Source organism: Melopsittacus undulatus, chromosome 6 (genome assembly GCF_012275295.1).
Source record: "Melopsittacus undulatus isolate bMelUnd1 chromosome 6, bMelUnd1.mat.Z, whole genome shotgun sequence".
Taxonomy (NCBI): domain Eukaryota; kingdom Metazoa; phylum Chordata; class Aves; order Psittaciformes; family Psittaculidae; genus Melopsittacus; species Melopsittacus undulatus.
In genome coordinates, this window is record NC_047532.1 from 49,055,475 (window position 1) to 49,122,231 (window position 66,757).

Here is a 66,757-nt window from a genome sequence, read left to right on the forward strand (position 1 = left end):
GATTAGAGTTTAGGATGGTGCAAGTTAAGTATGCAGAAATTAAAATAATGTTACAGGACAAAAACATACCTCTCCTCTCTTCCGTGTCAGGGGGAATATTCCCCTCTTTTATGTGGTTTCAGGCTTCTCTAACATTGATTTCAGACAACAGTATTCAAAACCAAGCCTTCCCTGGCAGCAGCCTGCCAACACTCCTCTGCATGTCAGAAAGAATATATCTGGTTCAGTAGTTAACTCATTGGCTTCTTTGGAAACGCACTTGAGAGTAGAGCAGATACAGCTAACTCTTTTGATTTAACTCTTTAAAACTATTTCAACTGATATAGATGCTGGCTGATGTGGATTGAGGGTATCTGACAGTTTATAACTAACTAATGAAGAAGTATCAGCTAAGACAGTTCAGTTTTCTTAAAATTTATCATTTATGATAGTTTTCTCCCAGTTTTGTAACAATTGCTTCCTTAACACTGGATGAAGCCTCATGCCTTGCTCATTATCAGTTCCCAAAACTGACTGAGAAGAATTTTCATAGGAGTCTTTTCAAAAGAAAAGAGACAAAAACTATCTTTGAGGAGGGACAAGTTACAGAAAATTTCTACCCTAAACCAGAAGGTTTCAGAAACAAGCATCACAAAGCAGGATTATTACAATGGACATTGCTTATTGCTCATAGCAGGGTTTGCTCACAGTAAACTCTCTCTTATCCATGTTCAATGGCCAAGTGGTGGTGGTGTTCACCAACCAATATGCTGAAATAATACAGCTGAGGATTAATTGGGAAGGTAGAGCCTTTTCCAGATAACTCCTGACTGAACCATTGGCATTTCTGCACTGACAGAGTAAGAGGACTGGAGAAGAGGGAAATTTTATGAAATACGTGGTGTTCTTTTCTTTCCTCCATTGCAGGTGATACATAGATGGGACAAGATCTTAATCCTTTCGTCTTTTGCTTATATGAGTTTTAAAACCTTCTTGCTGCTTTCTTTTCAAAGATAACAGCAATAGTAATCACCTGCTGATAGTCTGAGAAAGTCTTACAATATGTAATTGCTAACAACAGCCTAAGTAATGCTAAGTCTCAGAGTATACATCCTGACACCAAATTCCCTGTTTCTCTGCTCCCTGAAGGGGAGATGGCCAAAACTGCAGTCTTGTTTCCTGGGAGCACTCCTCAGACATCCAAGGGCAGGGAGTAGAATGAGTAGCTGTAACCTTCCTGCAGAGAGGAGGGCACCATGCTCCAGTGGGAAATAGCTCACAGACCATTCCCTTAGATGTTACATGGTGCTGGCACATGACACCTGGATTGACCTCAGAGCAGGCTGTGGAACAGGCAGTGAAGGTGCACACTGGGAACTCCAGCATACAGACTGGAGTTCAGTCAGCATCCTACCAAGCGGTCAGGATTAGAGTTTTGTGTCTTGCACAAAGAGTATTTTCTTTGTTTCAGCATCACCATGAGGGCAAGGTGACAGGTCCTTAATCTGCCTCTCATGGCAGCCATCTTACTGCTCAAAAACTTGCCCTGCCTCCTGACCTGAGCCCAGTTTGGCTGCTGCAAGCTGGCAGCATCCGACACTGCTTTTGTCAGATGGAAGGTGACAGAAGAGAGAACAGAGCACGCAAGTGTCTCTCATGGGTGGCACAGATGGGCATGAGCCATTGTCTCCCATGGCGAGCTGCCAGGCTGCTGTAGCAGACCTCTGAGAATGAGCCCAGCCTTTGTTGCTGCTAACAGTTACAAGCAGCGGAGCTCTCTGTAGAAGTGCCATATGTGAAAAAGAGTAATTTTGCTATTAAAAATACTAAAATCTTCCATATGGAAGAAAGAGTTGGTTTTTATTTTGTTTTTAATTGTTATTTCTTTTTCTTATTGTGCCCTAAATATACAAAGCATCATCCAGCTGGCTGAACCACAGAGCAGAATGAAGTATCTGCCCCATCTATAAAGGCACAAGCCTATAAAGTGCAGATGACAGACTGAAGTCTCAAATCTTTGCTCTGTTCACATATATGGAAGTTTTACCGTTGGCTTCAATGAGACCAGAACCAGGATTTGGCATACATGAAAGAAGCATTAGCCATATGAGCACAAGCACATGAGTCAGAAATTCTGTGTTGGCTTCTGCTGTTCCCACTGTTTGGCTGATTTTTTCACTGCTGTCTGCCTCAGTTTCCCTTATTTACAAGTGCATAATCGACTAAGGATGCATTACCTATTACTAAGCTAATTAAACTCCCACTTTATATCTACTACTATTTTTGTAAGAGGCTTTTGAAACTTCATGAAAGATGTATTTTTTCTGACATAAACACTTTTTTGTATCATAAGGAGTATTGCTCTGTACATCTGTCTCTCTTTGCTCATTCCTGGCAGTTGTGTCTACAAAAAGACCATGACATCATTTAGTTTAAACACAAGTTTATGTATTCAGGTACAAAGATGATGCATTCACTACTTTGAAGAAGTGTCTGGTTTTCTAGAAAAGGGATGACAGCAAGGAGCTTTCCATTTTCCCCAGAGAATTGTAAGTTGGTTTTGAGAGGTGTTCAGCTGCAGAAGCTCTGCAGATACAGCTCCAAATAAGACAAGGTCACCACTGCAGGGATATTACTGTGGTTAGTACAGGCACTGCTGTGACCATCTAAGGACTTAAATGCATATGCATGGCTTACTAGATAAAGCAAAGTGGGAGAAGTCATTCAGTGAATATAACTTGGTGTTATTTTTGGATTATTTCAGCTTCTCTCTCAAATACTATCTTTGTGCTTAGTGAATGGTTTCTCTGGCTGTATTGCTGTGGTTAGAGTGCAATGCATAGGACAGCATAGTTTGTGTTAATAATAAGAGTGCAGTACAATAGCAATTGTTGCTCCTTGATTCAAGTGCATCTTCTCTACTGTTAATATAGAAAAGTTTATTATGGACTCCAGAGGCTTTGTGTCACTTTTCAAAATCTTCATTTTCTTAGTTTTTGTAGCTTTATTATTTCAAGATCCTAAGGTCTTCTGCCAGGCTTAAATTATTGTTTTTATATTTATTTGGCTTCCCACTGAAACCATCCATTCATCCAGTTTCCATAAAACCCCTAATAACTATTTTAAAGTTTTGTTCTTGGTTCTTTCCAAACCTATAAATATTGGTTTGAAAACCCAAGCTGAGTTCTGTGCAAATAATCTTCTCTACCACCCCTTCTTCTCTGGTTATAAGAAAAACCTTCGGCGTTTTGCTTCCCGATACTTGTCCATTATCAGTTGTCTGTATGCCTCTTGTTTTTAGTCAAAAAAGGTTATTGTGGCATATAAAAAACCTCATAGACAATGTCTCAGAGATATGATGGTTGCAGTAGCAAAAGAATAAAATGATAAATCAGTTGAAACACACTTGCACTCAAAACTTGTCTTCCTGCCTTAGTGTAGTCTTACATTTAGCATACGCATGCCCCTGAGTGAGGAGGCTATTATGCTTGTCAACAGCTTTCAACTTCTGTGTGGCATACACAAACCAAGCCCAATCCTGCCCAGTGAGACCTGCTAGTGGATGGGGAAAGCCCTGAGAGACTCATGACTTGCCCTGGGATTTTCAGTCTTGTGGTAAGTTGGGTTCTGGTGAGAGGAGAAACATAGCTGTGTCCTGAGGGGCCTGACCTGTGCAGCTGTGCTGCTTGACAGTGTGGAGGATGAAGCAGTAGAGAAGTCCTAGCAGAATATCTGTGCCTTGAGGAGATACGGCTGATGGGGTTAAGATTTGCCTTTTGGATGAGAAGATAGTCCTGGTTTCTTTTTGTCCTGAGAGTAAGACTTGTCACTGGTATCTAAGGAGATGTCTGCTTATTACAGAAAAGTTTTATTGTTCTTGTAATAAAGTAAACCTTTTTATACAAAGCTCATCCCTAGGAAGTTTCCCACTGTGCTTGTACCTGTGGTGGTATGAAGCTAAATCAGGATGCAGAGAATCCTCATAGACTCATACCAAGTCTGTCAGGAGAGAGCTGGGTTGAGTCTCTTGTCTTTTCTTTGTGTTATGTTGGCCTTTCTTTGCATTATGTTGGCCCTTCTTTGCATTCTTTAGGTGCTAGGATGCTAGGTCCTGATGGCAATGAAATTGTCTTGTCCCAATTTGTGCAGCCATGGGCAACCTAGATTTATTGCAGCTAATCAGAGGCAGCTCTTCACTTCATAAGTGTCCAAAGTGAAGTGAATGCAGGATCAGATGTCTCATGTACTTCACAGATGCTCAGACTAACTGGTGTTACAAGCAGGAGGCAAGAAACAGAGCTATTGAACTTAATTAGGAAAAAAACCAAGCCAAAACTGTGTCATCAGAAGCTTTGGAGCTTCACCAGAGATAAAAGCAAATATTTCAATATACTTCTTTTTATGTAGAGACACTGAGTGAGGCCTCTGGCCAAGATCTGAAAAGCCAAGGCCTAAAATTAGGCCCCTAAAATACCAAGAGCAGTGAGTGGTTCCAACTGATACCAAGTTAGGAAAAAGGGCCTGAAATAAACAGATTCCTCAGTAACCAAGATCCTGTTTTTGAGACAAGTGTTCATTCTCACAAATCAAAACAACAAGAAACCAGAAGGAAAAAGAATGAAAACATCAAATCAAATCTCAGCAAACTGATGATATTATCAGCCAAAGCATGTCTTACTAGAATGTTTTCCAGAATTCCTCAGGGAGTACCAGTGAGCCATGAAGAGGATATTGGTATTTTCTGAAGTATTAGATTGTTTTTTTGTGTTTTGAACACAACACACTTATTCATGTGACAAATCTGTTCTTCTGTTAGGTCTGCTGTGTGGTTCTTTTGTCCCTTGTGAAGCTTCTTCCTTTTCCAGGCTTATACTGTAAGATGTATATAATTTTGAAAGTATTTTTCTTGTCATCTTTTTGGCTTTGTGATGAACAGTATGATTATTTGTCTTACGTGGCAGGTAAAGTGAGGAAGCAATTAGCAGCAATAAATGCTGTCAAGAGGATAAGATTGATGCCCAGGGCCTATCTTTCTTTGATAGGTGTGTGTACACATTGTTCAGTGAAGTTCTGTTCCCTGGCTGAAATTGTTGGGAGTACTAAAATATGAATGTCATAAAATATAAATAGAAATGACAGCAATCCAGAGAACATCTATGGCCTGTTTAGAAACAGTTCTTGGATGTGGTTTTCAGACCTCTTCTAATTCTATGTTTTTCCTTTCTGCATATGATGAAAGTGTCCATGTTATTGCATTTATATTACTTTTATGTCTCAATTAGGAACATCTACTTTATATTTCAGGATTAATGACTAAACAATGAGGAATAGGAAGCTTTATAGATAATCAGATTTTAAATTATATACATAATTGTTACAGTGGCCTGAGCATTTCATATATATTCATTGTTGTACCTTGTTTGCTATATTGCCCAGGCACCCTACTTGTCAGTCAAGATCTCATTGTATAGTTGCACAATCAGTAGACAGTTTCTGATCCAGGAGATCATGTACCTGCTTGAGCTCATGTACCTGTCTGACCTTACACAAACAGGGGGAGGCCTTCTACCAGCCTGAACTGTGTAGCTTAGTTCTCACACCTTTAATATGGGATAAATAAGCAATATCTCTAAGAAATAAGTACTCCGAAATCTGTGTGTGAGTGCATATAGAGAGCACCTTGAAATACGCAGCAAAGTAAAAAGGTGTGTCCCTGTGGCTGTTCAGTACTACAAATAAAGTCTTCTCAGTTCTGCACTATCTCATTTCTAACAATTTTTTTTTTCTGTTCTTTCTACCTATTCTGACCACGTGAGCTCCCATTGGGTACCATGCCACAAGATTGTCCTGGCTGGTATAGACAGGGCAGATGAGACAGAGCAAAGAAAATGAAGTTAAAGTACTCCCAGGGCAGAAAAACTGCTATAAAAGGCCAATAAAGAATCCGATCATCTTTATGAAATGCAGCAAGAGCTTCCTTTTTTGACAAGGTATCTGAACAAGGGCTGGGTTTCTTCCTACACTGCAGTCCCTAATGTTGTGTGTCCTTTCTCTGTAGCTGGTGAACCAGTAGTCCCTGTAGATGGAGACAGGAAAAAAGCTCAAGCTTCCAGAAGCCCTACTGGCAACTTGCTTTGTATTCTGATTTAGAAGGAGATGGTCAGAAACTAGAGACTGGCACTGTTGCAAAACCCTAGATAGGCCCTGATGAAGACAAAAGGCTTTTTTGCAATGCTCTGCATAGTAAAGCCTTTTCCATTTTAAGTTCAAGTGCAGTCACAGTGGCAACAGTGACTTGTTCTGACCAGTATCAGTTTATGATGGAACATTAATGTATTTTAAAAAATACATATTAGGTTTAAATGCAGATCAAAATGTCAGCATATTACTCTGTGGTCTTGCAACAGCGGTGTTATAATAAAATCATAGCCCTTCAGCTTCTGGAAGACAACGCAGAGAATGATACTTTTCTGGTACTGTAAATTATATTTTCCCTTTACAGCTCTTTCAAGAAATCTGCCAGTTCAGTGATATCCAGACAAAAACAATCTTCAGCAAACCTGAACTCTGCCTAGAAAGGAATCTTAAAGTTACCTCTGTTTGAAGCTTCCTACCTCTAATTCTAACCAAATTTTTTGATGATTGAAGGGTTTTTTATATGCGTGCACAACAGGAAGTGTTAACATTCCTCTCCTCCATCTCCATTGAAGAAGCGTCCTGTGATTGTTTTACTAAGGAGGAATTCCTTCTCTGAAGAGCTCCAAAGGCACCCAAAGCACTAATATATAGCTCAGCTACTACATGTGGTAGTGCACTCTGTCTGTTTCTGTGCTTGAAGTCTTTATGGTGCCTTCACTGTATTCACAGTGCATAACTGAATTCCATCTCTCCCACAAACCCTTCCCTGACAGCAATACTGAAGCAGTAAAAGAGCTGTGTCACTCTTCAGTGGCTTGCTGCAGGCACCCCTGTGATTCCAGGGTCCAGCAGCCCCTGTAACCTTTAGAGAAGAGTACTAAAGATGACCAGATGAACAGAACTGTTCCTTTATAAGGGTTGATGGGACAGACTGGGACTCCTCAGCCTGGGAAAGAGACACTGAATATGGTGATATGAGAGAAGCTAACAAAATTATGACATGTGGCACTCAGCTATTAAGCACTGCATCTGCCCAGCCTTGAGACTCTAAAGAACCCTCCTTCTCTGCTTTCTAACACATCTGCAATTTCTCTCGGACTTTAATTTCATATCAACCCCAGTTTTCAGTATTTCTTTGTGTAAGATCACTTCAGCTAAACGCTTTGGAGTGCATCACTGAGGGTGTGACATTGTTGAAGGATTTGTGCTAACAAAGGTATGTGGTAACTCTGAAAAATAATCTTTGTTCAAGACATAAAAAAGTATGTCTTTTTCTGCTGCTGGCATCATTATGGGGTAAGTATTACCTTTCTTCTGTGAAGGTAACAGACCCAGTGTTGATGAGCAGTAGACTTGTGCTGATTCACATTAGCTGAAGAGCTGAGCAAATCTGAAGTTGTGTGGCATTTAGAGCTTGAGCGGGGACACACACACACACATACATATTTCAGGTATATACCACAATACCACTCATAGCTATACTTGTTACTGATCATAGTGCCAATGAAGTTCTAGAACAAGGCAATACAAAAGTTTTACTGTTCACAGCTTTAAATATTGTTCTCTCTCCTTAAAAACCAAGCAAACAAACAAAAAAAAAGGCAGGGACCTTAAAACAGAGGTCTTTTCCATCTGTAATGCGCGTATGGCAAGAAAGTTATCCATTGAAAGACACATGCAGTATTGTAAAAAGATGCAGCTCAGTTCCTTTATCTTGTGGGTGCTGTAGTTAGCAGAACTCCTCACTCAAATGCCATACTATGTCTTCTGGATCCAGGTGAGTCATGCAGTGTAGCTGCTTCTGTCCCTAAAGAAAGGGAAGGCAGTGTGTACTTCCTTTCTTCAGGGGCCTTGTCTCCGGCAGCAGCAGCAGCAAGGAAATACTGTCCCTTTGCCAGGCAGAAAAGGCAAGTCACCACATCAGTTTTCAGCCTGGAACCAGTCCTGGAGCTGGCAAGGCTCAGGCTCTGGTAAACCAGGAAGCTAAGTCATGTCTTCTATGCTCCTGAACAAGGTTGCAGCCAGCATGCCAGCTTCAGACACCTCTCTGGCTTTCTGCTTGCTTTCTGCCACATGGGCAATGTCTCTAATGCAGCACTTACATCCTGTATGTGTTATTGTCTGTCTGTATGTGTACATACCCAGACATGCATTTGCCTTCCAGAATTTGACGTTTCCACATGCTGTTTGCCCAGTGCACTCCAAGCCTGGGGCAGTGGGGATGTAAAATAGTTCAGCTTAGTCTGCAGTGAGGAAAGGTTAACGTGAATCAGGTCCTGTTGTAAACTAAACACAAACAAAAAATACTATAGTCAGCTTAATGTATTGTTAATTTGACTATGCCCAAATCCTTTGATTGCAAGGCTGTGGGACAGAAGAAGGTCTTTCTGTTCTCTTTACACAGCTTCTGACATGATAGCGCTTTGACCTCTCTTTGGGACCACAGATAATCTAATCTTGTGTTTTGTTTAATACTGCAGCTCAGTTACAGTAATTCTGAGGCTCAGAAACTAAGGATAATAAAATATCTCTTGGTCTAGCTTCCTTGGATTCCATGAGTCCTTGCAAACCTGATTACATGGGGTTTCCTACCATGCTGGTACTTTAGTTCAGGTATTAAGACTTTCACAGAATGCACATGACCATGGACAAACACAGATGACCAAATAGGTGTAACAGTCTTCAGTCCCCTGCTGGGGTGTGAAACTGAGCTTAGCTTCTTATGAACATGTAGGTCTTCCTCTGCATCTGTCATGCAGATTTCTTTACGCCTTCAACTTTCCACACACAGAAGTAAAATCTGCTATTAAGGCCCTTGTCCTTTAATGGAGGTAGAGGGACCTATTTGGCCCTGCAAGTAATATTTCTTTGAAGTACAGAGCATTGGTGTGAAGTATAGGACATAAAAAAGCCCAGAATTGAATGCTGACCTCACATGGTGGCCATGAACTAGAGCTTGCCAGCTGTATACATGGTAAAGAGGGGACACAGTCATAGCAATTAATTTCTCACCTCAAGGTTGAATAGCAGACTTTCTCCACTCATATGTATGCAGAACCAATCCCTTTTCCAAAAGCCAGTGTGCTCATGTTACACAGTGTTCAAAATCCTTGCTGCTCCCAGAATATTTCCTTTGCTTGTTTGAGCAGTGAGGGGCACAAGGGAAAATAATTACTGCAGCAAAGGTGGAAAATGGAGGTAACGGTTCCATCTAATCTCCACCCCACCATGGAGAAAGCTGCATCTCTTCTAACCACAGAGGAGGTGTTTAGTGCTCCGGCTCAAGGCAAATATTTCCTCATCACTCAGCAGCAGTTAGGCAGGATGTGCCAAAGCCAGCCAGGTCTTGCAATGTGAGGAAAACAAGAACTGCATGGAACTGTCATCAGCCACAAGAGTCCTAGAGTTTAGACAGCTCTTCTTGCTGCGCTCAAACAAATGACAGGCCACATTACACAGCTACAGAGATTAAAGTGCAGCAGACCTGAGTGCAGGGCTAGTGGCTGATCATTGCATTTAACTCTTTGAAGATTGTAAATAACACACACACCATTCTTGTAAGAGTCTAGAAGACACCAACAAGAAATACCTACCAAGGGAAGTGTGGCTGGTGCAGATGATCCCTTTTGCAGCCGTGATGGATAAGGTTTCTCTATAGCTGTAGCTGCCCTGAGCCACTGGCTAACTCAGTGCAAAGAGGGGCAGCCTTTCATAACTCACTTTCTCTTGGGATGAGTTCCTGTTCCTGTGGAATCAGGGACCAGGATGCATATGACGTCTACCAAGGTCTTTGCATCTAGCTGACAGAAGGGAGATAAACTAGGCCGACCTGATCTCATTCAGATCAGCTTTACATCAATCAGGCTTGCTATATTAATTCTCCTGATGAGCTCAGGACCCTGTGTGCTGGATTTGTTATAAACATGCGTGACAATTCTTTTCCTTCAAGTGCTTGTGTTTGTAAAGCATTACCAGGTGGAAGAGGAGCTTCTTAGGAGACAGCTGCTGTAGCCTGAAAGTGTGTTAATGAGGTAGATGTTTTGATAGCTCCAATATGCTACAGTTGAACTACAATCAAATTCTTACCTCATTTCCAGTGGTGGGGATCTTGTATACTGTTGGAATTACATTTCTTCAACTAATGAAATTGTGCTGGTTTGGCCGTAGTAGGGTTAATTTTCTTCATAGTAGCTAGTATGGGGCTATGTTTTGGATTTGGAAACAGTGTTGATAATTCAAATATGTTTTACTTCTGAGCAGAGTCAAGGCCTCTGTTCCTCATATTGTCCCACCAGTGAGGAGGCTGGCTGCACAAAAAGTTGGGAGAGAACACAGATGGGACAACTGACCTCAATTGACCCAAGGGATATTCCAGACCATATCACATCATGCTCAGAAAGAAAATTAGGGGGAAGGTGGGCTGGGGCAGCCTGCTGCTCAGGGACTGGGGATCATCAGTTGGTGGTGAGCAGCTGTTTTCATTTGCATCACTTGTCTTTTTTGGGTTTTATTTCTCTCTCTTGTTGTTATTTTCCTTGTCATTACAATTTATGATTATTATTTTATATGTGTTATTAATCTGTTCTTGTCTCAATCCATTAGTTTTCTCACCCCTACCCTTTTGATTCTCTTCCCCCTCATCCTTATGGCCAGAAAAAGGGCTAGGTATAGTATAGCTTTTCCCTCATATATGTAGGTCTGATGGTTATAAAATCTTGCTTGCCCTATTGTAGACAATTGCATCAGTTCATACTGTTTATGAACTGATCAGAACACAAAACAGAGCTTTGCTCAGACTGTGTCCTATATGTTGAACAGTTTCTGTTGATCAGCAGTACTTTGGTTCTTTATTTTCATTCTGGATCAAGTCCAAGAGGTGGTATTTTATCCATTAACAAATAACAACTTGCATCCAGTTTATGACTAAAAACTTGATGTAGAATTTGCTGAAAGAAACAATCCAAATGAGCCTTCTAGAAACTTCAGCATAGACCACTTCTTCTCTGCAGATCAGTTTATAAATTTGTGTACACTGGTGCCAGACTGCACTCGCATATGATGACTTGTCAGCATGGATGGTATGTACTGCATGTTGGTACCCCATATACAACTTTCTCAGAGATGTTTAAAGTCCCTAAGAAGTTACTAAAAAGATCTCAGTAATTGCAAAGGAATTGTAGAAGGAGCAGTTAAAAATATTAGTTATCTATTTGCTATATCAAATGTAAAGTCACATACTTTTGTTTAGTGAAATCAGTTTCCGGTAGAGTTCATAACATCATCAATGACCTAAACAGTGCACTCAACAGCTTGTCTGCCATCTCAAGCCATAAATCTGGGCAAGTAATGGTATATCAAACAAGAAAAGGTCAATAAATGCAGAAATGTGTGGAGAATATAATCTTTCCTTGGCATTTGTTATTCCTCTATTTTCACTCTCCTTTCATTTTATAATCTGTCACATTAAACTAGTCATGCTTGGCAGGAGTCTGATCAGGACAAGTTTCCGATAAAGCTGCATCCATTCTTGCCATATCGCATTGGATAGACAAAGGCAATATGTGACTGCAGATCTGGAAACATGCAAGGGGAGAACTCTCTTCTGGAAATGCAGTTTGAGGAGGAGTCATTAATATATGTAAATATGTTACATTTGAGAAAGAGATGGGAGAAACTACAGAAGCCACTCATCTCTTCACACACAATTAAAAAGGTTTCTGATGAGTTTGGTTTGGTTCTGAACAAAACTACTACTGTTGAGAACAGAAATGTCTTAGGCTTCTGAGCAGTAGAGCTGGTAGTCTTTCCATTGCCAGTACACTTTTTTTTTTTTTTCCCCTGTAGTGTGCTTAACACTTTTCCCAGTCCAGAAAGAAATGACTCAGTCAAAAGGACTTCCTCCATCTCCCTTAGGTGATTGTTCCACAGCCCATTAGGTCTCCCCATTAGGAAATGTTTCCAACATCGTTTTCCCTGTGCTTACTTTTGAAGCATCATTCTATGATTAGATGTGATTTTAAACAATGTTTTTCTATCATTACTGTTTCCATCTCTTCTGTGCTTGTCTATGGTTATCATACCTCCTCCAGCATTTCACTGGTGTTTAGTAGAGCTACAGATGTTTAATGTATTCAATCTTGCATGCCAAGATTAGGACTTGCACCAGGATATTTATACACCATTAAACAAGGGCGGTGTCTGCTAAATGTAATTACTTTCTTCTGACGCTTTCATGGTAGTTGTGCTAGAGAACAAGGGTAGCTTCTATTCTCAACTACATGGAAAAGGTGCAACTGCTAAAAAGAATGAATTATAACCAAACTATATATAGTAATATATTAATATAGTATCCAGGCTTGATTTACGTCCACAGGGGAAGCAGTTAAATTTAATTGATTCTGGTCTCTCAAACAAAGATATCGCATGCATGTGTGCACACAAGAAATTTCAACCAAACTGATGAATATTATCAGTTTTACTAGGCTTCTGTATTTTAACTGTAAAAAATATGTCTCAAGCCACGAGGGTCTTTTAGACTGTGGGAAACATTGCAAATGTTACCACACTCTGACTGGATGCATTATATATGTGTGTTTTTGTATCTCAGCATATGTGGGTTCTGATTTTCTTCAGTATACAAAGCTTACTTCAGGGGTAGTTATATAACTGCTGTATTGTATATTACCCAAAATGCTGATATCTACTACTGTCTTAAACTCAACATATTTTTTTGAATTAAAGATAGAGATGATATCTCTGTCTCTTATTTAAGTTGTAAACATTTCGCATTGAATTATCTTTTATTGCTATACTTTTCTATGCAATTTTCTATGCTTTAAGTCTTTGGGTTGGAATTTTCAATGTCAGCTCTCAAATAAAATATAGAATGTGTATGTAAATGTTATGATCTTTTCAATAAATCTTTTTAGGCTTTCCTGAAAACAAGGAAACAGAAAAATGTGATATAAAAATGCAAGAACAGTCATACCAGGTCAGACCAGACGTCTGTCTAGTTCAGGATACTCACTCTGACAGCAGCCAGTACTGCAAGCATATTTGACACTTCCTTCAAATATTCTCCCAACCTCCAACAATTTGTGGCTGAGAGATTTTAGAACCAGACACAATAATTTGTACTTAACAGTTCTTGAGGGATTTTCCTTGGTGATTTTGTTTATGAATCTGTGTAAGCTTTTGGCATCTAGTATATAATTTGGTGAGGAGATCCACTGTTTAAGTACACACTGTTTGTAAAGAGGTCCTTTCTGTTTTCTGAGCCTACTTCCTGTAATTTTCAATTTAAGATCCCAAGCTGTTATATTGGAAGCAATCATTTTGAAGGCCAGCCCCTGCCAAATCCCCTCTTGCTTCTCATTTTGGAATAGAAATAATCAGTTCAGAGCCCTTTGCTATGTAAGCAAAGCAGAAATATTTAAGATTCTTACTTCTTGCGTGCATTTCTTCACATTTATTTACACTCAATGTTCTCTGCCCTTTTTCTGCCCTGACACTCTATCTTGTCACCTTCATCTCAAATTTTCCTTAGCCATTCCTTAATACCTTGAAAACATGATTATCGGTAGCAAACTGTCTTCTATTGTCTGCCCTTTCTAGATTGATCTATAAAGCTTATTTTTCTCAAGTTAAAAATATCAGTTTTATTTGAGCACCTTGAGTCACTTCATAGTATAGAAAAGAGAAAATGGGAGTCATGATTGTCAGGAACATGCATATTGCTATGGCCATGAGCATTCAAAAATTTTGTGGGTCACGTAAAAGAGTGCAGCAGATGCTCAAGAGCAATGATCAAGGAAACAGTTTCAGTGAAAGATGAGTACCTTTTACTTATGTAACTTTAAAGGGCTGACTTCAGCTACCAAGGATCAATAGATTTTGGCCAAAACACTGAATAGCAGACCCAAAGCTGACTGACACTGAGACTGAAACTTGCTTAGAAATCAGTAGGATGCTGCATCAGATGTAAAAACAATGCTCCTGCGCTAAAGAATGAATAGGAACTGTTCCAGAAAAACAATTAAGTAAATGTCTAATTGTACATGTTTGAGTAAATATTTTCAGTGGGGATACATATTCTGAAATTGAAAATCATACTTAAATGCTTTGCTGGATCACTTGAGTTTTATAGTTGTCGGTAAATACTGAATATATGTGAACTGTTTAAAGGGTATGACCAATCTGAAAATAACCTGCTTATCAGAGTGCTTCTGTCAACCTTGACTGATCATCAGTTGTTTGATTCTTTTTCATACATCTCTCCCAGGTTGCTGGTGAGCTGCAGACTTTGCAGTTTTTCTCTGGGGTGTGGTTTGGTCTTCACTGAAGTTAATATGTGGCAAAGATCATCAAAAAAGTATAAGCAGGATTATAGCCTTTTTTTTTCTTTTTTTTTCTTTTTTTTTTCTTTTTTTTTTCTTTTTTTTTTCCTTTCAAAATAGAGTTTCTCAATATTCTCCATTCCTTCCCACTGTTCCTATCTGGGAGATACATTCCACATGGCCCATGGAATTTTGGCTTCTCATTTATATTTGGAAGAAAAGCAAATTTCAAAATGTTGGAATTTCTTACAGATCAGAAATTCCTTTTTCCAGATAGTTCATCATGAAAGGGTCTCAGTAGCTTCTGTGGCACTTAGACTGCTATTATAGAATTGTCAGGCAGATGTGGCAACATCTGGATGGAGGAGGAGGAGGGACTCTAAGGCAACACACCTGCTACCTTGCCACAAGATAAAGCATCTTCTGCCTCAGTGATGGTAACTGCGGCCTTAAGACTCCTCTTCTCTGATCCTGCTAAATCTGTTCTAAAACAATAGCTCCTTTACTGAGTCAGTTTAACATTTCCAGTTGTAAAGGTAACGGATATCTTTGTCAGATATAGGATTCTCAGAAGTTCCTAAGAGGCAGCTCTCAGCTCTTAACAGCTTTCACTGGGACATTTCAATCCTAGCATACCTACCAGTAAGGGAGAACTCTGAAGTGTGCCAGGAGATTTTATTCCTTCAGACAGTGATGATGATTTTTCCCCAGTATAAAAGAAAAAAAATAATAACACAAATAGGAGATTTCACTTAATAGACAAGGAATGAAAATAGTCCTAAAATATTACTTTACACTGTCCCTGCAGATATTGTTTCACCTTTCAGTGTGTAATTTTTGTTATTCACTCTCCAGTCTCTTTCTGTTAAATTTCTTGGCAGAATAGAAGAAAGAATCCAAGGAAGTGCAGTAGACGCAGGGATAAGGGGAGACAAGAAGCTTATTTTACATGGGATAAAAATGTAGGATATAAACTATTCAGGAAAAAATATGTAGGGTGGCAGGACACAGGCAGTGATGTGAGGAAGTTCTTTCCTCTGCTGCTGCATTATTGCAATACCAAATGTGACCCTACGCATGCATTATTTGAGTGTAGGTGTTACATGGGTCTTCATTTGCCATAGCTCATGTCTCCTGCAGTCATTTCCATGAATATGAAGAGTATGTAACAAGCTACAGTTTCACTGTTTCTGACTTCTTGTTGTCCATAGTAGAGGACAATCAAGATTTACACTTGCACAGATGGGAGCATCACCAGAGCAAATTTTAAAGCACTTTCTTCCATAAATGACAATGAATTGTATTTTCTTTGTTGGAAAACAATAATTAAAGGAGGTCTAGTTGATTTGATTTGTTTACAGCTCCCTAAGACAAAGTCAGTCACAAAATGTTCTTACAGAAGTTGAGTAGTCAGGAAAGAATGATAAAATAATGAGTAATGGGGGGGGGGGGGGGGAAGAAAAAAGACATAAAATTATTTTCAGTGTTTCTTAAGGGACAACAGCAGATACCTCAAGGTTCAGTGTTAAAATTTAGCATATTAAAGTTTTAGAAGATTGGACAAATAAGAAGCTTGCAGAGTTTTACAGATTTAACTTTGTGTTAGTCACAGCTGGGAATAACTATAACTGATTTCATAGAATCGTAGACTGTCTTGGGTTGGAAGGGACCTTAAAGATTATCTAGTTTCACCCCCACTGCCACATGCAGGGACACCTTCTACTAGAGCAGGTCACTCAAAGCCCCATACAATACTGACCCCTGAGGCATGCCACTCATTGAATCATAGAATCATAGAACAGTTAAGGTTTGAAAGGACCTTAAGATCACCCAGTTCCAATCCCCCTGCCATGGGCAGGGACACCCCACAATAAACCATGTCACCCAAGACTCTGTCCAACCTGGCCTTGAGCACTGCCAGTGATAGAACATTTGCCATTATTTTGGGCACCTCACCACACCCACAGTAAAGACCTTCCTCCTTATATCCAGTCTAAACTTCCAGTGTTTAAGCTTTAACCCATTACCCCTTGTCCTATCACTGCAGTCCCTGATGAAGAGTCCCTCTCTGGTATCCTTGTAGGCTCCCTTCAGATATTGGAAGGGAGCTGTGAGGTCACCACTCAAACTCATCACTGATCTCCACTTGGACATTGAGCTTTTGATCACAACTTCAGAGTGTTACGAACCAACCAACCAATTCCTTATCCACCGAGTGCTCCATCTGTCAAATCCATGCCTCTCCAATTCAGATACAAGGATGCCATGCAGAACAATGTCAAATGCCTTTCGCAAGCCCAGGTAGACGTTATCAGTCACTCTTCCCTTACCCACCAATGCCATGGAACTGTTAAAGAGAGGTCCAACTCAATGGGGTTTCAGTTCAGGGGCAAAGTTTTGAAGTACCACAGTAATGCAAAAGGTAGACAGCAGAAATAATATATAACAATAATAAACAATATAGTGGTCCTGACAGACAGGTCCATGTTGGCACCACGCGCATCCCTTGTGCAGCCACCCCATGTGTATGAGCTGTGGTGTCATTGCTGACAGGTGTAGGTTCAGGAAAGGCAGCAGTCTAATTTGAAACACCATCATCACAGGTTCAGAGCATACTTACATAGCTGTCCGAAGTGAATTAACCTTCTCCCAGTGAAGGCTGCGGACATGTTAACTTCAGAAACATGTTTTGTTTGGTTGGGTTTTACCTTTGCACTACAGCACACTCTGAACATCCCTTGGTTGTGACCCTTAGGGTATTTTGCCTTCTTCCATGCCTCAGGGCTTGTGACTTCTGCTTGCAAACTCCAGGACCTGGGTGCATTTTCATTACACTTTAGCTTTACCTGCCCCCCTGAAATCACAAAACTTTATGTGACCAAAAGCATACCATTCTCATTTCTGCCCTGGGTTGCTCAGCATTGCTATCTGGTTTGGGCATAAAGTAGTGCAGGCAGCAGCAGTGTGACCTTCTATTTAGCCAGAGATGTGAAGATAAAAGCAGGTTCCTTGGGTTTTCTACCTCACATGTAGAGAACATAAATGTTTTGACCTTCATGAGCATCTTTTTTAAAGACTTAAGAGCAGCTAAGCACAGCTTTGGTAGGAAAAAGGGAATCAATCCCCCACAGTAGCAACTTCCATGAGCATTGAATCGAATTTTGAAAGTGGTCAGGGAAGAGAAATGAAGGCAAAAACCAAAGAGATGAATCAGATTCCCAGAGAAAGGAGCTGAGGGATGATGGAATGAAGGCATGTGCCTTTCAGAGTCCTGAGGTAAGAAACGAGAGAGATTCTTTGGAAATGCCTTTCGGATCACTGCCTGACTGTATAAACACAGTTCGTGGCACCCACCAACCAGGCTGCATTTGTAATGTGTCTGCTTCAAAACTGTCCTTGAGTATATGATGTTTGAAAGGGAGATGAAGGAGCTTTCGTAGATAGGGATGGTATACATGGCCATTTCCTTTCATTCTGGTGCAGATTATCAGTGGAAAATACCACTGTTCTAAGGCAGAAGCTGCTTTATATGGCTCAGTTCAGGTTTCACTCTGCCTTTGTCCTGGACTAACTCCTTGTATTTTTAACTTTTTTTTTTTCCCTAATTGATACAAGTGCAAAGAGAAGAAAATCAAGTGATAAAAATCTCTTCCAGTAAGTGATCCTGGATCTGCCTTTGTCATTAAAGTCTCTTTTCACAGCAGGGTCTTAAGAAAACTCAAGGAATGCATGCCTGTCGATGAACAGGCACAACAAGTCTAAGCGCCTTCCTGAACCACTGCCTTAAAATAACTCCACCAATGGCCACTTGTGCAGTGACATTTTGGAAATGTGTACCACCTTATTAGAAAACTCTACTGTGAATACCAGGCAATCTATTGTGGTTCTTGGAATGTCAGCCCAGAATCCCAGCAGCCTTCCCATCTGCATAGCTCAGAAAGGCAGTTTTTATATTAAAATCTTCATGTAAAATAACAGACATTGCGAGATGAGAAGCCTCATAAATTGAAAAATGTCAGTTGGTTTTGTGGAGGTTGCTTACTTATTTTCACCTCATAAACATTTCAGAAGGGATTCTAGCACTTTGTTAGACTACTGCAGTATTGGAGCCTTCCATGTTTATTTATACACAACCAGTAAACTCCCTAAAGTAGCCAAAGGGCCTGGTTTCAGCAGCCCCATGGCTGATGACTTGGGGTTTTAATTTCTTTTGTCATGGTGGATTAATGTTCTGATAGACAAATCTGATCAAGGTGGGCACATTGCATCCAGATGTTTGTTCTCTGAAGAAATGCAAGGGCCCACCAGCTAATCTCTTTAGTCCAGGTGCACTTGTCCAAACCGGGCTGATGGTTAAATGCCTAACTCAGGGCATCCTTCCTTTGCAGCTGCAGCCAAATCTCTGGTTTCTGTTTGGATCTATTTGCTTGACTTCATACTCTATCCCATCAGCAGCTTACCTATCACGCTCAGTGCAGGCAGGTCCAGCACTCTGTTGAAGACTTGTAGAGGACTTGTTGTAAGGTAGGGTTCCAGCTTGACATAGGTCAGCTCAGCTCCAGCCAAGGTTATTGGCCAGATTGTTAATGGCTGGAAAGTTTAGTTGATTTAAAGTCGTTGTGAACATCTGTGCAGTTCTGTATGGTGGTTTCTCTCCACTTTCAGGGTATTTGTGCTGACTTGCCCCATTGGGAGCTGGTGGAGTACAGCAGTGTTCCCTCTGATTCCAGCTGGTCTCATTCTCCTGGATAACCTCTTAATTTCAGCTGCACCAAAGTAAATGCTACAGAGAAAAAAGAAGCTGTAACACCAAAATAATACTGTGAGATGAAAGGAACCTTTTACTTATTTTGCTGGTTTATCATTCAACCTTTCCCAGTGCAGGGGGTGGGGGTCAGCCACAGCCCTAAACATCCCCTCTGATCCTGCTGGTGGGGTTCATTCTGCAGCTCACTAGCTGTGGCACTTGGCGTACCATTGCTGAACATCTCCCCATACGTGTTTTCTAGGTAATATCAATGGTTAAGCTTTCACCTAGTGAAAGTCAGCATGAGCCAACAAAGTCAGCAGTTTTGTGCCAGTGACAGGGAGATAAGTGTCATGGGCTAAAGCTGCAGTGCAAAAGGTTTTTGTATGGGTGTCAAGGGATGTGTTCATGACAGACACCAGGCTAGCTTAACCATCTGGACAACATCTTCCGCATCTGTGAGTGTTTTCTATTCCATGAATTTTGTTGAGCCATATACCTCCCTCATCTGGAACATCTCAGTTGATTTCAGTGAATTTCTTAGGATTTTCATCAGCACTAAAGAATATCTAGTTCATTGCTTGGAGTACTGACACTACTTCAGCCCTGCAATGACTGTGGCAAACAGGCCAAATGCAAAGCTGGAGTAGGCAAGAATATCCTCCACTGGAAATTTTGGGGACAGATTTTGCGATCTTGTTTACCTGTGCAGATCAGACCTAATCAGTGTGTAGCTGGCCAGAAAATGTGTCTAAATAAAACTGGTGTAAAAAGGGTGTGCAAAACAAACATGACTTTCATTTCACTGGGGCAAAGGGTAGGTATTGAACAACACAAAAGGAGAAGTATAATGCAGAGTGCATGTATGAGAACATCGCTGTATAAGGAACAAGAGAAAATAAACCCTGCACACATTTATGTTATCTGTTGATTTAGCTGTCAGTATTTCGGTGAATCTGTTGTTGCTATTACAGCCATTTGGAGCATGCAAAAAGGGTGAAGTCTGTGATTTTTTAAAAAGCATTGAAGATGATTTCCTTAATTCCTAGCTCTTTGGAGGGCAGTACCTAAAGCAGTGCATTGATTGTGGGAGGGAAGAAGTAAGTGACCTACACTTTGGAACCTCCTTGGGTATAATGCTTGCTCTGTTTGCATGCTCTCCAGAAAGCTGCTGTGCCTACCTGGGTGCCCACGTTTGGTGTGCTACAGGGGCTTTTCCAGTAATGCACATCTCTCCTGACACACTCACACTCAGATTTAATGTCCATCATTCTGTGCTGAGGACTGACTGCATTGCAGGCAAGAAGCATTCACACTCTCCCCATTCTTTTGCTGCCCAGGCGGAAGGTGAAGGGAACATGTTAAAGGCTCTGTAACGAGAAGGGTGATTTTTCCTGGCAGCTCTTTCAGCTTTGCTTCCAGAACGTGTACAGTTATCATTGACGCTCCTTTAAATACTTTCCTTTTCTCAGAAGAGGTCGGCGCATAGAAAGAATATGGATTATTAGTCTGCTGGCAGTGGCCTGCCTTTTCCAATGTGTGTGCTTGGAGTACAGTTTGGTCTTGTGCCTCTCCTGATTTGTTTTCCTTTTCCTTTCCCCTCTTCCTGACACCTCCCCCCTGCCCATCCCCTGTAAGCTGTTGGATACCTCTTTCAAAAATTTTAAATGAGCCATTAAATCACTTTTGCAATTTCTCTGAAAACCCCAAAATTACACATTTGATCTTCTGAAGTGTGAAGAACCCAGTGAAATGACCAAGACAAATTAATGCTTGGGTCCTCAGAACACTCAGAAGACACTGTATTTGGGTCCTCACTACGGAAACAAAAGCTTTAAATACGTTGTATCTAATCCTATACCCAGAGGTGCCATAGTCATCAGTCTAAGCTGGTCTGTTTGCAGATGGGGAAGTGCTCAGCGCTTAGTGCAATGTCACACATAGTATTGGTATAGGACATGTAGGATCTCCCTGCTTCCTCTGTTGCTGCCATCTCTAGTGTGCTGCAAAATCAAGCCTTCATTGTAGGAGGCACTGAGCAGCCAAAACGTAAAAGGAGGAGCAAAGGGACTATAATAACAGCAGAGAGGACCTTTCTTTAGCTGTTCCTTGTCAGTGTTTCTGTACCCTTCAAAACAGAATGTGGTTGAACAGAACTGGACAGGGACAAGACAATTCTGAATCTATCTGTATTGTAGAGCTTTACACAAAGATGCTTTTCAACCCCTCTGAGGTTGAACACCTGTGGTTTTGAGTATCAGTGCTCCTGACTTAAGTATCTAAGCCAAGTATTGCAGTTTGAAATTCTGCACAGTGGAGTCAAATCTAGCACCGAGCTACAGTGAACAGCAGTGTTCACCATTTCATAGCCAGCTGACAGGTCCCCTGGGAAATGAGAACTCTCAGCTTTATCTTTTTCAGCCATTGTTAATATCATGAAAAAGGCCACCTTGGTCTGTGTGACCTCTCACTACTTGGAATCAATGTTTTTAGGAAGGTAATTTTATTTTAGGAAGGAAAATATTTTTTACTACCAAAGATAATTTTAACTGGATAGCTTCTGTCATTCAGTTCTTTAGCACATTCAGCTGGTAGCAAAAAGACTGGAGGGTCAAGCCCACCCAGGAACAGATTGTCCCCTTTCTTCTGCCCATGGCAGGGGGATTGGAACCAGATGATTTTTAAGGTCCTTTCCAACTAAAACCATTCCATGATACAGGGATGTAGGTTTTTGCCATGCAAGGCTCTCTGTTATAAGGTGTGATATATTTCTGCTGGTAGTACCTAGCACGGAGGAGAAAAGGGATTGCTCCCTGCACCCATACAGTGATACTAGGGCTTGGGACTGGGGAGTCAGTGAACATATTTCTATATGAGATGTCAAGGGATGCTTGTGTTCAGATGATAAAAAGTTGTGGTTCATAGGAGCCAGTCTTGCTCCAGAACAAGCAACAGAAATAATACCACTTCTGCTGTTTTTCACTAAAAGAAATATTAATGTAAAAATAGAGTAATTTAGAAATAGCTATCTTCCCCCCGCTAGCTGTCATGGCAGCAAAAAACCCATAACAGCACCAGTCCCTGAGCCAAGGTTATTTCTAAACCACTTCTAATTCATGGAAACTAATTTGCAATATTTGGGGTGGTTTGGGAACAAGAAAAGTCATTTTACGTATCATTGTCTGCTGCAGGAAAAGCAATTGTCATGGACCCAGAGCATAAAAGCAATATGGGGTTTTTTTAGTGTATCAAGTCATGTGACAAATTAGAGGGATACCAAATAGCATAATTTCAACACAGTTAAACAGCTCATTCTCTGCTTGCATGGTGATTATCCTCTCAGTTTACACAGATCTTTTCACTCCTGTGGTGCTTTAATAACATCACTTTAAAATCCTGACATTTGGGTAATGTGAGGAGCAGCAAACATTCACAGCACCTACAGTCATCTGTCACTGTCAGCTCCAGGCTGAGTTTTCTCTGCTTTATAACTATGTGGCTGTACATTTAGCTCAAACTCCTTTTTGTGTCACTGAGTATTTCCCATATACCCCAGAAGGCAACCCAGAGAGACACAGGTTGGTGTTCTCAGCTGCCTGAAGCCTTGAGAGCCTGCACAGGTACCAGACAAAGGGAGAGGTTTGCAGTCAAGTGTCAAATGCTGCTCATTAACATTGGCTGCTCCCTGAGGACAATGCTGGTTACCTTGTGTTATTTGTGTGGCACTAGAGGCACCTGCCTGAGATGAAGGGGAGGGGAAAAAAAAATATCAATGAATAATAAAAGACATCCTTTGATCTAAGAAAACACATGGAAATGGGGTGGAAGAAGGATAGGACTGAGATGCTTCAGGTACTGACTGTGTGTGATAAATGCCTTGAAGAAGCAGTGTCTGATTTTTCTCACCTTTCATTCTATGCAGCCAGCCTTTTGGTACTGGTGAAATCATGGAGAGCTCCACTGACATCAGTGCAATGATAGCACATTTTGCTGTCAGGGCTATTGACCTAATTGAGCAGTTATTCCATTTATAACCTGGCTGAATCAAAGCCAGTCCTGTGCCTAGGATGAGAAGAACAGGACTGGCTGGTAACTGGCTTTGTTTTCTGGTTGTTGGCTATCTATTTGGTCTAGTGAGAACCAAATTCATTCCAATGAAATGGGCATTCCCTGCTCCTAACAATTAAGCTTTGCTACAGGAAAGCTGGACTGTGGGGAGTGTAGATGCTTCAGACCCATGAAATGTCTTGTGATGCGACATCCCAACTTCTGTGACATGATGCAGTTCAGTAGCCCAGTTCCAGATCCTCTCCCATCTGGTCACTGGGTTTGTGTGCTTGATGGCAGTGTGCTTGATTTGGAGCTGGAAGACACGGTTTGGAGTGCTTAGTCAGTATTATCTGCTCTGTTTCATTCCACCAGTTGGTTGGTTTTAAATATATTTTGGATGCCTAATAATCCCAATAAGAAATTTCTAAAAGAACATCAGAAAAGCTATCCACAGTATTTAAATCACTATGTTAATGTGACTGAGCTCATGTGGCTAAGAGATTGCAAATCATTTTCAGATGCCATCAGCATCTTTTTTGGGGCCTGTCTTATGTCCTCCCATGACCATTGCTTGGAGAGCCATGTACACATCGAAGGATTTGCTTTGAAGGAAGGGCTCAAATATCAAAGTGGAAAAGAAGCATTCAAACCTAAAAGCTGACCAGAAAGCCCAGCACATCATTTTCAGCAGAACATTATTGTTACTCTGCTGACAAACTTCTTTTGAGGGCAGCAGCACAGTCCAGCACCATTTCAGATTTGTCTTGAAGCCGCACGTAACCAAAATAAATACATGGTTACATAAGAAACTATATTATGTGCTTGCTTCTGGATTCCAAGTCTAATTGTAAAGTAAGCACAAATCCAGTATTTTTGCCCTTACAGACGTAGAGGGCCAGCCTCTTCCCAGAGGCGATCCACTTGATTCGCACCTGGGATAAATGGGTCAACACAGTGGAAGGAAGGTGGTTTTGTCCCTTCTCCTAATGTTCTTGTAGACGATGTGGAGGCCCTCTGGGAAGGTGAAGACAAAGGGGCAGGCAGGGAGAGGCACTGAACCGGCCCAGAAGGCAGCCATGTCTCAGGGAGGGCAGTATGTGGGTTTTGGACATAGGCCAGGTTGGCATGAGTAACCAAAACCCAGAGGATTACTTTGCTCACACAAATCAATTGCGATTTATGCAGCTCCATTCGTATGCCAACAGCAATGCCTATAGTTATAGTGACTTAATGCTTTGCATGATACAAACCTGCTTTCTGCTGCATATGACTAGGGAAAGAGTTATGTTGCGAGGCTGTGACAAACCTGTGCTTTTAGAGCTAGGCTTAGAAATTTGGCAGGGGATAATCTCACTTCTTTGCCCCAAAGGAGTTGTGAAAATATATTAATAATTGTTTATTTCCAAAGTTCTTGGACACTGTAACTTCAAATGGGGGTGGGAAAACCCATGAAGAGATCCAGTTTGCTTCAGGGCAGAGATCCTCATGAAAGACAAACATTGGCTTACAGAGGGGAAGGACCTGGCCATGTGTGTCATGATGCAGAGAAGACAAGGAAACACACAGTAATAATAAGCAGGCAATGTTAGGACTTTGAGTTTTCTGAGGTTGGCAGTCTCTCAGCTTTAATCCAGCACAAATTGTTCAGTTCCACACAGAAGGGACTGGATAATGTTCACTGCCCTGCACTCCCTATAGGAACAAAACTGGAGGTTCTCCCTGGCTTCTAGGCTAGGCTAGGATAAAGCTGCCACAGATGGGAAAACTGGAATATGAAAGGGCATTTTCCATGTCATAATGTTCTGAACAGAACTTCATAGCCCCTAGGTGTAGCATACTATACAGTGCTCAGTATTCTGCCTCTGTTTCTAGACCTATAGTGTAGTAAAATGTGCATACGTGTAAGCTCCTAAAGAAAGGACACTGCAGCAGAGAAGGCAAATAAATCTAACGTACCTAAGTATCAGGACAGTGACTGCTACAAAAGCCCACATGGAAAAGAGTTTTGTCAATATGAGCTGCCACACATTGACAGAGGATGATAAGATAGTTACCTATGTGAAGGACAAAGGAAAATGACGCCCACTTTGGACACCCAAAGCTTGAAATCTGTTTACAAAAGAAGGCCAGTAGCATCGTCAGTTCGGACACTAAGGCTCAGAGAGCTGAAACCAAGGTCATCTAGTGAAGGCAGAAGTGAAGCTGAGACTAACCTAATACACCTATGCAAGCTGAGGGATGAATGTCTGGAAAGCAGCTTTCAGAAAACACCTGTGGTAGGTGAGCTGACCGTGAGCCACTAGTGCCCTTACAGCAAAGTAGGCCAGAAGCATTCCAGGCTGTGTTAGTATGTGCACCTATCTTGAGTGCTGGGTTTCCCAGCACGGGGGAGGCATGGACATACTGGAAGGACCACATATTGGAGCATCTGGCACATATGAGCTGAAGCTGAGCAAGCTCGGGTTGTACAGCAGGGGTGAAATTAATGATGCATATAAATACTTGATGGGGGAGAAAGAAAACTAAGCCAGACTCTTTTCAGAGGTGCCTAGTAAAAGTTCAAGAAACAATGGGTACAAACTGAATACGGGAAATTCCACTTAAACATCAGATTTTGGTTTGGGGTTTTTTTTTTGTTTATTTTTACTGTGACAGTGACAGAACAATGGACAGGCTGCCTAGAGAGGCTGTGGAGTCTCCATCTTTGCTGTTATTCAAAACTTGACACAGCCCTGACCAAGCTGTTTTAGTTGATCCTGCTTTGAGCATGGGTGTTGGACTAGGCAATCTCCAGAGGTCCCTTCCAGTCTCCACCATGTTCTGTAACAGAACACAGCTCTCCCAAATCCCAGGGTAATGTTCTGAATGAAATGGTTACCTGGGTTTTGGACTTCTGCTCTTTTTTTTTTTTTTTTTTTTGTTTAAATGTGGCCAACATAAATGTATGTTCAGGTACAGAGATGCACATATGCAGATGGTCTGTACATTTGTGTGGATACCTGGAGAATCCCTCCATATGTAGGCAAGGCAGTTCATGCATTCAGGCTGCCAGAAGAAAATGTGAAAAATTGCTGAATTCCACCTAGACAGAATTTCCAGCTGGAAAAAAGAGGATATGTCTGGGGAAACCTGGCTATGAGTTATTCCTGCCTCCAGGAACCTGTGCTGAGTCTTTCTCTGCACAGAAGAGTTTCCCTTTAAATAAATACTCACTTATTCAAACAAGGTCTTTGCACACATGAAACAGTATATTCATCACTTGATTATATTGTGGGTTACTTGCTATTCATCACTCTTTATATTCTTCCTTTAAAAATTTCTTAGCTGTAATAGTTAACGGAAAGAAATGAGAGTGCATGGTTGTGTTTATGCATAAAAGCCTCCTGCTTTTGTCATAACATATTCAGCTTGCATGGGCACAATCAACTAATGCAGTGGTGCACTGGTTTAATTTATGCACATTGCTGGAGAAAAAATAAGCTGTAGCAGAAGAGAGTTTATTCTGGGAGTTACTTTAATTGCTCTTCATTGTAGCTGTGTCATATAGTTCTCTTTCCGTGTTTCACTCCTCTCTGCAGTACTATGTGAAATACATGAATACAAAATGCTGCAAATTGGGTGACCTCCCAAGTGAGAGAGGGAAGGAATAATCGAGGAGCTGACAGTTTAGCGCTCAGTAATTTTTTCTGTAACGGTATATGGATCTACTGTAATCAGCAAATACCTTCCTCTTGCTGCATACAGAAATGCTTGGTCTGTCAGATAACTCGTTCACAGCAAAACCACATCAGCTCTACCCGCAATGTGGCCACCTCTAGAGGGCGATGACTGATTAATGTTTGTGTTGCAGTAGAAAGCGATTGCCGGATTATCCTGGATTAATCCAGTTGCGATGCTGCAGCTGTTTAACAAATTACAGATTCACTGCAGAAAGGTGCAGAGTCTGACAAGGAAAGGTCTCTGTCCAGTTGAAGTGACAGAGGAAATGTGACCTAGTAATGTAGCAGAATTCAGCCAAGGCAAACTGCCATGAGATCTTTAGTTCTTAGAAATACCAAAGACCTTAATTTCTAGTATAGCATTTGTTTGTGCTGTCCCTTGCAGGAACTAATCCATAGGTATGTTTAAACCAGACCAAAACAGGAGAGGAAATCAAATCAGGCAGCATCAATTGTTCTGAGCTTCCAGGTTTACACTAGCAGCTTGCTCTGGTGTCTTCCATCACAGAATGGTCCTGCTGTACAAGCCACCACTCCAGGGATGGATTTACCAGGAGCGTGGGGGGTGTGGGTGTGGTACCTTCTTTATTAACATAATTTGGTGCAGAAATTGCTTCCAGGGAGAAACAGCTGCCCAGTCCCACCTTTCATATGACTTCATATTCCTCTACCTGCATTTCAGGTGAGAAAGTAATGGCAACAACTCCTGCAGCATCCTGGGATGTTGTGAGTGGTCCTTGGGTGTCTGTCCCCAGCTTTCACACCACTGGTTTTGTCTGAAGAATGTTCCCCTTTCCCCCTAGGCTGTTGTTACCATTTTGCTGCTTAGCTGCCTCTTTAATTCTTCCATATCCTTTTTACTGGTGCCAATGAACCAAACTCCACATCCCAGCTCTGCACAGAATATGTGATCAGTTGTGTGGGGAAAAAAAGTGTAAGGCCGGGACAGAATTTCAACACAGACAAGTGTTTCCTTCTTGTGTGCATGTCTTTGAATGTAAGCTGCCACTGTGCACCCAGTGCTGTGCTACATTGCCACATTTGCAATTAGCTCTGGAGGTGGAGTATGTGCTCTGCAGCCAAGATGCACACCGTTCTGCTCTGTGCTTTGTGAACCATGGCACAAAGGGTCATGGGTCAAGAAGAGTTTATTTCAGTGACAGGTGACATTAGGACACGTCTTTGACTGGGGAGGCAGTGTGAATACATTAGCACCGATCCCTCTCTTCCCTCTTAGCATGGAAAGATGGGGCTGGTTCTTAGTTTATCTTTGCATTTAGCCTTGACTCCACATAGCATAGCTAGAGGGGATGGAAACACAGTTTACTTATTTTCATTTCCATTTTACCAGCTTGAGTTAGGACCAGGCTGATATTATCCCAAAAATATTATTATTTCCTTAGTACTTTGAGACCTCTTTGTGTGGTTTTATTGCCCTTAGGTGTGGACCGCTGTGTCCACAGCACAAAAAGCCCTGTCACTCTTCTTGGTCATCTTCACTCCTTGTGGAGATCTTGGACTATAAACCATAAGCCAGTGCCATGGGCAGAAAAGATGAATTGTCTTTTATATTTCCCAACACATCCTTCTGCATCATAGCATGACTGTTACAGGAAAAACCTGCCTTTCAGTAAACTGACCTTTTGGGGATTTATTTGTTTTATGGATTCTTCTATGTCATGACCCAGCACCTGCCACAAGCACTTAGTTCTAGCAAAGGACTTTTAAAAAATACATATATAGAAACTGTTAGTAGAAAACCTAACATTCCTGAAGAATGTTACTGTCTTAATTTTTTTTCTTTCAGAAAAAAGGGTGTGTGGTACTGCAGGAGACTGAGGTGGGGTTTTAAACCACGACAATATGCTACCTTCTCTTGGTGGGTTTTGCGTCTCGCAATCTATCTAGCTGCAAGGAGTCGTCATAAATAGAAGTGACACAGCGAAAGCTACTATGATAGTTTGCAGAATTAAAAATAGCTGTCTTAACATAGTTTTTCCTTCCAAGGTAGAATGTACCTTCAGCTGGAAAACATGCGTGCACACTGTTAATGCAACATCTCTTTTGCGTAGTTCTATTTTACAGTGAATCATCTGCTGTCTGGCTTTGTATATCTACATAAAAAATAGGTGGGAATCAGCTTGGTTTCTGAAATTCCCTCTGATGTATTGACTGACAAATCTGTGGTCATCATGTTTTAGTGGGAGAAGAAAAAGATTAAAAGTACAATAAAGAAAACTAGCAAGCATGTATGCTCACCAGATTTTAAAGATGACTTCTGACAAACCCAGATATAGTTTCCACAGGGAAGGATGATGAAGAACAAGATTGCTCAACACCTACAGAAGTGAACCTTTGCTAACTCCTGCTCTCTGAATAAGAACTTGTCTACTAAAGGAATTAAGGAAAACATTGAGCCAGCTCAACTGATTTGCAAACTAGTGTTGAAAGAGTTACAGAAATTGCTTAGTGAGAGTATGAGGGTAGCAGGGAGGCAATTTGTTTTTCTTTTGAATTGTAACACAAAAAGCTTCATGTGTTATGTCCTTACCTCCTCCAATTTCCTTCTTTTTATCCTCATAGTTGAGAAAATCACATTATGTTTTTTTATTCATTTATGGTTAAGGCAATAAAGATTCCTTCCAAACTCTTGGTTGCGCTAACTTAATTATACTTATAGTAGAATTAAACCACAGCAGTGCTGAGGATGTTTGTTTCTTGGGCGCTCTGCCAGCTAAGTCACCACCATAAACCTTTTTCATTATCTGGGAAGTCTTACTTAACAGCCTTCTCCAGAAAATGTCAAAAAGTAAGTTGTTGCTAAATCTACTCGATTAAGAACAGGAAATTAAAAGTTAACACTCCAGCACACTATTCTCTTTTCTTGTTTTTGTTTTGTTTTGTTTTTTTTCCCCAGAGAAAAACAGTGTGTGCTGGTAACATATATCCTATTCGAAGGTCAGTTGCAGCCCATGAACATGACCAATTGCTCAGATCTGAGTCTTTCACACCTCCCAGTCAGAGATGATAGTTGTGTGCATCAGCAACCATTTCTGAAGTCTTTTAGATTGTATGCTTTTGTAGGGAGAGGCCAGTGATAAATTGGTTTTGAAATAGAAAAAGTGCATGTTACACTTCAAAAAAAAAAAAAAAACACAGCCTCAGAGTGGGCTCATTGATCAGGGGAGAGCCTGAAAGTAAATTGTAATACCAGGTCTTAGACATCCTATTGGAGTCGAAGGAGATGACAATATGGTTGTATTTCTCCAGATTTTTCTGCAGCCCACTGTCCCGCTCACTCTGGTGAGGTGCTAAACTTTGGCCAGGTGAATCTCAGCCATTGTCTATGCTTCACCCTGTGCTGTGAAATACTGAAATGACCACATTATCAGCATTCATTGTTGGTCATCAGCTTACTGTCAGTGGCACAGCCCATGTCTCCTACTAGCCTCATCATCACCAAACATGGTAACAGAATGGAGACCTACAGTGTCTCTGTAGCTGTCATCACTATTCTGCTGTGCCCTTCAATGGAAAAATGGTCCCAAACTCCCTGCTCCAGCTTGCCATCACTGTGGGTGTTCATGTGGCTAGTGCTTATTTGTGCAGCACCATGCTGTATCTGCCTGTACTGAGAGATGCTATAGAAATTCTTGCTTTGCCTCTCCTTGTTCTCTGGGGCTGTGCATTTGTGTTGTGCTCATGTGCTGTGCAAAATCAGCCTCTCATTGTTCATTGGCTCTTTTTCCCTTGATACCTCAGTTAGGCAGTGTGACAAAAGCATGCTTTGCAATGATCTAACCTGATTTGGTGCTTTAGGCCAGCTCTGCAAAGTTCTGCAGCCATCCTTATCTGAGAAATGAGCTGTAGGACAATATGACTAAACTCTTGCTTTTCTCTAATCATTCTGATCAAGACAGATGATGAAATCACAACTTTTGCTCCCTGGCTGGCAAATTTTCCCCAGCTCTCTCAAAGTTGCATTTGAAATTTCATTTTGCTCTCCATTGCTTGTAGGAAGAGATTTTAGCAAATCGGAGTAAAAACTCTTTTGAAAGTATTGTGCCTATCTATTCAGAGAATAAAGTCACTATGAATTAACTGTTCAGGTGCCTGCACAGTCTGGAATTTTAGACCCTAAAACTGGTCTGCAATTGCTGTGTGAATCAATTAAAAACTGAAGTTAAAAGAAAAAAAAAAGAGGCAGTAGACTTATTCTAGTGAAGCAAGCAGGGAAAGAAATAGATCCTCTGATACTGCTTAGGAAACAGGCAACTTCATAGCTCACACTTTGCAATAATTTCTGTAACTGAAATGAAGTGTCTTAAAGACTTAAATTCATGTGACTTGCTTCACAAAACACTCCTTTTCTTATGCTTACATTACAATAGTGTTGTTGGCTTAAAATTAACTAATTAATTTCTTCCTGAAGTTAATGCAGTCCTTCTAAAGTTATTCCTGTTGTAACTGAGAAATAAAGTTAAAAACAACACCAAAAAAGTATCAGGACATCAGGTTTCTGTACTGCAGATATGAGAGGTTAGAGAACTGGAGATGCTGCTGAAAATCTTTTCCCTCCCACAGCAGTCTGAATCTTGAAAGAAAAAGGAAAAAAACCCAACCACCCACCAACAACAAAAACCTAGACCTTTAATTATAACCTAATCATCTTGATCAGAGCAATAAATATAACAAATGTGAGGCAAGTATGTGTGTGAGAGTGCAGGACAGAGAAAGGTTTAGGGCAAGGATCAGTGGAAAATCTTTAGAAATGATGTAAGAGAAAGCAAAGGCAGGGATTGGAGTTTGTAGCCTACAGCAGAGACTATAAAAACTCTGACAGAAAGCTGAACTTTAGGGACAAGTTAGGGGGAAGAGCATAGCAGGACCACTAAGGTTGGAATTTCTTGTATCCAATGCAAGGTAAGAGGAGCGAAGACAAAGATGTTTCGGGGATGTTTTGTGTCTTCTGCTCTGTTTACAGAAGCTTTCTTCCCTTCTGTGCTTGCTTCCTTTTATTTTTTCTTTTTTCAAGTTCTGGTATTAACAGGCATGCACAAGGTATACACATGCCCATGTCTGATGGGAAAAGCACAGCTTCTTTTCTACTTTGGGATTGAGATAATAAGATACTTATCACCTAGTGTTTTTGGTACTAAAACTGGACTAATAATACTCAATGGAAATTTACTTCCTTCAGTTAATCAGCCAATATTTAAACTGAATGTGTCAATGTATTTTACAACAGTGACCAGTTACTTTCATGCTTTTGCAGTGCTTTGCAGTAAACTGCTGTTTATATTGTTATGGACTTTCCTCTATGTATGTTATTGTCAAATGCATATTACTTTTAATATAAACTGAAGAGTTATGACATAATAGTTCCTTTGCATTGCTAAATAACATATGTGGTAGACAAGTTTGCTGCATGTAATGTATGGTAAACCACAAGATAAATGATTCATGGAATGTCTTTAATTTATGAATCTGCAAAAGGATTTTATTATATACTGTATTAGATAGATGTTGATCCAGATTCTTCCACAGCCCTGCAATAATAGAATAACCCTGCAAATACATTCCTACACAGAGCAATTATCCAATGATCTGACTACTTCAGCTTTGTAAATGAAGGCAGACTCTGATTCAGTGATAGTCATTGTAATCTCTTCATTCTGAGTTCAGAACTATTTCACTGGGGTTTTTTTTGCCTCCCAGACTGGAGTTGTACAAGTAAATACACGTGAATAACCTTTAGTTTAGATGTCCAGAGGCTACAGTAAAGTTCGGAATCCACTAATTTTTGAAGCACAAGCACATAGTGCCTTTAGCATTCCTTAGTTGGCTTTTCAATTTGGAGTTTCCATCCCCTTATGGGGAGTGCAGAGCTGAAAGTTGAGGAGCTGCAGGAACATATTGTTCTCCTGCCCACTGATTCACTCAGAGAGCCTGAGGCAAATTACTACATAGATCTGCCTCTGCTCACCTGTATTCAAAATTCAGCTCAATCTACATTTCCTGTAAAACACTATAAATGTAATAAGGAATACCAGTCATGTAATCCACCCTAAACCAGGCAAATATGAAGTGTAAATGATGGGAAAACTACAAAATATAAGTGGGCAGGCCAGGTGTTCCTCAGTGTTTGAAAATACCTGCCATGCTGATTTCAGTAAATTAGGGCTTTGTTTTCACTCTTTGAATGAATGACCAGTGTACCTCTCTGGGCTTCTAAAACAACAGATTAAAAATGTGAACCACACAACAGTTTTAAGAGTTCTCTTGACTGACCATGGCAAAGATTGCAAGTGACTGCAACTTTCTTTTTCATCTCAGTCAACCCAGAGAAACAGACCATACTCTCTAATTTCCATTTGCAGTGCATCTGCACCAAGATTTTTTCTTCAAGTAATATCCTTTTTCAGAACACTTAAGTGTTTAACCAGTAAATCAGCATCAGTGTTTGAATCTCATTAAGAAATTCCAATGCCATACTTGTCTCTTAAGAGCTTATCTTAAAGGCATATCTTGAAGGATATTTTTACTAGGCTTTAAATGGTCTGGTTTTATACTGATAATGTATTCTGCTAATATACTCTTCATGCTAGGTACAAAGAACTTCCACTTACCTCTCCAATGATGAAAGGAAAGGAGATATTTTTTCTAATACAGAAATATATTTCTTGATTTTTATTGATAGAAAAGTTTCTTGGTTTTACTTCAAATGCTGAAGATGGCACTCTAATAATGAATGGTTTTTAGTTCTCATGCTAAGGATGAAGAAAGCTAAATATGAAATTGTTAGAAATGGTTAGAAAAGTTGGCACACTCAGTTAGTACCTATATAAATAGCAGAGGGTTGAGAGTTTGTTGGCAATGAAGAATAGTCTAATAATGTTTTGTTTTCCATTATGCACACCAGAAATACTGCAGCTCTTTCAATTACCTTACTTAGGAAAGGTGCAAATAGGTTCTTCCCATTAAGAGGTATTTTCTTACACTTCATATCATCCTCCTTATATAATAATCCCGAGGCTTCTAGACGGATTTTACCACTTCTATTTGTGTCTCCAGCTTCATGGTCTACTCTTATGGAACTGACTTGAGCTGGGAGTTTTAATTTCTAACATCTGTTGTTAAAAATTGATTTATTACACAGTGTAGTCAGTTTTGCAAGATGTCCAACTTGTCTCCTTCCTGCCCATTCTAAGGAAAAGTGTCCTCATTTGTTCTGTGTGGCCATTTGGTTTCATGCTTTGTATTCAAATGAAGACTGGTCTTCCACAAGCGTTTGTCCAACTTTGCTAGTTATTTTTTTCCTGAATTGTGCTTGTGTCTGTTAAGCAAATGTACCTCAGCAAGGCTGTGTTCATTTGTACACTTTCCAAACTCTGCATTGGAACTAGGGGACATATTTTCAGTCTTTCTTCATACAAGTTTTGCAGTTTGCATGATCCTCCCACAAGCTTCATGTCTTCCACAGGCAGGGTCATTGCAGAGTCTAGTCCAAGCCCTGGAGGAACTAAGCATTGCTGCATTGCTGCATTCCTACAGATGGTAGGAATAGTTGTATACTGAGCATCTCTGACCACATCTGTGCCTACCAAAAGCACGGCTATCAATAGCTTAGTCAGCATTTGTGATAGATAATTCAGTAAAATACAGGCAAAGATGACTGTCATTGTGGTAACAAAATATGTCAGGACCAAACACTGTGAATCATACAGTGAGTGCAATTATTGAAATGAAGACTTTGAAAAGTTATGACTAATCAAAGTGCCTTTGTGAGAAAACTTTAAGGAACTTAATTTTCAGAAAGTGGAACATCCTTGGCCTTGAAATACTGTCTGACAAAGTGTTTCATTTGGAACACAGAAATACGTAGGCATTATCTCAAAATCACTACTCATATTCCTCTTGCATAAGTTCATGAATTTTAAATTCTCTCTGATTCAATCAGATGAAAACTACCTGCATCTATTTATCTATGTAGTCAGGAAACTGAAAATAGAGGGTAATTTACTTTGCAGAAGTTGTCAGTGTCTAGACCATATATCTAATGGAAATACATGGCTTTGTTTAAAAATATACACCTACTCCAGAAATTATTAATAACACAACCTGACATTGACTGCTCACATTTAATTTCACCAGAGTCCCATGATTCAATGTCTTGCTTCAGTATTTTTTTAGTATGTAAGAAGTGCTCCATATCGCATCTGTGGGATGAGAACAAAAACACCACTTCAACCTATGTTTGGACTCTGCTTTTGTTTCTGAGGGTGGGTTTTGTTTAGACTTTTGTCCTTTTTCTTTGATATATACGTGACTAGAAACTTACACTTGAGATGCACAAGGTCCCTTAGGAATTTTTGAAATCACTAGAACTGCTGGTGTGGGCATATTTTTCACTCTGTGGTAATGAATGTGATCAGAAGTTCCACCCTACAACGTCAAAAGCAGGGCAAATTTTTCTCATCAGGAGCAGACTTGTTCTCAGAGCTACATACAAGCCATTTTGAAGTTGTTCTTTTGGTAAGATATTCATGCATCATATCTGTTTTTGGCCAGGGTAGATTATAATCAGGTGTCCATTCCAAGGCTAGTAAGGCCAATGTTAGGACTCAGTGGTACATTTGATTAAAATAGGTTCTATTTTGTAGCATTGAAGCAGCAATGAAACATAACTTTTTTACATATACAACTGTGATTTCCTCCATCCGGCTGGAAGAGGTCTTTTTTGGCTAACAGGTAATGAAGGCTCACCAGTACCATCCCAGTGCTCATAAAGCAGGTCTGAAATCCTAAAGCAGTCTGGAAGCTCCTGCTAGGAGCTTCCCAGTACCTGTAGGATAGTCATGCTTTGGCTCTGCATCAGGTCGACTTGAGAGCAAACAGCACAAAACTCCAAGGGCTTCTGGGCTCCTCCATGATGTGCTAGTTGCAAGAGCAAGGTCCTCACTTGAAAGTGAGCTCAGGCATGTCCCATGTTGGTGTTGCAACAACAAGCAGAGCATACTCATCAATATATAGTGGCAGCTGAAGTGAAAGATTATGGTGCAAGGCATGATGTCTTGCCTCAGTTCTTTTGCTAACGGGCCAGCAAGAAAAATAAAGCTCTTGTGATTTATGCTTACAGAGTAATCTCCACAATAATGTGAAATACGATAGTTCAAATGGGTAAGAGCAATGATAGCTGTTACCATTTTTGACAGGCAATGGGTTTGGAGTTTAGTGATGAATTGCATTCTGTCTGCGGTTTGTCCAGGCCACTTATCTTCAAGATGTCATTTTGATTTTTTGTTTTGTGTTTTTTGTTTTGTTTTGGGTTGTTCTGGCTTTTTTTTTTTCTTTAAAAGAGAAACATCTTTCAAGTTTTCTGGTTTGATGTTGCAGACTTACAGTTTGTTTGGTAAAGAATTTTGCTTTCTTGTGATCTTTTCTTGGAAAATGGCTCTGCATAGATTCTTGAGAAGAAATTTTGAATGTTTATACTGCTTTGATAAGGTAGGATAATGTTCTCTCTTTTATCTTTAATTTTGTTTTAATTGGACCTGCAACAACATACCTAATTATATAAGGAATTTCAGTTTTGACACTTTTCAAGCTAAAATATCACTAAAACACATAAATATGTCTGAATTTCAGACTTGCAATTACATTTAGTGGAGGGTAAATCATATTTTATGTCAAATAACACCAGACCCTGAGATATTAAAGGCATGGAATTATACCCCAATCCCTTGACCTATCTGTATAAGATTGATGGTAAAGTGTTTTCCAGAAGGATATAAATTTGATAGATGTGGTAAAGGTGAGTCTTACAAAGGCTCGTGGTCATAAGAGCTTTGCTTATTCTCCTTCAGGAACAAATATTGCCAAGCCTCACTCTAGGTCTCTCTTTCAATGGGTCAAGGTTAAATGTGGATGGGGTAAAGCAAAAAACAGTATATGGCTGGAAAAGCCCCTTTTGGCAGGAGGGCTCTGCTTATCCAATTGCTCAGATGAGCTCAAGGAGGAAAAGCAACAACTTATTTTAACAACTAAGATCCTGTGACATGGCTGAAGGTGAAAAGCGAAGTCTGACTGGCAGAAAAGTGTGATTTTAATTACGTTTACATAATCGTCATTGCACCCTAAGTTTTGCAAATGCTTTTCTAGAGCTAAACTGCTTTCAGTAGAACAGCCCTGCTTCTTTCTCCCTCTTTGGTCCCACCAGAGCGTGAGAATCAGCACAATGGGCTTTTGCTGGACTTAGGTTTTGCTCTCTTGTAAACCAGCAGCGCTGCTTCTTAGCTACTCATTTCCATGGGAGCTAGAGCCAAGCTCTAAGTCCTTACAGTTTCCTTCTCTTTTAATTTCACTGGCATTGAGTTCTGACCAGTTAATCAAATGTCTTTTGTGTTGCAGGTGCCTTAATATTTATTTTGATTAGTGCACCAATCGCTATTTTTAGCACCTTGGTCCCTGGGTTGAATGAATACCAGCATAGACCTTAAACCATAATAAACCTGAGTTTTTAACCTTGCCATTTATTTTTATGTCTCTGTTTCCAAATAATCAGGATGTGGTTACCTGTGAAGGCAGTAGACTACTACTTCAAATTTCAATGCACACCCACATACAAAAATATACATTGTAGAGGGTTACAGCTTTAAAAACACCCAGACAGACTCTTGTCTGACTTTAATGCTGTTGCCACTGACCTGAGAGATAGTGGTACCATCTGGCTTATTGCTTTGATTTCGTCCTTTGATTTCAGTGAACTAAGTCTGCTTCATCCCTACAGAATAAACAGCAGCTTTCTTCCTCACTACCGATCCCTCATGGACAATATATATTGAAAAAATTGTACGTATACTATATAATGATGTAACCAAATAACAGAATACAGAAGCACACGTAAAACGTATTGATAAAAGCCAAGTGTTTTTTTAAGAAGCAACACTACAAATATGGCATCTTTACATTTTAAAATAAGACTCCAACACTTCTATGGCTTTTCTCCTTTGTAGTGTGGGGAAAAATGACAAAGCCAAAGGTTTTTTACCATGTATTTCTGCCTGATGGGAAATTTTCTATGCAGAGGATGAAACAACTATCATACATCATAGAAATGTACATACATCTTTTCTGTTTCTGCTTTTGCCAAGTGAAGCATCAGCAAACAACAGCAGAATCAGGCTTGAATTACACTCTGGGGCTGGACCTGGAGACAGAGTAATCAGCAAATTAGTAGATACCTTTAGCATTAGAGGCCCCAGCCTAGTTCTTATTAACATCAGCAGAAATACTCCCACCTGGAATATTTCTTTTTCAGGTGTGCGAATTGCATAATTTTTTTCCAGGATCTCAGGAAGATCATGGAAGTTGTGGCTACTGGTAAGTCATGTGAGGACTGGTGAAATGCAACCTTGCTTTCAGAATGCTGCTGGAGAGAGGTGTGATTTCTGTAATAGGTTTAAGCAGCTATCCAGCATTGGGGAGGTCATTGTCAACCTGGATGATTATGAGCTAAGGTCTTCCTGCTTTCAAGTGAGTGTCTAGTTCATCTGATTTTAAGAAGTTTGAGGTCATTACTGCTGCCACTTCAAGGACTGGGCCATGCACAGAAAGGAATTAAAAGATTTGTAGGGCTGTAAAGAAGGAAAGAGGAGGGAGCTCACTTTGCATCCAAAGGTGAAGAGCATTCAGGTGACTCTATTTGGTTGCTGGGTTTTATACAATGACTCGGTAAGATAAAACATATTAACAGCCATGGAACAGAATCTCCCTTTGCTTTCACTTCTTTAATACCTTTGGAGCAAGGTTCCAAGGGAACACAGCTGTGAAGTTATTTACAGATTGTTCTCCTTTGCAGATGCTGCAGTTCCAGCTTGTTGTGGTGCACTTGGCCCTTGTGATTACCCTGTTGCAGTGGCATTCTACCTCAGTGCTCCTTGTGGTGGCAGCTTCAGAGGTAGGTGAATGTTTCTGGTGGTAGTCACATAACACAGCTCTTCCTTTGGTTGTTCTTTGCCACAGAGTGTAGAAGACAACACAGTACCCTAACAGTGCTGGAAGGTAAACAACCAGTATTGACTCTGCAAGGACAAAGGAGGAGCATAGTGAAGAGAGTGATGCAAATTGTGTGTGGCTCTGGGAGGACAGAATGATTCATGCAGCCTCTCCTGAAATGCCACGGGATTTTCGATGTGTTGAAACATTGTGCAGTGACTTTGGGTAGAAAACCCCTTAAAGAAGGGAAGGAGGTGATGGCGAGGGGAGGAGGAAAGCAAACTCTTCTAAGACTGAAGGAAAGGTTTCATTCTTCTTAAAGAGAAATACTAGCATAAGTCTGCAGCTTTCAGAAGCTGTTAGGAGATCCCTGACAGAAGACAAAAGTTATGAACTAAAGGAGACTGAACAGACTGGGAGAGGGAAGGTGCAAACTAACTTGCCTAAGCTTGTGAAGGAAAGCAGCAGATGAAATGGGAGAATTGTCTTGTGTTTCATGCAGATTATGCAGGGATTACACCTGAAAACACTTCTATTGCATTCTCTTTTTTTATTAATATCGTGCTGAGACTGAACAGATTTGCCAGATATTTATGCAGTGGTTTTGTGTCACAAGAAAAATCAAGGATCTGAAAGTTTAATCAAAGTAGCACTATGTAGCTGTAGGGTCTTTACATAGGTTTTTAAGGTCAGCTTAGAAGTTAGATGCTTATAGGGGAATACTGATGGATCCTTCTACCTTACTCTCTGTCTTCAAATGAGGATGCCCTGATTATACAAAATTACATTTATGATAGAAAATAGGGCTTGGGGGAACCACTCCACACACCAGTGCTGCAGCAACTGCTGTTCTGGTGCTACAAAGATCTGGTAACCTGTCTTGAACAACAAAATTTTTTTATTGTGATATATTAGTTTGTGAAAAAAAAAATAAGAACAGAACACCTCCATAGGCTTGCACTGGACCAGGGCACTTTTTAGCTGCTAATGATCCATGACGTCTTTTGGCAATGCATTCCACTGCATTCTATGTACTGTGTTTTATAACTCGCTCCTTGCATTTGTTTTAAATCCAACATTTGGTGACTTCACGGGGTGGATTGAGAAGTTCTTTTTATGGAGGAAAAAAATGCTAGTATTTATTCACCTTTTTGCTGTTCGTAAGTTTATAAACCTTCCACTCTACCTGCTGTAACCCATAATTATCTCTGCTTATCTGTGAAGTTGTACTTTGTTCAGTGGTTCACCACAGGAAAACTGTTTTCCACTTCTCATTATCATTTTAGTTGTCTCTTCCTACAATTCCATGATATCCTTTTTAAGACAAAGTAAGTGGGACTGCATGAAGTATTCAAGAGCAAAGGCTATTTTGACCTTCTAGTTTCAAGCATGATTGTAGCTATTTATCCCCACTAACCAGAGGGGGGAGTTCAGTCTGTTTTTTAAAGACATATATTTTTTTGCAAACCTCTATGAAAGTTTTATAACCCTGAAAGGGAACAGAAAGGATTGCTCAGTGCACTTGAGCTTCATAAAAATTAAAGTCAGAGAACAGTATGAGATCCTTCACAAAAGTATTAACAGTGCTACATCATTGTCTTCCTCCTTATATAAAGAACACTGTTTTATATACTCCATCACTGGTTATGCCACCCATAAGCAGTGGGAAACATCACCACTACAAGTATAGTGTAGACCACAGTAGAGACAAGCACATTAAGTCATCCATGTGGTAGCTTGCTTTACATTTGTACTAAACTCACTGTCTAAGGATGAGAAGATAGAGGAAAACATGTTTCAAGTCACATAATGAAAGTTATAGTTAAAAATTTTCATCTAATTCTGTGAAGATCAGATGGACCAAGAAGGCAAACAGATCATCTGAAGAAAGATTGATTTGGCTTAACATCTCCTTTTGTAGACTAGTTGTGGCCCTATTTTTCTGTTATTTGGAAAACAACTATTTCACTTTGATTTGTATCATTTCCCACTTGACAGATGCCAATGTTCTCAGCTATTCTGGATAGCAAAATAAAGTTTGGTTTTAAAAAGATGTTATGCCTAATGTCATTACTAAGGCTCAAAACACTGTGTAAATTCAACATGCTGTTCTTTCCTTTCTTCCTCCCAGCATAGTGTTATTACATAAATTCTTTGAACATCAGTGCTGAGCAAGTTTATCATGGTATATTTTTGAGTAATAATTAATTAATTAGTCAGCTTTGTATGGAAAATTCTGTAGAAGTTTTTGTTATTATTAATTAGCATTAATTTTAAAAATAAAAACGAATTTCCTGAAAAATATCAAGATGGATATTGGAGTCTGGTAATGGTGACTGCATTTTTTTTAAAGGATTAAATTACTTGGCTCATGCTATAAGTGGTACTAATCACATTGCTGGGATAGGGATAGTGGGCTGACCTGCAAAATCAGGCTTTGTGAAGTAGTAAATTTTGGTAATTCTTGCAATAATAATGAAGGCAAGTTTAATAATTTCAATTCTGTCAAAAAAAAAAAATCTCAGTGTTTTATAGCAAACTTCTGTGGGTGGAAAATGGCCATGGTTCACAGAAGGATCTTTGTTTTAAAACATCATCCCATGTTCAGTGTTCTAGTGATTATGTATTTATAGGACTGCTGCTTTGATGCTGGTTGAAACTGTTTTTATGCAACTTGAGCAGCAAGCAAACATCTCTGCTTTCTTTTGCAGCCTTTGGAGCCTTCTGCTGCTCTGGGCATGGGAGCACACCCCATTGCCAGTGAAGAGAAGTCAGCCACCAACCTGGCAGCCAAACTGTTCCTTCTTGATGAGCTGGTGTCTCTGGAGAATGAGGTGACTGAGACCAAGAAGAAAAGGAGTTTCCCAGGATTTGGGTCCCCGATTGACAGAATTTCTTCTGCTCCTGTGGATGTTAAAGGCAAACAGAGGTAAATGCTTAGATGCTCCTACCAGTGATAAAGTTGAAGAAGGCTTTTGGTATATGTCTGAGATATAGATGGGTTAGCTTTAACCAGCAGCATGTTTAATGGCCAGTTGTGAGATGCCTCTGATCAGGATGCCAGAATCTCTTCAGAAACAATTCTGGTTCTGTGGTGTGTACTCCTTCAGCTGTGATGAATATTACGTGCATGCACTGATTCATTTACCCTTACAGTGCCATAAAACTAGCAAAAAACATTCTAGCTTACGTGGGGTTTTTAGTGCACTGCTTTCCACTGATGTGAACTAACATTCAGTTTAAAACTGCCTTTTTGATCATAAGATTATTTAAATCAAAAATATTCCTGAGATTTAAAAACAGAGGGAAGAGCCCAGTATTCCCAAGGCTGAGTTCAAAAGGTATGGTGATGTGCATGTCTTGAATGATGGAAAGATTTTGTGAAAATGGGCAGATGGTAGAATGAGCTTCATGATCTGAATCAATTTATGATAAGCCAGGGTTTAATCAATGCAGCAGCAAAGCCACAACTTCACAGTACACATTTGAAGATAAGCATGTGTATAGCAGGGCTAAGCAATGATGCTTTATACTGGTGAGAACAGCCCGTAAGTTTGGAGAAAAGCTCCAAAAGGTCTGTTCCCTGTCTCTGAAACAGCTTAACTGTCTTGTTCCCTTCTTTCTGCTGTCTTCTTTTGGATGGAATCCCCAATGCCACAAAGTATTTAATAACATGCTTAAAGCTTAATCTGGAAGTGGAAAGTATTCACAAGAGCCAGTAAATGCTACAAGTATTTACTTTTTTTTTCAGTTTTGCAATATTTTCTTGCTGTTTTTCCATTTATCCACCCAGTCAGCTACTAGGACTTTTTGACTGCAGCTAAAAGGGATAAAATATGAAATTCTGAAAACCCTGAGTAGAACATTCTGTTCTGTATATCTCTTCAAGAGATCAGAATTGTCTCATCTTTGTTTGTTTTTTAGCATGTTTTCCCTTTCCAGGAAAAGAAATACAAGATAATTTTTGAAGCTGCAGTTCCTTTCTTATGAACAGTACATGGTATTCCCAATTTATCTCATGCTTTATGGGTGGAAACCTTTTGGTGAAATTTGACCAAGGTTTCTAACAGCTTGCCTCTGAAATGGTCATTGTTGACCACCAATGGTCATTTGCTGAGGTGAGTAACACCAGAGAGGATGCCTTCAACACTGGAGAGAGGGGATACAGTGTCCAGGATAACAGGAAGGGCTTCTGTAGCTATGTTGCAAATAGAAGACAGGCTAGAGATAATATGAGCCCTCTCTGGAAGCTATCGGGAGAACTGGCTACCCTGGATTTGGAGAAGGCTGAGGTTCTCAACGACATTTCTGCCTCAGCCTTCACCAGCAACTGCTCTGACCACACCATCCAAGTCTTGGAAAGCAGATGCAGGGACTGTGAGGATGAAGACCTTAGGCCCACTGTAGGAGAGGATCAGGTCTGAGATCGTCTGAAGAACCTGAATGTGCACAAGTACACAGGACCTGATGAAATCCATCCACAGGTCCTGACGGAGCTGGCGAATGAAACTGCTAAGCCACTGGCCATCATATTTGAAAAATCATGGCAGTCAGGTGAAGTTTCTGATGACTGGAAAAAGGCAAATATAACCCCCATTTTCAAGAAGGGGATGACCCAGGGAACTAGAGGTCAGTCAGTTTCACCTCTGTGCCTGGCAAAATCTTGGAGCAGATTCTCCTGGAAAGCATGTTAGGGCACATGAAAAACAACAAGGTGCTTGGTGACAGTCAACATGGCTTCACTAAGGGCAAATCCTGCCTGACCAATCTGGTGGTCTTCTATGATGGGGCTACAGAACTGATGGACAGGGGTTGAGCAGTTGACTTCATCTACCTGGACTTGTGCAAAGCATTTGACACTGTCCCACATGACATCCTTGTCTCTAAATTGGAGAGACATTAATTTGATAGGTGGACCACTCGGTGGATAAAGAACTGGCTGGATGGCCACACACAAAGAGTTGTGGTCAATGGCTCAGTCTCCAGCTGGAGACCAGTAGTGAGTGCTGTCCCTCAGGGACTGGTGTTGGAAGCGGTCTCGTTCAACATCTTTGTCAGTGACATGGACAATGGGATTGAGTGTGCCCTCAGCAAGTTTGCCGATGACACCAAGCTGTGTGGTTCTGTTGAGGGAAGGAATGCCATTCAGAGGGACCTTGACACACTTGTGAGGTGGGCAGATGCCAACATCATGAAGTTCAACAAGGCAAAGTACAAGGTCCAGAGCCTTGGGCAACATGGTGTAGTGGAAGGTGTCCCTGCCCATGACAGGAACTAGATAATCTTAAGGTTCTTTCCAGCCTTAACTATTCTAGGAATAATGAGTGCATTTTGCACTCATGCAAATGAGTGACACAAAACACAGAATTCCTCCTTTCCCAGCATCATCAGCACAGTTTGCAGTTTTGTGTTGAGATTATTACTTTTGGGGAGCTGATCAGTTCTTAAGTTTGGGATTGCCTCATTTATTAGAACCAGCTGAGTTGCCTTGATCACTGCATTGACAGTCAGACACTACCAGAAGCATGGACCACAGATCAGGTCAGTGCTAGCTATGAAACCATAGTAAGACTGAACCTTTAGGTGGAAACAGGCAGAGGCTTCTGAACTCAGAGGTGTAAAACAGGACTGAGCACCCCACTGCTATTGTGTACACAGTAGATAACAGCCAATTCCTGCACCAGTTAGGATAGTTACATTTACAGACCAGATAATGACTTCTGAAGTGTGAAAACTGTTAAACAGATTCAGCCCCCTGAATTAATAGGGTGTGTGTAGTACTGCCTGGCAACACAGCAGAAACTTTTGGAAGAGTAGATCAAATGTAAGTCCACTTAACAGCTTGTTGTGGCACCCAACAGTTACAGCAGGGCCTAGATCCTAATCTTGTTTGTCAAGGTCAAGTCCTAAAGCTTTGAAAGCATGGGAAAAGCATGCAAGAACACATGAGTCTTCAGAAGAAGCAGAAAGATCCATAGACAGAGACTGAGACTCAGGAATCTTAGAAGAGGGTGCTTTTAAATATAAAACATCACTTTCTCCCTAGTAAGTACTGAAATAAATATGGTCTGGTTTGCAAGACAGGGAGAGTGCGTTGGCTGTCCTGTTGTGGCTCAGGATGGCTGCGAGAGGGGAAGCTTCACTGCCTGCCTGCCTGCCTGCCTGCCTGCTCAAGCCTTCACAGCCTTTCCCATGGGCATGACTTTACAATTTCCTTCTCTGTTTAAGTACAGAGCATGACGGTGTTAAAACTAATGCTGCAGAACATTACCTCCCGTACCCCACAACCCAGTCTGGGAAATTAATTCCGTTTTTATCAAGTGAGACTCAGTATGACCCCAGCAGCCAAAATTTCCCTTCTGCCCCCCATCAGCTTGTGCCTACAGGTTTGGAAAAGAGTGCTGCCCTTGAGGAAACAGACTAAAGATCAGCTCTTGGCTTTCTTTCTCTTTGCTTTTCCTATGTCATAATGCAACAATGCAGCTATCTGAAGAAGGGACAAAGAGGGCTATACAAATGGCTCACCTTCACTTGGGATGTTTTGTAGCAACTCCAGTGTGACTGATATGGTGCTCCTTACATACATGATACACTATCGGTCCCTGTGTCTTGACCTCATCTGAAAAGTAAAGGCAGTGCGAAATTGGCTGCTGATGCTCTGGGCTTCAGCTCATGCCTGAGAGTTATGAGGAAAGGAGGCTGCTCAGATGAGACCATGGACTAGACAGATGCTTCTGGATGTGGTCTGCAGAGCCCCCAAAGCCACCAGCTGAGTGAGCACATCCATGCTAGCACAAAGGGCTAGACTCAAGCACACCATAGCATGTTTTCCTGCTAGTTACCTTGCATTTGCCAATTTACAGTACAAAAATTTGTCTTATTTATGTTCCTTGACAAGGACAGAGAAAAGAGTTCATCTTGTATCTGCATTTCACTGACAAATATTTCCAAGAGCAGAAATAGAAATTATTCTGAGCTGCAGAAACTCTCAACATCTCCACAATTAAATAAAACTTTTGCTGGTGGAAAAAATACTAAAGAATGCTGAACTAAGATGGGAACGCTTCTTTTACATATATATTTTTTTAAATCATAATAAAATATTCCTGCATAGAAATTTCATTATTTTCTTATGCCGTTATTTGTGAAATTATCAGGAAATGTAACATATGGAGGAAAAACCAAAACCAACCCCCTCCTGTTTTCAATCTCTTCAAAAGGCTGTTACTATACAATTTTGAGAACAGTGCATTGCAGGAGATCCCATAGGAAAATCCTGCTAGAGTTCATCTGTTACTGTGAAATACTTTCTACCTTCTTGCTTATCTTAGCCCTAGTGGGCCCTGGAGATTTCAAAGATCCTGGTTAATGGGACATCTGAAGTGTAAGATACTATGCATGAAACAATTCCACTTTATACATGCAACGTATCTCCTTTCTTTTATGAATGGCAGTTAACCTGTGAAGTAATCTGCTGACAAAAACAGGGATAGTGGATCAACATTAAACAGGTACAACTCCTGCCTATTCTTTTGTAAGACAAGTGAAGCATCTGATTTTTAAACACTCACATCTTTGGCTGCTCCTGCACAGCTGTTCTTTCTGAACAATAAGTTGTTAGTGGGATGAATGAAGGAATACAAGTTGTAGTAGCATTTTTATTATCCCTATGATGTCCTTCCCCAGACTTTTCCCCTCTTTCCTTGCTTGTCTTCCCTGTGCAGGAAAGTGGTTGAGCTGCCTAAGAGACGTTTTGGAGTTCCTCTTGACCGGATTGGAGTGAGCCATCTTGGCAACACCAAGGGTTAGCAGTTCCTGCAAGTAAGCCAAAGTACTCTGGGTGTGGGCATGCTTGGAGAACCCCACCTACTCTCAGTTACATGGAGGTACTCAAGTCATGCCAGTAAGCTTGGAAAGAGTGGCTTGGGGAATTATGGCTTCTTACAGCCTGGATTGTGACTGTCAATTTAGCTTGAATGCTCTAAACTACAATTTAGTACCCCCCTACAAAAAAAAACAAGTATTCATGACATTTTAATTTCCCGTGGACCACCTCACAGTGTGCTTGTTCAAGCCTTGCATTTCTGACATGGGAAAATGTAATGCTTACTGCTTTTCTGCCTACAGGTGCTTCTGTTCTGAATGACTGATGCTGTATTGGAAACATTACAGAAATTCAGAAGATGCATCACAACATACCTTGTCATTGACTATATATATAATACTCAAGGAATTGTCCTCCTGCAAAATTGTTTCACACTGCATTTTACAAAAGTTGCATTTACAAATACTAACAATTTCAATTCATCAAGTCATTATGCTCTCACAGTTGTGCACGGTATCACTGATAGGAGGGGACAGAAAGTATGTATATAGTTTAATTGCATGGCATTTATTTCTTAAATCAGCAGAAGTTCATTATTCTAGCAAGGACTGTTAGATTTTTTGGATTGAAAATAAAGACTACAGAGATGCCAACAGCAGTCCATGGAAAGCAGACAGTTTGCTTTGCACATTTCTTTCAAGAGGGTGTTTGTTTGGTAGAGGAAGGGAGGATTTAACGGTTATGGGACAAACCTAGAATTTATTTCAGCTGCTGTTCAGGAGATGTCTACTGACTTCACTAGGAATTAGTCTGAATAAGAACAGTAACAATACCTTAATATTGGTCCTGATGGTTTTAGTAGTCTTTCTCATATCTCTGCGCTATATTCAGACATATTTTCATTGTATGGCAGATCCTGAAATGTGGTGAGACTTCTAGATTCCTCCTCTAAGCTGAGGAATATTTTTCACTTCTCCCTATGCATAACATAGGATAGAATCCAAATATGAAGTCATCTACTTCCTAGGCCATCTGCACCATATGCCTTATTTTAGTCTCTTCATGTGTGCACAGGACATAATCTGACATCTAATTCTGAAAGTTTACGTATTTCTTGTTCTGGTAAAATGTGAACATGTCCTCTCCATTTCGAAGTAAGACAGGTTATCTTAAATCCTGTTTCAGGCTTTTCCATGCTTTTTTCTTTTTTACAGATTATAAAATACAGCTGAAAAGAACTGTTTGCTGAAATCTCAATGCTCAGATTTGTAGCTGATGTTTTCTAAACCTTACATGCTTCTTCTTGGACTTTGGTCCATGTCAGCTGAATTCCTTGGATTGCTATTTTGGGTATAAATCATCCTTAGCATTACAAAAGAAGATACGTTGAGAAGGGGATTATGCAGGACAAAGATAAAAAAAAATAAATCTTTACAAACACTGTATCAGGCAGAGAGTATGGCTGGAGATAGGATTTAAGGGTGGAATTCTTAATCTTGTATGAGGCACAAAGCATCTGACCATCAGCTAGGGGAAAATCCAGTCAGCTTCTCAGTCAGCTACAGGAAAGGAGATGGGAAGTCAGTGAGCCTTTGAGGCTAAACTTATTGTGAGGATTGGGACTTTGGGGCAATTGCCCCATTTCAGGCCATGGTGGGAGATGAGGCTCACACTCAGGAATGCAGGTAGCATCCAATTTATGCCTGGGAGGGGGCAGTGTTCAGCCACAGCAGGAGCTTTTCCCATTTTTCTCTGTGCTTACAGCTCAGCTCTGCTCTGAGACCGGCACTGGCCCAGCCGCAGGGAATTTGCAAGAAACTTTGCTTTTCTTCACATTTCCAATATAAGTTAATGCTGCTGAGAGCAGCTGCACAAACCAGTGAATCACATCAAGAGATGCCCCTGTCTTTCCCATCAATCAGAGCAATCTTTAGCTGAGTTGGGTGATCATTCGTCCTTTGGTGAGTAAGTTGTGTCCTTATGGGTGAGGTGAAGCACTGCAGTTGCTCTTGAGACCAAGATCTTGAAAGCTGTAGAAAGAAATAAGAGCTGTAAGACCCTATGTGGTCATCTTGGGGTTTTCCCCCCTGCTTTTCCTCTGGTCTTACTGCTCATTTTCTGTGTTAAAATTGCATGTGAAGGCTTGAAGAGCTGGATTGTGTGGATGCATGTAGACTGGATGACTAAAGACAAGATCTTCTGTCCATGCTAGAAGTGAGTCTGCAGACTCACCCAGACAAACCCAGACCCTGTCTTCTACAGTGCCCTGCCACCACCTATCCTAAGCCTACCCTGGGGTTTAGTGAACTGTTATCTTCTTGCATTGAGCTCATCCAGTCTACAGATAATCTGCTTGCAAGGTAGCCATATGTATGGGACATGGGCAGATTATGGAAGTGATGACCTGACCATTCATACAGCTGTCAAAAGCAGCATGGACAGAGTCATTGCATGATATATTTTGAGAAACTGAGATCAGAGGAATCCAGTGCTAACACAGCAGCTTTGCAAAGACACTGCTAGATCATAAGAGTATTGAACAGTTCTCAAGTATTTGGGGTTCCAAATAAAGAGGGGATTTAAAGCCTGTTAATTGTGAGCAGAAATTACCTTTATCTGAATGGTTATGTGAAAGCAAAGCAGGAAAGAGGTGTCTGTGGTGGTGTTGCTTGGAACTGGCAGCTGGAAGCCTCAGTCCTTTTTTTTGGCTTCCACAGTATTGTGTGGATTACTTGCGAGAAATGAACAGCCTTTCTATTTCTCTGCCCTTTCCATCACAGAGCATTCTATGACCTCCTGTGGCTCAAAAAGCACTATTTAAAATCCATAAATTAGCAGGTGCTGTTTATAATATGATGATATATAAAAGGCTGAACACCACAATTTGTTTTCATAGACAATGTTGGATAGCTTCGCTCATGGTGCCTAGCATAGAGGTCAACAAATGTGAAATGAGGATATACTGCAGGATCCATTGCACTAGATTTGCCTTGTGCTGCCTGTTTGCAAATCCATTCAGACAGATAATAAATCAATATGGTCTATTAGAATGTCTGAGGCAAATCTCTTTAATTATTGCCGATGGGTCATTAACTTCAGCAAGAGTGACTGCCCAAGCATGGGTAAGTTGTGAGCAGCCACAATGTGGAGGGTGGCAGCTGAGAAAGAGTTTCTGTTCTGCTTGTGTAGGAGAAACAACAGTACCCTCATAGTGACATGTTGAGGGTAAGCCTAGGGAAAACATCACCACCTTTGCTTCAAATTAGTAAACAAATTGTATTCAACACTTGCTCATCACTCTAGTAGAAGCACGTAACATAGCAGCATGTAGCTCCTGTAAGGAAGTAGAAGGGTAGTTTGGGTACTATGAGCAAGTAAATAACAGTGCTGATAGGCTGTAGCACACCATATGGGCTAAAAACCACTGCTAAGTAGCATGGTGCATTGCACTTCTGGAAATTCCTGTGTCTAGGATCAGAGCAAGCTGTTAAATAGACACAGATGCTGTATTTCTTTTCCTGACTTGCTGGTGAGTTACCAAACCAGGTCAGGAAGGCATGACTACAGCTAGAAGGTAACAGGGCCTGCTGCTCTGGCCTTTCATTGCACTGGGATTTTCTGCAAGCTGAAAGCATCTGAGCTGAAGACTGGCTTGGGACAAGCAGTGAAGCTCTTGTAACACACCTCCCTCTCAGGCAGAGCACCAAACTCTTAAAGAAAGAGGTCCTTCTCTTGGCAATAGGCTATGATTTTTTTTCCTGGATTTGGTGCTGTTGTGAGAGCATGTGAAAGTCTGCTCCCACATACCTTTTCACTTGCATGAAAGCAAGAGGAAATGGGTTCTGAAATAACAAAGCATTAATGCTAATAGCAAAGTGTATTTTACATGTCATTAGAGTTCACTGATATAATCAAGCTGGTTTTATTCCATGGATGTTGGCTTTGCCCTGTAATAGAATGAATACATCCCCTGTTAATGAAGTATGCAAAAAGTACTGCTGCGGTTAAGCGTGCACTTCTTGCCAGAGCCCAAGGCAATGAATGTAGCTTGGTAATTATAGCTTTTGGAGAGGTAAAGTTTTGAAGAATACGTAGTATACAAGGTACAGTTAAAAAACATAACTTGGTGGGGCTGGAATGAGAGTTCAATTCTAATCAAAATCAGTCCACACACTACTAGGAGTTACCAGATTCTGCTCTCATTTACACCCTTGGAAACTGCAAAGTTAACATCAGGATTTACTCTGGGAATATGGTCCTTTTTGTGTTTTTTTTTTTCAAATAAATGTGGATAATGTGACTTAAGATGAATATATGTAAGAACCAGTGACAGACTGTGATCTCTTTTTTTGGACAGGGGAAGATGTAATTCTGTAGTAGAAAAGACAGCTAGCATCTGCACTGGCCAGCCAGATGAGCCAAAAATCTCTACTTAAAACAGCTTTTAGGGGTGAATAGTTAGAAATCAGAGTGTCTGGTCAAGTCCTATGAGGATAGCAACCCACACATATTCATGAGGAAGACACAACTCTCATTCCTGATTCTGGCCGAAAGGAAGGCCTCTTCAGGCACATTAAAAGAGACCAGTGTTGCTATACCTAGGTGTTTAATGGGAGCCTTTTTGCCATTGTAAACTTCACTTGAACCATTAAAGTAACAAGGACCTACATTAAGGGAAATGTGCCTTGGGCCTCTGCAGGGGGTGAGGAAGAAAACAGCAGGTGCTTCTATGCAACAGAAAATCTTTATTGGAATGATATCCAAGGGATCCAGACTTCTATGTCTGTCCTCCCCCAGACCTACTGTGCACGCTGACAGGACACAACAAGGAACAGCTCTGGCTCAGCAAGCTGAGGCTGGCAGCTCTGAGTCCTTCACATTACACCCAATCTGCCTTCCTGTCCCAACAGCATGTGTTAGGTCATCACAGACCTACTCGTAGGAGGTGATAGGAAATGGAAACATCACTGTGAGCAATGTCTGCAGATGTGGGCAGAGGCCCAAACTCAGAGGAACTGAGTTAGTGCTTGGTGCCTCAGGGGACCTGGTGAGATGGGGAAGAGTGTACAGTGGCAGCAGACTGGCACACACAGGACAGTAAGGGAAGTTGGTGAGCATCTTCTAAGTAGAAGATCACAGTGGGATAAACCTGCAAAGAAGGAACAGTTGAGAGTGGTAGTGGGTTACCAGCTCTTGTCGCATTCTCTGTTAGAGTTGGCTGTGGTATAGTCATGGAGGATGGCATTCAACTTAGCAGCACAATGACAGAACAGAACAAACTCAACACATTAATACCCAGCAAGGCAATTGGGGAAGGGCTCATGTTCATCCTCCAGTCCTGGCAAGCCTTCAGATGCAGTATTTCCAAAAACAGGCTGGGAAGGGATACAAGAGAAGGATGTTAGTATCCAAGGAAGTTTTCCAGCTTCCTATTCTAGCCCCATGTCTTTGAGAGGGTTGGGGTGTGAAGCTAGCATTGTGGTTTCTGGGCACATCTCAATAACCAGTTTTGACTTCATATGAAACTTTTAGAAGGTGTTTCTTTTAGCTGCTTATAGTGTAAATAAGGGGTGTAAAATTTGCTTCTGTGTCCAGGCACTCAGCTGGTAACCGGCCTCCAAACAACACTGATCTCTGTGGGAGCTTCTAGGCAGACTAGACTGGGGAAGGATGCACATTTTGGTGTTGGAAAAAAAAAGCTGTATCACCAGGATGCCCTGTTCTTTGAATCTTTTGTGGGTCTCCTATTGTTAAGCACGAGAAGAGATTCCTATCTGGTTTTTGAAAGCAGGATCTTGGGACAAAGCTTCTACCGAATCAGCAGTGCTCATGCTGAGACATGAGATTCTCCTAGACTGGAAGGACTTTAGATGAAGGCAAAGATTTTCTGTCAGAATCTGATTTAAATCTGGCAGGGCAAAATAGTTTTATCTGCATCTGAACTTTCCAGACTGGTGGGGGCATGAATTAGATTAGCCAAACTAAAGACAGCCTCCAGGGTTGCCTATAAACCGCAGATTGTCTCAGGATCACCTGAGCATTTAAACAAGCCTCGCACAAAAAAATTTCCCTTGGCTGACCAGGAGGTTGTCAGCTTGCTTGTGCACAGACCATGTGGGTAAGGGCAGAACTAGCTCTTTTGGGTTTAGGCCAGATCTGTTATCAGTGACTTCTAGTTTACAGCTGCCACAGCTTTGGGAAGGAATCCACTGAAAGCCAGCATGAATGGTACTGTCCATGTGCTTGTCAGGGGTGGCCTTGCAGGAGCACTGCTGTTATGTGCTCCTGTGTCACTGAATACAGACTGGGCAAAGCTTGGAGACCAGCTGGTGGACCTACCAAATCTTAGTTCCCTGCATTCTTGGTTGATTTCCACATCCTTTTTAGCTGCTTTTCAACAGCAAGAACAAGTGCTCCTTTTTTCTCTGGAGGGAGGGCAGTGACCTTGGCAGACAGGAATGCATGCCAAATTCATCATTATGCCTTCAGCACTAGCTTTGTGCCCAGAGCAAAGCAATGGGTGCACTTAGGGGACATGTTCATACAGAACTCACCCCCTCCAGGACAAGCACTCATTGCTCATATAACCCCATGTTCCTCTGTGAAAAGCAGGATGCAACACTGACTGCCTTCAGTAAGGTCCTGGGTGTGCAGACCTGGTGTATCTGCCCTGACAACTGACAGGGTTGGGTACACAGTTCTTCTCTACTTCTCTCAAGGGCTGCTAAACCAGCCAGCCATTAACAAGAGAGGGCCAGGACTGCTAGAAAGGCTGCCAACCTGTTTTTCAGCATATTTGGGTCATGTTTACTGTCACTGTCTTTGTTGCAGAATGGAAGCCCTGGAGATGAGACCTGGATGGGATGGCGGCAGGGCTCTAACCCAAAACCTACCGCGTTTTTTGGGTTGGGATGCTGAAAGACTTTCCAAGGCATAGGCCACTTCTGACCCTTCCTCAGTAGAGAGCTGATCCTTCAACTTCTCCAGCTGTTTAAACACAAACACAGCAGTAAACAAATGCTCCATCATGAGGAGCTCCACAGCACACTGGCAAGCACAGGATAGCTCAGAGGCAGGAGATACAGGGAACCTGGTTGTTGGCATCACTGGGGAAGACAGGGTCTTCCCTGGAGCAGGATCATTACAAGAGGATCTACCTTTGGAGCTTTCAAACCTCCTCATATCCTCCTCTGTTAAGCTGCCTGTTTGGTGGCAGCAGTGTAGGCACTGTCTGCTCTTCTCCCCACCCCAGGGTGCAAACCCCTGTACTGAGAAGGCTGCATAGGAGGATATCGCACCACTGATTGTCAAGTCACTGCTGGGGAAGGAGGTCTCCAGGCATCCACCCACTGCAGCAGAGAGCATTGCTTCTCCATTGCTCTATGCTGTCCCTTCTCTCCCTTTCCCCAGTTCTTGCTAACTTCCCTTGGTTAGAATGTAGAAAGTCCATGGTATTTCTTCTCCATCTGTAGCTACTCTCTTCTAGTAGACTGGGAATATCTGTGGGCCACATCTAGACTTCTCTGGACATGTTACTCCCAGGAAGCCAGAGCTTGATGTCCTTCAGCACTGGAGTGAGGGACTAGGGTAGTATCTAGCAGACTTCCATCTGGCATGCCACACTGTGACTTTTCAGTTTGAATTGGAAAGTGCCAAGAGGAACCCAGCAGGACCTCCAGGATGCAGACATGTGGACTTGACCTGAGAAAGTGGAAAAAGGACTTCCACTGCTTGGGGGGTTTGGGGCGCAGGGGGAATCATGTCAAAGTTCCAGCACATCTTTCCCTGTTCCTGAGACTGAATGTGGGATGGGCCTTAACCTTGTTGTCTGTGTGTGTGTCCAGTCTGGCCCTGACCCTGGGTAGGGTCTCTCTGAGTAGTAAAGAGCTCAGGCAAAAATAATTCTGGATAGGCATGCAGTGGCTATCCCTAATTTCAACCTCTTACCTAATGCAGCCAGCTGACACAATGCCTAGGAAGGCAACATGCCCTCCTCTTCTCCATCCCTTTTCTTCCATGGAGATTTCCTTTGGTATACATTTTTTTCCTAGCTTGGCCTTCTCTAGCATTCCACTGGTGTCACAGAGAAGAGCTGCCTCAGCTTGTACTGTGCTAGTCTATATCCTTGCTCTCTTTTTATCTTTTCCAGCCTGTGCAGCTATTTAGCCCAGGTTCTACTTTTCTGTTTGTGTGATATATGCTTATATTATAGCAGCAGAATGAAAAGGAGAAAGACGCAAAGATAGAAGAATAGGGCATAAAGACAGTATGCACAATTCTTTGGCTGTTCATACAAAAATATGCATATATGTGTCTCTATATTTGCTACTCTCACCTTTTCAAGCTCTTCAAATTTCTTTGCCAGTTCCCAGTCTGCAAGAAGGAGGAGAGTAACATCAGTATCTGCATTGCTTCCCAAAGCTCAAACAAAAAACAAGTTCTTCAGGGTTGACAAGAAAAGACCTAGTTATCACCTCATTCCTATTAGTGATATCCAAATCTATGGTAGCAGAATCAGTGACAGAAAAGCAGGCTTTCTCTGCTGAGTTCTATGGACTTCACTCTAATTGTCCATTGATGAGGGAAGAATCTTTGTTGTTCACCAGGCTCTAGGAGAATTTGCCCAACAAGGTCACATACTGTATGATACCAACTCAGATGAATCTCTTCGCTGCTTTTTCATTTTTTTTTTTCTGATAACAGCAAATCTCTAATGCTGGCTTTCCTGTCACTGGCCTTTTATATGAACTCCCATTGCTTCCTTTAAGACTTGTGTACCCTCACATCATCCATGCAGGCAGAAGTCAAAAGACACAGATTTTGCCTAACATAACCTATTGCTTTATAAGTCATCTGAGTCAGCTGGGTTGGCTGAGTCAAGCAACATCAATGAGTGCATAGATTCTACACTTCTAAATGTTAGGGGAGCACAGGGGTGTGGGGTCCGTCTTCATAGATCAGATTTAGAGATCTCAAGGCTGAGCAGTACTGTACCAGAATGTCAAAAAAATATGAATTAACTGCCCTGAGATAACACATCCAGGACAAGGTAAGAGTTACATGCCTATGAATGGTATCTAAATCCTCCAGCTGAATTGGGAAGGGCCTGAACTAACAGTAGGAAAAGCTGCAGGAAGGGATGAGAGATTTGAATCTCACTCCTTTTGAGGACTGAGATACCATATTCCAGACTCAAACTGATGTCAAAACCAGTTATTAACAAAAAAAAAAAATAGATGAAACAGTGAAAAGCACCATGACAAAATAAACTAAATCAAAGCTGAGTGACTGGACTACAGCAGTTCTCCTAGGAGGGGAGCACAAAGTGATCAGCTGGTTTTAAGTGCCAATTTTGGAAAAAATGCACTAAACTAAGCAGAAGTTTAAGTTCTAAGAAAAAGAAGGAAAGAGCTGAAGAATGTCTTTGCTGTGCCTGACAAAAATGCCAAAACCCAACCCTGGCGCTGCCTCGTTTGTCTGCTCCTAACGTGGCAGCAGGCATTGATCTACATCTCCAAGAGGATTTAGGATATAGTTTCCTCTGATTTCAGATAAGACTTCAGCACAAAGACACATTGCCAGACTTAGGTTTTTAAAAAAAAACATTTGAAACTGAGCAGCCAAGAAATAGCTGACTGCCTTTCCAGCTTCTCCTTCGAGAAGGAAGCAATTCAGTTGAAAAATCCTGAATATTTTATGACTGTTATTAATCCAGCAGAAAAAGCAGCAGCTCCTAACCAAATCCATTGCATCAGAGCTTGGTTTAAGAGATAGTCTGGGTATGAGCTGGGATCTGGGAGGTGGGGGCTCTGTTCCTGGTGCTGCCAGCAGTGACCTCAAGCAGATTCCTTTTAAGAATGTTATGTATCCATAAAGACACCCAGGCCTGCAGATCTGCAAGTCAAGAGGGGCACTTAAGAGATTATTATTTTATTATTATTGTTACTATTATTATACACATTTTTACCTCTTTCAGAATTTCAAGTGCGTGTTTTGGCTTAGCTTTCTGCAAACCGTAAGCTTGGCCAATGACTGCTATGAATAGAAAATGAACAGCGGTTGAAATTTGGAACAGATTATCTCAAGCAAGGGGAAGGAAGTTAATTTATGGATGCAGCCTTGAGAAACTGCCTGCTGTAAATCCTCTGTCTGTTCTCTGCTCCGAGATTCATTAGATTCAATTGTCTGGCATAAAATGCAGCCTTTCCTCTAGGAGCAATAAGTGCAATAATCCATAAACCAATCATAAAAATGTTATTTCTTGAATGCATCCCCTTTGCAAGAAGAATGCCTTGCTTAGAACAAGGATTTGATTTATCTGTGTTTATTTATTTGTCCCAGGATTGTTTAACCACTGCTTCACTGCATTAACATGGAGCTGGGGAAGAGCATCGAGTGATCTTGACAAATGGATTTTCATAACAAAATTTTTGATGGGCCCCATTCTTGGCTGTTTTCACAATGAAGATCAGCTTCCTGCTCCAAGACCACCACATACAGCACAGACCCTCCCCTGGCTCTCATGGCCGTGGGAATAGCTGACCCCTGAAATCCATACGGCAGTTGTGATTGCTGTGCATAGTGTCACAGAAAGCCCGAACTTTTCTTCAGTGTGTCTGAGTTTAGCCACATGCAGGTGGCTTTAAATTTGGTGTATGTTCACAGAGCACAGACAGGAAAATCCTCCACATGATCCATCTTTGGCCTCTGTGCTGTGTGGGAAAAGCCTGTTGTCTCAACCTCCTCCAGCAGTAGAAGGATCTTAGGCTCAGATAGGAGCTTCCACTACCCCTTGTCCCAACCTATACCTGACCCCAAAGGATTGGTCTCAGCCATAGGATCTCTGCAATCCTGACTCTGCCCCACTCCCCCATACGCTCACAAGATGCTGCTGGTTTTAGCATGCCAGCAAGCCACTGAGCTGAATCTCAAAAGCATGTGAGGCTGTTTGGAGTGTGGTTGGAGAGGTGTCTCCCAAGGCTGGCCCATACCCCCAATACACAATGTCTCAGGGATAGCAGGGGCACAGGGACTCAGGAGCAGCTCTTCTTTCTATTACTTTTGTGCACACACACACATCCTTGCCAGCTCAGTGTTAAATATCTGAGGATCTAGGTGAATGTTTTGGGGGAGGTTTATGTCGCATTGCAAAAGCATGTCCAGGAGCTCCATGATGGGGAACATCTCACATTAATCACATGTAGACACCATACGGGATGCTTCTGCTTTCTGAACAGTTGGCATTTCTGAGAAACCTGAGAAGTACGTTCCCTGCATTTTTGCAAAGATGGATTCAAGAGAATGAGACCTCTGATCCTGCTCACTTACCAATATTTTCTGGTCTCCGCCATGCGAGTTTCTTATTAAGAAGCAGAGTCAGCAGTGTTTCCTCGTGATTTGTGTCTTCTCTCTCCGGAAGCACTCGGTTACCTGCAGCACATAAAACACACCTTTCTCAATCTGTAATGATAAAACAGGTAGATCCGAGCCACCAACATTAAACCAAAACTGAAGTGGGCTAAGTGGAAGGAAATTCACATCTCCTGTCAGCATCTGTCCACCTGTTCATCAGGGTGGAAAGACCTCTGGGGAAGAAGAAGATGTGTGAGCATAGAATAAAATGTCCAGACAGCGAGGGCTGCACTGTGAAAGGGTGTGGAATGGGGGAGCCTTCCCTGTCAGCTCCGGGCTGCTGGCCAGTCTCACTGCAGCCTCATTAGCATGGCTGGCTGTGGAGAGCTGGAGCTGTCACCTTGATTTAAACAGTTCAGACCTCTTGTGTAGTGGATGCCTCTGCAAAGCCAGGCAGAAACTCACAAGATCTCTTCTCAGAACTACAGGTGGTATCCCACTCACGCAATTCACCTTCCCAGGGCCAAAAGAGGTGGGAACTTATCCCTCATGAGGGCTGATATGTGGGTACCAACAACTGAAGAGCCTTGCGGCTCTGCAGTCTGTTCTTGCGCTCAGCCTTGGGGCTGCTCTATCTGATTGCTAGTGATATCATAGGATTCCTCTTGAACAGAGCCAAAGTGTGGAGAAGCTTAAAGCAAGCCTCTTTATTTCTGAGGAAGCATCTTACAGTAGCTGTAGACCATACAGAATCTTTCTGTTTTCCAGGGAAAACCTCTCCAAACTGCTGTCCTAAAGCAATTTGGACTTCTTTATGAGGCCTCTTTAGGGAGGTTTCTCAGTGGTTTTGCTTTAGTGGTTGTGGCTATGCCCTCAAATTAATGGTGGGGAAGGTCAAGGGTTTAACAGAAACCAGCGGAGACAAAGCACGGGACTAATCAGAGCTCTAAAGGCTCTCAGATCCTCCCAGCTCTGAACAGATTTCCAGAATAATCTGAAACTTGAATTTTACATTAATTTTTGAGAATGACAGAATGGGAGTCAGACTTTACAGGGAGAATGGCCATTCCCCAAGACCTTTGGTGTGAACACCCCTGCCCCATGCCCAGATCCCACAAAGCCCTTGAAGATGCCTAAATTTCCAGAACTGGAAAACACAGAAAGGCTTATTTTCTCTTTTTCCAGGATCTTTAGGATCTGTTCACTCCATTCAAGGAAATGACAAAGGAAAAAATGGTCTCGTATAGCCATCAGCTTTTCATAGGTGTGATGAGATTAATGCAATTATTCCTGATATACGAGATAAAACATTGTACCAGATGAGTCTTGAGGACACTCAAGAGTGTATGGGAATCGGCTCCATTAGCTAAAATCACATAAATCTGCAGAAGCAGAGCCCTGGCCAAAGTGATGCTCCAAGTATGTGGCCAGACTCAAGCCTGCCTCACGCTGCGGCAGAACCCTCTGGTCCTGATTGTGATCTCTAGAAAAAAACCCCAAGGGAGTCAGTAGAGCTACATGCTGTGCAAAACTCATGTGGAGTGCTATAAACCTCATTCCTAAGTCTGAAAGACAGTTATTATTCTAAAATAGCTACTTCTAGTCATTTGGGGGATTTGTTACAGAAAAAAAACCCTTATAAACACTCCAGTAAAAACTAAAGAGAAGCAGTATGTAGGTAAAGTGGCTTCAATAATGTTTTGGTTGACATTACAAAAATAAATAGGTGATATAAGAGGAAAAATAATTTGAAAAGCAATGTTATTTTCAAGCCTATATTTAGCATCTCTTTTTCTTATTTCCACTGCCAAGTCTCTTTAAGAAAGAAGATAAATGATTGACATTTCCCTGCAGAACAAGTTCAAGCAAAGATTAATTTAAATTATGGGAGAACGCATAAAAAGAAGTTTTGTGAATAAAAGAAGTTCAGCAGCACCCTACTACTGACATTTATGAGCTGTCAAATCTCATATGGTACATTCCGGAATTGCTACTCTGATATTTTAATGTTTTTCTTTGGAAATTTTCATATGGGAGAGAAAGAGCTACCCTTACCAGATTTCACCAGATCTGATATTTTTACTGATTAGCAGAACATCATACGATCAACTGCAGACCAGAAGGACAGCTTTAGCTCATGCTAATATGAACAAGTCTCTGGGTAGCACCCATGTTAATTTTTAGTATTGCTCAAGATTCATTTTATTTTCTTTCACACATAAGTGAGTGTTGCATTGGCCACGACAAGCAGCAAAGCAAAGCAAAAATATTACCACCTACCTGTGTCATCTATTCTGTATTCCAGCTTACCTTGTAGTAAAAAAGGCTCTCCCCGTGTAGACGGGATATACACAGTCATGGTCAAGATGGCTAGTACCCCAAGGAACAGCTGGACAGACCACATCTTCTCCACGTTCCCACTACCTAAAAGCATTCTTCTTTCAGGCACGGTGGAGGACTTCAATGCAACCCAGTGCCAGATGAGCTCACTTTTAAGAGGCAGTGGATGTGCCGTGATTGCAAATGGCCTTTGGAGGAGGGGAGAAAAATATCTCTGGAGACATAATTCAACCTGTCAATATGATTCACTCCTTTGGGAGTGGACAGAACAACCCAGTTACAGATGTCGGATGGAACCTGTTCAATATATCTCATATCAGACTGATCTAATGAATTCTGATGTTCCCACAGGCATGCACTGTGCACACACATTGATACACATTCCATATGTATATACATTAAAAATATTTTTTGGTGGCTGCTCCTTTAATGGAGTTCAGGCACGAAGACTCCCACATTAGCAAGGAAGATTTGTCTAACGTACAATTGCCATATGTCACCAATTTGGATGGAATCAGGTTAATGGGTTTTTGTAATTTATCATCTCACTTCCTAGTGCCTATATTAATTAATGGGAGATATAATGAGTGCTGAAGTTGTGGGAAACAGAAAGGGAGATCTCTCTTAATTTAACTGATTGGAGGACGTTGAGTGTGTCTCACTCACCGTGACTTATGACTTTGTCAACGGGAAAGGCATCACACACTATTTTGGGATTGTGTCTGAGTGGGGGAGTGCAGATTTGGCAGCAGATATGGAATACATTAAAGATGGGCAACTGTCTTCAGGGTTTTTTGAGAAAAAAAGAAGTGGAAGGTCAGATGCTGGTTCTGACTGCACAGCCGTATTTTATTAGTTTAGAGCAAAGTATTGAGTATTGAGGTACATTGCACATATTCCATATCTTCTCGGGAACCCTATTCGTTGCCTATCCATCTCTATCCATCAGGGACCTGCTACTAGTTTCTATTACAACCTTACCAAGAAGAATGTCATAATAGTAACAGTGCTAAGCTTTGTTCTTCACTTCTGCTTCTTCTGCAGAACTGAATCATCTGTACTTGTCATGGTCTAACCCCAGCCAGCAACTAAGCACTAAACAGCCACTCACTCCCCCCCACGGTGGGATGGAGGACAGAATCAGGCCAATCTCTGATTTGTACATACACTCCTAGTGACTCACTTTGTATGCCTTTTTGACTTCACATTATGCCAGATTACCCAACACAGCTTCCTCTGATGGTACCTGCACTTCATCTTAACTAAAAGACAGTATGATTTCCATATTTGGGCTTTTGGCTCTTAGTACCCAGCTCTCCCTACAGCGTGCTGTGCTATAGAATGACTAGCCTTTTAATACCCCTTTACATATTTACCTTTTACTAAAAAGTAGTGGGAGAGAGGCTCAGATTTTTGCAAGAAGCGCTTATGAAATTGAATGTGATGCTTCTATTAAGCAATGCTTTTCTACTGAGAAAATATTCTAAAATTTTTCCTGCAGTTATAATATGATAATATGCACAAATAAACCAAACTTTTCCTTCAGTCTTGTGAACCAGCTGAAGTACTCCCCTTCTTCACAAAGTCTGGACTGAAGGACAGACTTGTCCTAATGGGAGCACTTTTCCAGCTGTCTCTGCCTCCCTAAGATGCTGTTTCAAATTGCTCACAGGTGAGCAGCCCCCATGAAGCAGAGGCCATAACTGGATGAGCACCACCTTGCACAGGAGTCCAAGGTGTACAATACCAGCTCTGACTCAAAACTGTATCCTAAAGGGAAGGTCAGGTCTGTTTTACTTGATATGAAATGTCTTTCCAGGTCCCTACCAGTCTGTCTTGAGATCTGCTGTAAAAATGACTTTGTCTTGATGTAGAAGTTGGGTTCCTCATCTCATCCTAAGTTTATGCAGAATCCACAGACTCTGGCTGTTTTTTCATACCCTTGGCTATAAGGCATCGTGGGCTATCGCCAGCCTCTTTCAGGAGATTAAGCTATTCCCTGAGATTTCCTCCTTCACTGCAGAAAAACTTCAGTTCTGGGTCACTGCAACTGTTAAGCCCCCAAAGCAAAGTGTGCCAGTGCTCTCGACGAGGGCCCTGGTGAAGATGAGGAACTGCCAGTCTACATTTACATACTAGAAGGGAGGTTACTGGATGCTGTGATGGGTGGATGCTCTGATCAGGTGGATGAGTGGGTGGATAGATGACTGAGTACTGCTGCCAGACACTAGTGGACTTTTTGCATTTGTTGTAATTATAAGGGTTGATTTGCAGCATTGGGCATCTATAAGACTCCCACCTAGAAAATTCCTTTGCTTTTAGCCTATTTTTGTGAGTGCTGTAAACACATATTATATTATATTATATTATATTATATTATATTATATTATATTATTCTTATGTATTTTATTCTCAATAGGAAAACAACATTGTCTCCATATTCCCCTTATTACTTAATTCAGCCATAACGTCTTCTACAGCACCCACTGAGCATTTTTGTCTAGAGCTCAAAGACAGTGGGAGTATCTCTACCCCGCATGGCACCAGTCTGTCTAAGCCTCTTCTTGCAGAAGTTTCTCTTTTCATAGAGCCATGCAGACTTCAGGTAATCAAGCACAATCAAATTGGAAAATTGAAAAGGGTGGACAAACCCAATAAGTCTAGAAGGAAAGACTGAAGAAGGCTTAGCCAAAACAGATGTCACTAAAATCAGCTGCATCAGCTGAATGTTAGAGATGAGTACATGTATCAGGACCCTGAAGGTGTTAACAATCCCTAGCAGCCTTATCTGGAGCCTCTATCACTCTCTCTGCCCATAGGCTGAGGAACCCTATTTAAGTTCAGCCCTGAGGTGCTTTTACTTCTGTTTGGGCTATGCTGGGTGAGTGTTGGTCTGCTGCTTACCTAAGTCTTTGCCTGCCAATGGCCCATACTAATCTAGACCTAGATGTGTGGGTTGATTTCCCTGTTTAACCTCAGATGTATTCCATCAGTGTGGACCTGGCTGGTGGTCACTGGACTGTGTTTGACCCTGATTGCTACTGTCTGGCCTGATTCTGACAAGTGGATTCACTCCCAGCTTGAATCTGGATCTGCCTAGGCTTTCCTGATCATTGGAGCTCTTGGCTGAACCTGCTGCTGTCTCTGGGCCTGCTCTGCTTGCATCCCTTCGGATGGGTCCCTATTCTGCTGGCAGCATCACTGCACTTGGTTCCCTATTCCCTAGGGAGCAGCTGGCCCTTGCTGCTTTTGGACATAACCTTTCTCAAAATATTCAGCTTCTTTCTGTGCATAGACTCCTGTCAGGTAAACAAGTGCAGGCTTTCAGGTATGTTATATAAAATCCCAGTTTCTCTGAAGTCACTTTGGGCTTTGCTGTTAGCAGTAACAAAGCTAGGGCTGCCTTTCAAAAAGATGCAATCCCCAAGTAACCTGACCTTAGTTTAACCCTAAAACAGTAACCCTTACTGTTTCAGAATAAGCCTTAGACAAGGGGAATTCAGTGTGGGTTTTGAGTGGAGGAACAGTGCAGGAGGCAGTGTTGAGCTACTTGAAAGCAGAACATAAAGGATATACTTTTTGGAGCCAGCTTGGAATGGCAGCTTTCCAGACCACTTCATATGTTGTACATCTAGGGGCTGGAGAGAGAGAGAAAATATTCTTATTTTTTCCCAGACCTTCCTGAAAATGCATGAAAACATTACATGCATCATATATTTCAGGTGAACCTCAACAGCATCAACAGACTTTGCTGTGGTCTCCATTTAACCACAGTTTGCTTGGTCTCAAACAAACAACCTGCTGTGAGAGGACCTGTCAGGGAAGAGCCTTTACTTAAGGTTGGGAGAAAAGGCATATGAACTCTCTTGCAACCTCTGCACCAGGCATGGAACTTGGCTGCAACCAGCTAGTCTCAGCTGTCAGAGACAGGATGTTATACTCTCTAGTACAGATAGGGAGGCTCCTCTGTCATTGTTTTCTTGCCTATAGTGTTTTTAAGAATGAGAGTGAGGAATGGCAGCCCCAGTAGAGCAGTGAAAGGTTAGTGAGCTTTTAGCAGGTAAGATAAGGGAGCTGCCCTCACAGCAGGGGTGAAGTGAGCTTCACATAGAACGTCAGAAAGGCAGAAGTCATCTTGCTCCTCCTCCTTATTAGTGACTTATTGTCTACCATGTGCCTTCATCACCTCTGTTAATTTACATCCCCAACAAACTGTTTCCATTTTCTGTAGCCAAGTATTTTCTCTCTTTCATAGTGTCTGTCTTTCTTGTTTGTATCACCATTGTAGACCTGGCACCATTTATCTGTTCTATGTTCTTGTTGCATCTATCTGCCCCTGTGTGTCTCCAAGTGTGCTTCACCTAGTAGAAATCAGAGTAGATGATACTGAAAACCATCCTGTCTTATTCAGTCTTCATTCCTTACACATTTAATATTTTATTTCTCCTCCGCTTCTTACTCCTACCCTGGAGTGAACTTGAGAAAACAAAGCACACTCCAGTCCTATTATTTAAAGTGCCACTCAGAGGTGGTCAAATACTCTGCTGATGCATGCTGCAAAGTCCTTGACGGAGCAGCTTGACTGCAGAAAGTAATTAAAATATTATGCACATAAGCCAGGAGAGCAGTCCCTCCTTGCATCTCCCTGAGAGGAGGGAGCACATAATGGGAAGGGAGGTGTAGTTACAAAATGAGATCCTCTGTTCCTTGGGGTGCTGTTAAAACCAGTCAATATTTATGAAGCTTTTAGTCTGACTCCTGCAATTTGCTCCCCCTTCTACGTGCTTGTCTTTGGGACTCAGCTGTTGCTTGGCATGTTACTGCCATGTTGTTGCAGGTGTTAGGCTGATGATGCTCAATACTACTTGCATCAAGAAGCCCTATTAGGATCCTTTGGTGTGGTCAGCAAGCACTGTATGGGAATGAGTGTATGCATCCATCTCTGGACTTTCCCCTGAATTTTGCACACCATGTTCTACTCTGATCAGTCACTCTCAGTAAGTCTAAATCGAGTGCCGATTGCACATATACTCCTTTGGGTAACCAGCTACATAGGTAAGGCTGGGTGATTTCCTGTTGAAAGTGCTGGTTGGGGCAGTTTCAAGGTTGTGGAGGTCTACCCTATCTGTCAACTTTCACACTGTTGTTCCTCTTTCTCGCTCTTCCTTCTCTCAGTTCTCATCATCTGGCTTTTAGTTTATTGAGAAATGTTACCCTTTTTGTTTTTTAGACTCTCATAACAGGTCACCCAAGAGAGGGCTTAGAGGGTACACAGATCTGAGTTGTTTTGAGGAAACTTGTGTAGACAACCATAACCTTTGCGTTTTGGAAAGCCTGTCTTCTTACCCAGCTTTTCATTTGCACCCAGGGCTTCTGACATTGTGATACTTCTGCACATGCAAAATAGTGCTTTGAGTGAACACCAATAGTTTTTGGATGTAAACTTGCATGTACAAAATCATGACTTGAAATAAGGGATCCAACTGAGACTGCAGGACATATCCATTCCTCATCTTCTGGCCTGCTTGTTACCCTGCAGCTTGGGAAACTAGTGGCAGAAGGGTAAGACGGGATTCAGGCTGGTTGGTTTTGATTTGGTTTCTTTTTTTGTGTGTGTGTGTTTGTTTGTTTATTTATCTATATATGTCCAGAAAAGTATGGGCAGCTGGAAATCAAAATAGGTGATTTTTAGGTAGATCTAGAAATTTTTTTCAGAGTCGAATATAGCAAACCCACTGCTAAGCAAGAGCTGCTTTGACTTCAACCCCCATTACAGTGCCTTTAGCAGTGCTAGTGTGTTGAAGTTTCATCCAGGTAGTTGTGACTGACTGAATAGCTGAGAATTGGTCAAGGTGCTTCATCACTATCTGCCACATTTGTTAGGTTTCTTACACCTCCATTGTGTGGATTTGCAGGCAGCTCTCAGCAGAACACTGAGTGAATAATATACTGTTCTGGTGGGTTCTACTCTTCTGATATGTAAGATTAAGGAAAGATGCACAGTGAATGAGGGAAGAAGTAGCAAATGTACCACTTTTGGTATTACTTCTCCCTTTCATTGGTAAAAGAGAATTTTTAGAAGACATTTGATGTCTTTTGCTGAAGTGAAACTTTAACACTTTCACTTGGAAAAAAAAAATCACTAAAACTACAACCCTTGCCAAATGTATCTGTAGAATTGTGGGCAGAGATGCAGAGCTAATTTGGACCTTGCATTTTCGGGTTAGCTTACACAAACATCTGTGCATGTAACAAAGCAGTGAGCAGCTTCATA

General features: G+C 41.3%; 2 protein-coding genes across 3 annotated transcripts; one reads left to right on the top strand and one right to left on the bottom strand.

Annotated features, from left to right (window-relative positions):
* Positions 1-31,839: 31,839 nt before the first annotated feature.
* On the top strand, positions 31,840-47,447 carry OSTN (osteocrin). 2 transcript variants are annotated; one of them, XM_005146522.3, is made up of 5 exons: positions 31,840-31,892; positions 38,830-38,928; positions 41,678-41,895; positions 46,691-46,787; positions 47,094-47,447. In XM_005146522.3, the coding sequence occupies exons 2-4, from the start codon at positions 38,830-38,832 to the stop codon at positions 46,773-46,775; spliced, it is 402 nt and encodes a 133-aa protein (XP_005146579.1). In that variant the 5' UTR covers positions 31,840-31,892; the 3' UTR covers positions 46,776-46,787; positions 47,094-47,447. The 2 variants fall into 2 exon arrangements, with proteins under 2 accessions (XP_005146579.1, XP_030902602.1); XM_031046742.1 differs by having other exon boundaries at positions 46,691-46,770.
* Positions 47,448-51,529: 4,082 nt separating this feature from the next.
* UTS2B (urotensin 2B) lies at positions 51,530-60,650 on the bottom strand. Its single transcript, XM_005146521.3, has 5 exons — positions 60,454-60,650; positions 58,120-58,221; positions 55,127-55,164; positions 53,685-53,778; positions 51,530-52,166 (listed from the first exon to the last, which is right to left on the bottom strand). The coding sequence occupies exons 1-5, from the start codon at positions 60,575-60,577 to the stop codon at positions 52,141-52,143; spliced, it is 384 nt and encodes a 127-aa protein (XP_005146578.1). The 5' UTR covers positions 60,578-60,650; the 3' UTR covers positions 51,530-52,140.
* Between the last annotated feature and the right edge of the window lie 6,107 nt (positions 60,651-66,757).

Excerpts from the sequence above, each read along its gene's own strand:
- OSTN (XM_031046742.1), top strand. The coding sequence starts at position 38,830 with ATGCTGCAGTTCCAGCTTGTTGTGGTGCACTTGGCCCTTGTGATTACC. Across the intron at positions 38,929-41,677 it reads TTGTGGTGGCAGCTTCAGAG|CCTTTGGAGCCTTCTGCTGC; the intron begins GTAGGTGAATGT and ends TTTCTTTTGCAG. Across the intron at positions 41,896-46,690 it reads GATGTTAAAGGCAAACAGAG|GAAAGTGGTTGAGCTGCCTA; the intron begins GTAAATGCTTAG and ends TTCCCTGTGCAG.
- UTS2B (XM_005146521.3), bottom strand. The coding sequence starts at position 60,577 with ATGCTTTTAGGTAGTGGGAACGTGGAGAAGATGTGGTCTGTCCAGCTG. Across the intron at positions 55,165-58,119 it reads GCGGAGACCAGAAAATATTG|ACTGGGAACTGGCAAAGAAA; the intron begins GTAAGTGAGCAG and ends TCCTTCTTGCAG. Across the intron at positions 52,167-53,684 it reads ATCCCAACCCAAAAAACGCG|CCTGTTTTTGGAAATACTGC; the intron begins GTAGGTTTTGGG and ends ATCCCTTCCCAG.